This window comes from Mizuhopecten yessoensis, unplaced genomic scaffold (genome assembly GCF_002113885.1).
Source record: "Mizuhopecten yessoensis strain PY_sf001 unplaced genomic scaffold, ASM211388v2 scaffold1461, whole genome shotgun sequence".
NCBI lineage: Eukaryota > Metazoa > Mollusca > Bivalvia > Pectinida > Pectinidae > Mizuhopecten > Mizuhopecten yessoensis.
The window spans coordinates 799,764-871,852 of record NW_018404058.1 but is presented as its reverse complement, the minus strand read 5'-3'; the positions used below and the strand labels follow the sequence as shown (position 1 = coordinate 871,852).

Genomic DNA, 72,089 nt, shown 5'->3' with positions numbered 1-72,089 from the left:
CAAAATGTTGCTGTAGATTATTCTTAATGTTCATCCTGTCAGAAAACTCTCCCGTGACCTCCTCCGAGGCCTTAGCAGGTGTGCCGATCTCCTCATCGGCATCATCCCCCAAGAATATTCGCTCGTCAAAGTCTCCAACACTCAGAACATACTCTTCGTACCGATTGTTTATCGTTTTACTGAAATAATATTGAAGATATATCAATAAGGAAACCTGCTGTTGCAAGAAAATAAGAATACCGTTATCTCACACATCTTTACCATTTGCAACTTCCTCTTTTTAAAATCTCCAGTTTAGGGTACATTTTAATCAATACTATTAACAATGAATCAAGGAACCTAAATTTGGTTGATTTAATGACATTTTACAGTTACACTGCTAGTAACTTCAAAATTAAACAGCATGATGACACACTCCACAGAGTAAGATATGGTAGATAATTCTGGTTTATTTACTGGTTTCTGTTATGGCTGAAGAAAACAAGTGAAAAAAAGATTTGTTCTAATTTCTAGTTTCTGTTCTGACTCCATGGGCTGAATAAAATGACATGTTATACTGAATGTCATTAGTTAACTATTCTGTCATTTGTAGACAATTAGAAATAAGGCAGTTCTTGTAAGAATAATCCTGATGAGACAGGGAAAAGTCATGGGAAAAAACTATTTTTTTCAACAGCTTTCCTGGAGGAATTTGCAAATGAAAAGGAAATAGTAAGAATTCCGGTTTTGTAGTAATGTGCAAAAACTTGATCATAACAAACTTTTACCCAAAAACACTTTGCTTTTCCTTTTGATGAGAATGAAAATGTATCACAAAAATAAAAGAATTGCATGTGGTTTGAATGAAATTGAAATTTTACTGACACATTGTGCCCACATTGAAGGGACTGACTGACCAAATCTTCAGTTTCAGTTTTATTATATCTTCTAATGAAATAAGGAAGAAATAAGTTTCCAAGAGTTTTGGCACAAAACTACAGGAAAAATTTGATGCAGCTATATGTGAATATGATGATAGAACAAAGATGTAAGTGAAATCAGCTGGGTGACTGAAATATGAAAATCTGGTCATTATTTGAATATCAGCCTCCATCGGGCAGGGGAACTAATTACCTGCTATATCGTAAAGGAAACTCTTCATAACTTTGGTTGATAGCAATACTGAAAAGCAGTGGAGAAACTAAACATTAAACCACAACATCAAACAAATCAATCATCAAACATCATGCAAAAACATGGAAGTGTGAGCAACCGTCGAGTCAGTGGGGTGAAGGTTAGGTACATAACAAAACAGAGAAAAGACCTATAGGGCCTGTATAGCTATCCTAGGTACACTATGTATAGTGAGCAACCGTCGAGTCAGTGGGGTGAAGGTTAGGTACATAACAAAACAGAGAAAAGACCTATAGGGCCTGTACAGCTCACCTAGGTACACTATGTATAGTGAGCAACCGTCGAGTCAATGGGGTGAAGGTTAGGTACATAACAAAACAGAGAAAAGACCTATAGGGCCTGTATAGCTCACCTAGGTACACTATGTATAGTGAGCAACTGTCGAGTCAGTGGGGTGAAGGTTAGGTACAGAACAAAACAGAGAAAAGACCTATAGGGCCTGTATAGCTCACCTAGATGGGGCCTGTACAGCTACCTAGGTACACTATGTATAGTGTGTGTATGTATGGATGATGGTTCATGAATTTCAAAACTGTATGAATGCCTTAGGCCTGGAGGTCCTCAAAAAAGATGCATTTTTTTTTTTTTTACAGTTGATCTCGTACTAATAGCAGGGGTCAATGTCACTGTTTTTGACAAGCTTTTTTTGATACTCCTCTAAGACAAGCTACAAGACAATCTCATGATTAGAGAATTTCTTAACCATTTCATCCCAGCAAGCTACAGATTATATATTATTTAAATATTGTGATTATAAATCTCAAGGTTATTTAAAATTAAACAGACGTTCGCAAATTCATTGGCACTATGTGACCTATAAGCTAAAACAACATATGCAATGCCTTCTCTTCCTGGGCCAAGTTCACAACTTTATCTAGGATCCAGTACCCATCCCCAAACAATCAGTATAGCAAAATGTCAGGAAAAGTCTGAAAGATCATTATATTTAGGTACATTTGAGTTTAACTGCATTTGTGTAGATAACCAGCGGACCAACACCTAGCTCCAGTCAGTATCTGCTGAGACAACCAGCTGACCAACACCTAGCTCCAGTCAGTATCTACTGAGACAACCAGCTGACCAACCCCTAGCTCCAGTCAGTATCTGCTGAGACACCCAGCTGACCAACACCTAGCTCCAGTCAGTATCTACTGAGACAACCAGCGGACCAACACCAAGCTCCAGTCAGTATCTGCTGAGACAACCAGCTGACCAACACCTAGCTCCAGTCAGCATCTGCTGAGACAACCAGCTAACCAACACCTAGCTCCAGTCAGTATCTGCTAAGACAACCATCTGACCAACTCCTAGCTCCAGTCAGTATCTGCTGAGATAACCAGCTAACCAACCCCTAGCTCCAGTCAGTATCTGCTGAGATAACCAGCTGACCAGCACCTAGCTCCAGTCAGTATCTGCTGAGACAATCAGCTGACCAACACCTAGCTCCAGTCAGTATCTGCTAAGACAACCATCTGACCAACTCCTAGCTCCAGTCAGTATCTGCTGAGATAACCAGCTGACCAACACCTAGCTCCAGTCAGGATCTACTGAGACAACCAGCGGACCAACACCAAGCTCCAGTCAGTATCTGCTGAGACAACCAGCTAACCAACACCTAGCTCCAGTCAGTATCTGCTAAGACAACCATCTGACCAACACCTAGCTCCAGTCAGTATCTGCTGAGACAACCAGCTGACCAACACCTAGCTCCAGTCAGTATCTGCTGAGACAACCAGCTGACCCAACACCTAGCTCCAGTCAGTATTTGCTGAGACAACCAGCTGACCAACACCTAGCTCCAGTCAGTATCTGCTGAGACAACCAGCTGACCAACACCTAGCTCCAGTCAACATCCATAACTATGTTAATAATCGATGATAACGGTTTTGGCTTTGAAATATTGCAAATGATATCATAAATAAATTGTTACTTTATCACATGGTAGGTTGTGTAAAACAAAGTGTGAAGTGGGAGACAACGACGGGATCAGCTGTCAATCATCTGTTTACCACCACGAGATTGGTATGGTAATCAGTGGTCAAGTTGTTTGATTATGACTGGGAAAGTTCCTAAAGTCCAATAGTACGATAGTATGTATCAAATCACCAAATATTAAATAACTTTCAACCACTGAATACGATAATATAGACCACCAAATGAGAAATGATGTGTATGGTAGCAACGGACCTTGTAGGAATATAAAATTAATCCCCTTTAGACATTTATTGTGATACTGGCTATATCTGGAGAACAGTACCACAGCCCATCTCTATGTCCCAGGCTTTATAACAGCAGATAAAAGTTAAAGGAGAAGAAAACTTGGGTGAACTTTCCATGATATTTCAGAGCAATTTAAGGAAATAATGGGGTCTCGGAATGTTGCATTTCTGATCACTGTGATGTTAAAATTCTTTATCTTCTCACAAAGTTTGCTGTATTTTGAAATGAATTTAAAGAAACTGTTCAGCAGGGCTTCAAACAGACAGACTAAACTGGACAGAATTTGATGGGTAATGTAACCAACCTATCTTTTGGTGGGAAAAAAATAAGAAAATACTTTTTGAATATTAGCTTCAGTGGCATCCTCATATCAAACTGAAGCCAAAAAATGGCAGAAGATCACAAAACTTTCAGAAAGGCTTTTTATTACTATGTAACAATGCCTGCTCTTAGTAGCCCAAATCAAAAAGGCTATCTATCAGTAAGAGTGTTTCTTATATAAACAATTTGAAATTGTTGGAACAAATTGACAAGTGTTCTGTTTACTTTATTTCAACTTGCACATGACAAAATTTGATACAGGTTTTGTCCAAGACTCAGCCAGGGTTAAATGATTGGGTGTAACAGGATCAAAATGCACGGAGAAAATAGCCATTTGATAACATTAACCATACTAAAAATCATGGAAAGTATGTTATTTGTAACAGATGAAACAATAACCCAATGCTCCTGTCAGGAAAAGTGTCTGGTTCTGTTCCAATAACAAGAGCATTAGATTTGTGTTAGAGCTCTATAAAACAACTACTTACAACAACTAAGGAGCCTTCTTACACCCATAAAAGAAACGATTACACATGACATGAAACACACCACATTTACAATGACACACGATTCAGGCTAATGAATACAAAATAGACAAAAACATTAATCAAACGTATCACTCACAACTTAATTTACAAACTTATAGCACGCAACTTGATTTTCTTATTTGAACTTTGTCATGAACGTATTTGTTTTTTCACAATTGAACTTTTTGACTGATGGCATTAAGCTTATTTCAAGATATTTTATATGGATTTCAGCCAAAAGATTGAGACATTTATACATATATGTGGAAAAGAAATTTGATATTTGAGTATTTTTTAAGCTCCTACATCAACAGGTTCAGCATTACATTTCAGTTGATCTGGACATTGACTTCTGATGAACAGTTTCAGTATAAATTGTTATGACAAATAAATGGCTGCATTCAACACCATAAAACAATTATTAACGTCAAAATTACCTGTTTGCTTCAAAGTTTCCTATTTCCAATATTGCTGATAAAGTGTCTGGTTTTCCCTTCAGTACCTAAAATTGAAAGCAGAAAAAAAATCAGTTACTCTCTACTGTTTCATTTTTGACTCATCCTTTGAGTGTAACGTGAATCAAAGATATTATATAAGTTGGACTAAAGAATAACAAGTTTCTACAGTTTAGCATTCAATAGTACATTATCAATAACTACGACCTCCAAAGACTCCCTAGTGTAGGATCAAAGAAATGCAACTTGTGTTATAAAAATGGAAAATGTACCCTGATTTCATATTCGTCAAGAGGAAAAAAAGTCTGAATACTCAAAGTTAAAAGAAAAAAATCATAACAGAAAAGTGTTATGCCTTTCTCTATACAGTTTTAAATGTTATTCAACTGAAGCCTATTCTTAGTTGCTTCAGTGGTTTTTTTGTCTCTTTTGTGAAATTGTGAATTTCATGAACAAGTTACTGTATAAAGGATGAAATGTTTATTTCAATTTAAGGATCATTTAAAAAAATATGTGTGAAACTTACCTTCTTATCAAACAATTTACGAATGTGGGGTTTCCACCAGTGTTCCTTAATAACCTTGGCCTCCAGTTCCAGCCCCTCGTGTTTCTCACACAGCAGTTTGATTATACAGGGGGGTTCTGTCGGGGGTTTCCAGTCTTTGTTGTGGTAATTGTCTGGTAAACCTAGATAAAGACAGGTATTTGTTAATTTGTGCAGTCCAAACAATACCTGTGAAAAATTTGAGGCTTTTCACCTTTGGAACGAGTGCTGTGATATAGGTTTACAAAAACAGGGTTTGTTCTTCCAATCATTTGGTACCATCATTCTACAAGCTGGTTTTCTACTAAAGCAGTGTTCTCTCCAAGCTATTTTAGCAGCTATCAGGCTCCAAGATCTTACCAAGCTGCTATTCGTCTTTTTTTCTTTTTCTCCTTACTCCTTCAATTGATGTTGCATACAAAAATTGCTTCATTAGATAAGGCACAATGCTATGGTCCGAACAAATTTGTCAGTCATACAGCTGCAAAGATGTCTTGAGCAATATATAATGATTCAGGTAACAAACATTTTCAACAGTTATTAACAAGACAAAAAAAGTTTCATGTACCAATTATGTAACTTTTTCATGTAAGTTTAAAAAAATTACATAGTGTATTTTCTCAGATTTTGTTTTTCACTGCCACTACAAAAATCAAAGATACACACCAGCAAATTCTGTATTCAGTAAATCTTTCCTGCCTCCCAGAAGAGCATTGGCATAAAACCAGTCTACACAGGCCAGTAGTAGGTGATAAGAGTTGACCAGATCATCACTAATAGCTGGAAAATTTCCTGAAAATAGAATAAATAACAACTACTAAAACTCACTCCCATTCTTATGACATGACAGATACAGATGTCAGTTTTATATGGTCAACTGAAATCTGTATTTAAAATAGCAAGAATGAACTCCAAGGGGTTTTGATATGTTCACCTGATTAATGAGGCCATTTTTCATCAAACTTTATAGCATTCAATGTTAGCAAGCTACGAGCCAAATATCATTCAGTTCAGAAGTAAATAATTGGTTTAACAAATTTAACTGCTGTGACCTTAAATAAAGGTCAAAGTAATTTCTTTAGCAAAAGTTTGTACCATTCCAAATCAGAAAGCTGCTGGCCAAATGTGTCAATCGTGGCCTTTTTAATCTTCAAAAGAAGTCATTTTAATAATTGTTTTGACAAATATGACCAAGTGACCTGAGGTATAGGTCAAAGGTTATTTTTCTAGCGACGTTTGTAGAATGTTCCAACTTCTACACAGAGTTAATATCTACCAAAACATTTTGTCTACCTAATCTAACAGGTAGCCTGTACACCCTACACGTTTAGTCCGTGCATTTTGTCTGTTGTTTTTTTTTAAATTCATTGCAAGAAGCAGAGAAATATTCTGCATTGTTCTACAGTTATTCATCAAAATGGTAACAGTTTAAACAACAAGAAACCAAACATATTTTGCTTGTATATTGGCAGAAAACACAATATTTACCTTTGACTTGCACAAACATCGTCCAACAAAAGTTAAACACATCTGTTGAGGAACAAGGAAGCCGCCTGCATTAACAAAGAATGCAAAAAATGTCAAAAGATGAAACAAGTTTTGTTGTATCAGTAAGAAAGGCAAGTAAAAACACTGTAGTCAGCACTTTGTCAAAAGACCCACCACTAATACCCCCCTCCACCTGACCCTTATGTAATAACTTCATACCATATACAGCAATACCTGTTCAGTTTAATACAATAGTATCCATACGGTGGGATGACAAGTGTCCCAGTGTCTTGTTAGGAGGGCTATATGTATAACCAAGGGTGGTGAAACAATGAACGAGTGCCCGTTCAATATTACAACCTCATCTGTTTTGTGTGTGGAAGCTCTGGTGATCTTTTTTGAACTGATCAATGTTTCACTGTATTGTAAAACTTCCAAAATTTTGGAAACATATTCTATTAGGCTAATTCTTTCAACTTTATTGTAAAACTTCCAAAATTATGGAAACATTCTATTAGGCTAATTAATTCTATCAAACAAACCTCTGCTTCCTACTTCTGTTCTGCTTTGGTGGTTCATCCAAGGGACTTCTGAAGATATCCAGGAAGATAGGTTCAAACTTTTTGAAGATCACAGTAGACACTGCAAAATTTCTTTCCAGTCTGTTCACTTTATCTCTGAATTCCTGTGGAAGGTTGGCCATATCAGACCATTTCCTCATTTTGTTGAAAAACTGGATTAAACTGTTCAAAATATAAACAAAGACAATCAGAAAATCTTTGTAAAGAGTTTATCTGTGTACATGACCAACTTTTTGCCAGGAGACTATACATTTTCCAGATATTTAGAAATTATAAATTCAGTAGGCAGTAGTACAGTTAGAAGCACAAACAAGGCACAAGAGTCAGAAGTGGAATTCTCCAATACCAAACGGTGTCAGAGAATTCCATGCTTTCATATAGACAGTGCGGCATGGCCACACACCAGACATTAGTCCGAATTATTCTGATGTTTTATCGGTCTGTCGTCGATTAACGTCAGAACTCTGGCCCTCTATAATATGCGGGAAATAAGCGACCCGCGCCTGGGTCGCTCTTCAAATTGATATTTTAGAAACAAATCGTCACTTTCACACACATGTCGCACATGGATCGAAAGATCTATTCCTTATGCACAAGATGAACATAAATGACATGCCTCAAACAACCAATACAACCACTCCAAAAAAAATTTCAAACTTACTCTGTTTTACTTTATGTTTTTGATAGCCCCGCCTTCTAATGCCACGTGACTAAAATCTCAACGGACTACGGCATAACGTTGGGAAATACCTTCGGTAACGCGAGATCTCGTCAAGTCATGCGAAATTGCTCATGCCTTAATTTCCATTAAAAACATGGGTTGGTATAGAAAACGTTAGAAAATACTGTTCGCAATGATCTTTGAAACATGTTATTGATACCACCTAGTGCATAAAGAATAGATATTTCGATCCATGTGCGACATGTGTGTGAAAGTAAAAAATTTGTTTCTAAAATATCAGTTTGAAGAGCGACCCAGGCGCAGGTCGATTATTTCCCGCATATTATAGATGGCCGGAGTTCTGACATTAATCGACAACAGACCGATATAAAAAAAAGTCGATAAAACGTCAGAATAATTTGGACTAACCAGACATCTACCTGTCAAAATGCTTTGTAGAGCAAGTCTGTAAGTCTGAGCAAAGGATACATGGCTGTACACAGCATATGTTGTGTGCTTTGCCATTTGACATCCGTGTCTTTGGTAGACTTTTTAAGAGTTTTCCATACACCTTTGTTCACTTTGGGCACTTTTAACTTACAGTTACCCGGCCTCAAATGTTTTTTAAGGATTTCCTTTCGTTTTCCCTCGTCGACACGAGCTCCAACCGAATTGTTAACAATTCCTACAATCTTATTACCTAAGTCCGGGCCCGTTTGTTGATCGGACGCGAAAAACATCCCCATAGCTTCCAATCCATCCTCATTCTGAGAGTGTGCTTCCTCGGCATCACCGGCATCACTGATAAGGTTTTGAAAGTCGTCCATAAAAGTGGCGGCCGCGAGAGTGTCAACTCCCGTATCCTCACCCGACTCGATCTCCACATCCGAACAAGAACCCTCATCCTCGTTAGGAGTCGCAGTCTGTGACGTGTTTTGTATTTGTGAAATCATTTGTTTCATCGATCTCAATTCCGCTTGTTGCTGTTGAACAATTAATTGGTTTTGTACCAACATACTAGCAAAGTCTGGTTGTCCACGACCGGAAGTAAACACCCCCGGCAGATCTCGCGGAGTGTCGCGTGAAGCCTGCCCAGACAGTGCGCGATTTGCATAATTAATTCCGCTTGCTGAAGATGGAGCTCCGCCCACTTTCTCTTTGTTGACATTGTCATAACACGACATGTGTTCAATTGTCCCGATAACCACTTCCGTCATTGGCGGTTCGTAGACATTGTGTTTGAGAGGCAAAATGTTCCGGGGAATTGTACCTACCCCAATTGACTCCGTCGACATCACAGTCGATCGACATGGCGTGTTATCATGTTGTTCTGCCCCTTCTCTGGGTACAGACGCCATCTTGGGTTCGTGATCCAGTGACGCTACAGCGCCCTGATCAATGACCCGAAAATGTCACGAGTTCGTAGGTTAACTACGTGCGAGACCGCCTCTTTGACTACACCTGACAGGTAAACAACAGTCCTGTGCAAGTAAAGTCTCAACACTGTTGATAATTCACCGTGAAAACTCCAAATAAATCGTAAGAAACTAAGAACATCTTCTGAACCAAATTGTAACTTCTAGTACTGAACCTCTACGTCATCTCAAGGAAGCCCTAAGCATGTTGATTTGAGAAAACCAGACATCTACCTGTCAAAATGTCTAAGTCTGGGTCGGGCCAGCGGATTAACTCAAGACTATTCAGGTTCCAATCCCCAGAAGTGGAGGAAAATTATGTCCGATAAGGCTATTTCTTATCCATTTGATGGCATAGTGGCTTTCCCCTGTGGGCAGTCTTCCACCATGAAAACACATCGTTCCCTTTGGCTCTTTTAAGCACTCTTGTGCTTAAGTTTGTTGATCATGATATACACTAAGTTAAATTTGAGACAAATAATTTATTATTATATTGTGAAAAAATAACACATCATAACATACTGTGTCCAGCCCAGTTAGCATGATGCATCAGCTAGATACCGTTGATGTCATTTATTAAAATGTATTGGCAGTTTGATATGGACACTCACAGGGGAGTCGGACATTCAAAGCTGTTAATTTTTTTTCATAATCATTGAAAAATTCAACTTGTAAACAAACAGTAGATCACGACGTTACCTGAATCTTCCAGCCGAGCGAAGCAGCCTAGTTAGGGAGACACAGTTGCCCTCTATCGTCCCCTTCCCTACAGTCGGCACCACGCTGCGTCTGCAAGCCTCGTACAGCGCACATGCCAGCCAGTGTAGCTGATCTCCCTGTGTGTTTAATGAATGTGCCGGTAAGTTAGCGTAACAAAACATCGAAAAAGCAAATAGTTTAAACATTGCCATGAATACAATCGTTCCAGAAAGGTTTTTACATTGCAATAAATTCAGAAACTGTTAAATCTTACCCATGCGATCGACATATTACCGCTTATGCAGTCAGTAGGACCATACCAACACATCGCGGGGAAAACTTACTTCCAGTGTATAATTTTCACGAATCTTTCGATAGTTATTCCACGATTCTTCCCGTGGATGCTTATCCATGTTCAAATCCAGACATATTTCTTCAAATCGCCGCTCTACGGCATCTTCCCCGTCCTCCGACAAGCCCATCTTCACAACTTTTTACTACAGAATGACCCCTTCCGGTTCAGGGGAAGAATCAACAATGGCCGTCAATTTCTAAACACACCAGTGGCGGGAAATTTAGGACAAGTTAGGAAACGTAGAAAAATTATCGATGCGCGTAACAAAATAGTGCAAAATATAAGCTCTAAACAGCTGTCTTTAAGATGTACAAAATTCCAATTGTCACATGAAATTATTTATCACACATAATGTGATAAATTGATTTACAAGTATTCCAAACTAATGTTTTTTCATAGTAATTTACAAATATAGTAAAAATGTGGTTATTTTTAGATCGCAGCGCGTATTAATGTTTAGGCGACTTGCTCAAGTCCATAATGAGAGGAACTAAGAATTTTTTCTCTCAATATTTTTAATGATATTTTCAGATTCTATTATAATAATAATCGTTATTGTAATCATCCTAATTATGAAAAACAATGGTTCTTAACTACAACAGCTATGGTGGTCACTCTGATGTTAATATATTATTAAATATGCTAAACGGAGAGTGACACTGATGGTGCTTCACTATTTAAGTGATGATGCTTAGCGCTGTGACATTGATGGTGCTTTAATAAGTGACCAGTAAAATATTGATATGGTGTTTGTCTGTGATATTGATTGTGTTACACTGTGACACCAATAGTGCTATCATATTCTAAGCTGTGATATTGATAGTGCTTATCCAAGGCATTTCTAGCTGGTGCTTTGCTGTGACACTTATGGTGCTTAGCTGTGACACTGATGGTACTTAGCTGTGACACTGATGGTACTTAGCTGTGACACTGATGGTACTTAGCTGTGACACTGAATGTACTATTATAAGCTGTCATGTTCTTGGTGCTTAGCCAAGATATTTATGGTGCTTTGCTGTGATATTGATAGTGCTTAGCTTGGACTTAGTTGTTGCTTAGGTTTTATAGCTGTGACATTGATGGTGTTTACACTTGTTACTTCTTTGGTGTTTAGATGTGATGTTGATGGTGCTTAGCTTGGACTAAGTTGTTGATTGGGTTTTATAGCTGTGACATTGATGGTGTTTACACTTGTTACTTCTTTGGTGTTTAAATGTGATGTTGATGGTGCTTAGCTTGGACTAAGTTGTTGATTGGGTTTTATAGCTGTGACATTGATGGTGTTTACACTTGTTACTTCTTTGGTGTTTAGATGTGATGTTGATGGTGCTTAGCTTGGACTTAGTTGTTGATTAGGTTTTATAGCTGTGACATTGATGGTGTTTACACTTGTTACTTCTTTGGTGTTTAGATGTGATGTTGATGGTGCTTAGCTTGGACTTAGTTGTTGATTAGGTTTTATAGCTGTGACATTGATGGTGTTTACACTTGTTACTTCTTTGGTGTTTAGATGTGATGTTGATGGTGCTTAGCTTGGACTTAGTTGTTGATTAGGTTTTATAGCTGTGACATTGATGGTGTTTACACTTGTTACTTCTTTGGTGTTTAGATGTGATGTTGATGGTGCTTAGCTTGGACTTAGTTGTTGATTAGGTTTTATAGCTGTGACATTGATGGTGTTTACACTTGTTACTTCTTTGGTGTTTAGATGTGATGTTGATGGTGCTTAGCTTGGACTTAGTTGTTGATTAGGTTTTATAGCTGTGACATTGATGGTGTTTACACTTGTTACTTCTTTGGTGTTTAGATGTGATGTTGATGGTGCTTAGCTTGGACTTAGTTGTTGATTAGGTTTTATAGCTGTGACATTGATGGTGTTTACACTTGTTACTTCTTTGGTGTTTAGATGTGATGTTGATGGTGCTTAGCTTGGACTTAGTTGTTGATTAGGTTTTATAGCTGTGACATTGATGGTGTTTACACTTGTTACTTCTTTGGTGTTTAGATGTGATGTTGATGGTGCTTAGCTTGGACTTAGTTGTTGATTAGGTTTTATAGCTGTGACATTGATGGTGTTTACACTTGTTACTTCTTTGGTGTTTAGATGTGATGTTGATGGTGCTTAGCTTGGACTTAGTTGTTGATTAGGTTTTATAGCTGTGACATTGATGGTGTTTACACTTGTTACTTCTTTGGTGTTTAGATGTGATGTTGATGGTGCTTAGCTTGGACTTAGTTGTTGATTAGGTTTTATAGCTGTGACATTGATGGTGTTTACACTTGTTACTTCTTTGGTGTTTAGATGTGATGTTGATGGTGCTTAGCTTGGACTTAGTTGTTGATTAGGTTTTATAGCTGTGACATTGATGGTGTTTACACTTGTTACTTCTTTGGTGTTTAGATGTGATGTTGATGGTGCTTAGCTTGGACTTAGTTGTTGATTAGGTTTTATAGCTGTGACATTGATGGTGTTTACACTTGTTACTTCTTTGGTGTTAAGATGTGATGTTGATGGTGCGTACTTGTGACATTGATGGTGCTTAGCTTGGATTAAGTTGGGTGTTTAGCTTTTCATATAGCTGCGACATAGGTGGGGTTTAGATCAGACATTTTTTGGTGTTTAGCTGCGACATTGATATAATGCTTAGCAGTGCCATTGATGGTACTTACCTGTGACACTGATAATTAATGCTAACCTGCTATCAGTGTTACTGTGCTTAAATATTACACTAATAGTGCTTATAGCTGCACCATTGATATATAAGTTGGTGCTTTATAGCTCAAGTGACATGGATGGTGCATAGAAGTGACATTGACTGCTTAGCTAGTACATTGATTGTGCTCAGCTGCGATATTGATTGTGCTCAGCTGTGACGTCTGTAACATAGCTGTGGTATGAATGGTGCTTAGCTGCGACGTCTGTAACATAGCTGTGACTGACGTCTGTAACATAGCTGTGGTATGAATGGTGCTTAGCTGTGAATCATTGATATGGTACGTGCTTATAGCTGACTATTTGGTATTTAGCTGTGATGTTGTGCTTAACATCGAACAGGCACAGCCATGAATGATCACCGCTCTGTTGACATTGATGGTGCTTCGAGGGTGTTGATGGTGCTTCGAGGGTGTTGATGGTGCTTTAAGAAGCAAGCATCCTCAATATCTCGGGGTTACGCTCACTTTCACTCTCTGCACCCCTGGAATCCCTGGAATATGTCATAGCAAAATTGAAGGCACGAAGATAGCTGTTTGTTTGGTCTTGGGTAAAAAAAACTGACCAATCGCTAGGCCGATACTTGTCCTTTGAATATTACAAAGGAGAGACGCCCGACTTCAAAGCCTGTCAATTTTTACCGTTACATGAATGCAAGATTCTTTTTATGTACATCAAAGGAACGAACTAGTCTTCTAGTCTCATCAACAAGGTGGCGCACACCAAACCTTTAATTTTGCTATGACATATTCCAGGGGTGCAGAGCGAAAGTAAGCGTAACCCCTAGATATACGTGCTTATAGCTGACTTTTTGGTATTTAGCTGTGATGTTGTGCTTAACATCGAACAGGCACAGCCATGAATGATCACCGCTCTGTTGACATTGATGGTGCTTCGAGGGTGTAAATATTGTGCCACGATTGCTTAAATGAAGGTTGCGCACACCAAACCTTTAATTTTGCTGACATATTCCAGGGGTGCAGAGAGTGAAAGTAAGCGTAACCCCTAGATATCGAGGATGAGAAGCCAATGGATGGAGCTTAGTTGTGACAGCAACATGGTGCATGATTGTAGCTAGTGAGATGGTCCTTACCTGTGACAGTAGCTCTGCTTAGCAAGTCAAATATAGGTGGTTCTTCCTTTTGATTCCTACCTATTAGGAGCCTTAGTTATTAGTGATGGTGTAAGGAGTTTATAAGGCTATATATTCGCTTTAATTTAAACAACACAAGAAATGCGAACATTTCCACTTGTACAGTACAAAGATTTTTACTGCACATCACTCTTGTTAATTGTCACCATCTTAGCATACTTATATGAAATTACTGTTTGTAGGGTCCAATATGTCAAGGTCTAATGTTCTTGCAACAGCTAGTGAACAAGGTACTGTATAAGGTAGAAATTATGGATTAGATAAAGTCCATCTCTCAGTCATGGTTCTTGACGTAAGAGAAGGCAGTCTATCCCCAGGTAAGGAACTGGCTAGCAGAAGTGAATTAATGTGTGCTAGTTATTCGGCTAATCTACCAGAGTTATGTTTGTATGATGTAATTATTATGCAGGCCTTGCTTTACAGGTGTAGCTGAACTAGACTGGGTCAATTGTCGGCGACCAGGAACTGGTAGAGTGTTCAGAGGGTCCTGTGTTCGAACCCCGGTCTGGCAGTGCATTTTTCCATCACCTGTTGCAGTCTTTCCAGATTCAAGTGTTAGGTGTACACTTTGCAAGCGGATTCTCGAACCTGGGTTGTAAATATTTGTCTTTGGGGAGGGCAAAGACTTAGAAAAAGGAGGAAGGAATGTAGAAGTACAGGACTTGGTCATCGTCTTCGACCAGGTAGCTCAATTCTCCATTCCAATTAACAACAAAAATAAACTTTTTCCAAAATAAAGTGATTTATCGGCAAGTTGTGTGGCCTCGAGTTTTTTACAGAAAGCTTCAATGTTCCAACGTAATAATCATTTGGCCTTATCTTTGTACTGACATCATAGTCATCTGTGTCAGTATAGCAGACATCGAATAAAAAGTACTTCAATAAGTAAGGTTCTCAATGTTTGAAGTCGATCATACGATATCTGACCTCTGTTTCTACTTTTGGCAAAGAAATTGTCCTGGACATTGAAGAGTACCAGAATACTTCCTAGACGCACACCTAGTGATAGTACATTTGCATGAATGCTTATTGTTTCATTCAAACGTTTCACCAGTTAAAATTGTTCTCTAAGCAGAATCTAATTTAATTCTGACCTGGACTTGGATATTCGGAATATTTTAGAAATACTCGTAGCAATACTGGGCTAATGGAAACAATTAGTGGTTTGTGCTCTGCTGGTGGAGCTGACAACAATACAGTCCATCAACGTTACACACCTTTTAGCTTTGCATGTATTATATCTGAATCAGTTTACAGTCAGCGAGGAATGTCAAGGTTTTGGTCCTGAAGTAAGGGCGAGCTACCATTTGAATGTGCTATATTAAAGTGAATGTGTCATATGCGACGGCATATAATTTGATATAAATGCGTGTATCATCTGGTTGAATGTGACCAGTACCCGTCACCAATGACTGCTGTTAACTGATATTACAAAAGATACAAGAGAAAAGCAACACCAAATCCATGTTTTTAATAAAAAATAATGATGCATACAATCTTTTGTCATTTTCAATAAATACACCCATACAGTTCACACTGATAATACAGTAGGAAAAATCTCTCATGTAGCAGCAACCATGTGACTAACAGTGTCAATAATTTATCATGTTATTTTCAATAACTTACATCACCTATCTCATTGTACAATCAACATTTTGATTTAGGAGAACCAAAAAAAAAAGAAAGAAACATGTAACCATGGTATCTGGAAAATATTAAGTCATCAATATATATTCTTTCGATTGAATCTTGTGACCAAAGGTCAAAGTTCAAATTCATTGACTGTATTCATGTGTGAACATTTTGTGAAGGTGAAAAGTGATATTTACACTCAAAGATATGTATGCTGTACATATTAGACAAAACGCTGTACACTAGCACACACTGTACACTGGTACAAAAACAATGTACAGCAGTGAATAGCTAGGGCTACACAAGGGCAGGAAACAACCTAAATTAAGTAAACAATAATCAATATCAAAGGTGCTACTTAATGCACTTTGCACTTCATTCAATACCTTAACATACTAAAATCATAGCTACATGGTAATCACTGTCAACTTTCTAGCTACCTGTAGCTTCGACCACACATGGGACCTCAGTACACTACAATTAACTTAATACCCGACATGCAATTTTCATATTCCCATTATGGAATTGGTTACTTGTCTGAATCAGACTTTGTTTATAGAGAATCTAAAGGAATTGCACTGCATTTGGCATTTCGTATGACACGGTGATCACATCTCGACTAGTTTTACATAGACACCTGAGTGAGACTGAGCAATTCATGACTGAAAGCACAGGGGCTTGTAGGTTTATTAATATGGACATTAGGGCGATATACTTGTTCCTGCAGTACAGCATTTTACCCAAAAATAGACTCCATGCCACTAGGACAATTCACCAGCTTACATGGTACGGTAACCGGATTGGACTAAATGGTTGTAAGCCAGTTCCCAAAACATTCTATACTTCGTGCAGGAAATTGTATGTTAGCTTGAATGTCAGGAGGTGTGCCCGTTTATAAAGCACAGATTAACACACTATAAACTGTACCATGCAAACGGACGTATCCAGATAAGTCAATTAACCTACAAGTCCCTGTGACAAGAGTGCTGTACATTCCACACACTGACCAGCATCACCTTCAACATACAAAAGATTAACCCTTTCACCACTGTAGACCATAATGGACTCATCCAGGTAAATGCATGGTAGAGTTTACTAAGCTACATAGGGGTGAAAGGGTTAAACTTAAAATAAAAAAAGATGTGTTTTGTTTTCATTTGCCATAAGAAGAATATAATGCATTCAATGTTCTGGTAAAACCTTTAATACTTGGTTTGACATCAATTCTTTGATCTTCTTACATTGATAGTAATATTGAGAGTACATGTATACCGGTTTTACATTGAAGATGCCAGGTGAATGAATATTAAATCAAGTGCTTAGTTAGCACATCAGATGGTGGCCAGTGTATTGCATGTACAGTCTGAATGGTTTAAGTATATACGCACAGTAAAATGATGGTGGTCACTTAATGAATGGCTCAACACAGTGTAACGAAGCCTGTTTACCAGCATCACATACTTACAATTGTTATAACTGTATATACTAGGACCTACCAGCCCTGCAAAGCCTTATTGATGATATTTTGTAATGAGAGACTTGTATCACATTACATTGGAATCAACATTGAAACATTTTTGAGCCATATACAAAATCTCTTCTTTGAGGTATTCTTTTATCACTTTATCTCGGTATCTTTGTATCATTGTAAATGACTTGGAGAACAGGCTCCTCTACAGTGCTGGCCAGGATATGAATGATGATATCTAATGCTACACATACATGGGTCATCAATACAATATACCTATATTAGCAGCAACCTTATTTTATTTAGCACTTAACACAGGTCTGCGTCTTTACATTGTACACATGCATCCTTATGTCTCACTCCGATGCATAACCATTAAATTATCAGCTAATATCTTAACTTGCCAAAATAGGATCCTGCTAATATAAGTATGTTTACAATAAATTGCAGTGTTGACAGTTTAAACAAAAGTTCAATACTAAAGCTTATAGGGTAGCCCTGAAGTATGGTTTAGACGTGGTCCCCCAAGACAAGCGGTCAGATCAAGGGGGACACAGTCACATACCAATAACCCTTTTATAATAACATTAATATGCTGAGATCATACATATTGTGCTACCTATCTATCAACCAGATTCCTAGAACCAGTCATACACTAGAAACACACAAATCTTGTTCTGAAGCCAATACTGTTCCCTTCAAAATTCTTTTTGTTCATGATTATCATAATGGTATCTTTAATTCCATATTTCACAATACTATACTACTACCATCTAAATCAGAAACTGTGATTCATTCAGATGTGTGTTTCTCATGTAGTCGTTGGTTTTATTACAAAAAACAAGATTTCACATGCTGTTTCTGTTCGTTCCGATGTCTGAAGTAGACAATAACATAATGTTATCATTGTTAACGACCAGTCATCTGTATTTTCTCTTAAATTAGAACTAGGAAACATTTAAAATCAAAACAAAAATAAAGTATTAAGACAAAATAAGTTCTGATTTCATATTTACAAAACGCATCAAACGCATCAAACGCAAAATCAATCATCGGTGAGCAACAGGAATTTTACATGGGACAAATCAATCAGGCCTGAAATGATAGAGGAATAAGACCCACTGATGATGAGTTGAGTAATTGGAAGAGGTAACCCGCAGTATTGGACAGTATACCAGCAGCTGGTAGGATCCAGTGGGCACATAAAAAACACACCATATTTGTTTACTGATATGCACTTTTCACCAAAAACTCAAGTTGGAAAAAAAATATCCAGAAAAATGGCTGTGATCACACTTTACATGGGAATAATAATAGACACGGTGAGAAATGACTGTTTTTTCAAGTTTCACAACACATCTGATGCATAATCACAGTATATCACACTCGCCCGCAAACATCCTCTCTCATATACACACTCTCACACTAGTAAGGGAGCCTCTATTCTGTCGACCACATTGTACAACTACGTAACACTACCGATAACAACCTGTGGGGTACAGGAGAGGGAGGTTTGTATTGCACAACAATGACTGAATGAGACAACACTTCAGTTCCTCCACATCAGGAGTCGGCAACAACCTCCTCTTCCTCCTCCCCAACAGACTTCTCCGTGTGTTCAACGACACTCGCTGAATTCTCAGTCGTTTCCTTGTTTTCCGTTTCACTGGCTGCCATTTCCTCCCCATCCCCTTCTGGGCCTTCCTCCCCAAACCCAGCCTCCTCTGGCTCGGGCCCTTCTCCTTCTAAACCAGGCCCAGTCTCCTCTGGGTCTGGCCCCACCTCCTCTAACCCTTCATTTTCCACACTTGTGGTTAAACTGGCCTCCTCATCCTGTGTCACACTTGATTGGCTGGTCTCCTCATCTCCATCTGTCTTTGAATTAAGTTTACACAAAATACTGTCAAGTTTTGACTTTTTAGATTTTCCTTTATCTTCCATTTTTTTCACTTTGTCTTTTAACGAGTCCACAATTCTGCTCAGTTTAAACGAGCTTTGAATTTTAGTCTTTACCTTAGTGAAATCTTTGGTTTCTTTATGAGACAGTTCAAATGCTTGTTCCTTTTCCAGTTCTTTGTGATGCGATTCCTTGTGTGGATCTTTGTGATGCGATTCCTTGTGTGGATCTTTGTGGTGCGATTCCTTGTGTGGATCTTTGTGGTGGGAATCCTTGTGTGGATCTTTGTGATGCGATTCTCTATGTGGTTCTTTGTGGTGGGAATCCTTGTGGTGTTGTTCCCTGTGGTGGGAATCCTTGTGGTGCTCTCCTGGGTGTTCTCTGTGGTGAGACTTATGGTGTTCCTTTGATGGCTCCCTACCCAGCTGTTCTTTATGAGGTACTTTGTGGTGTTCCTTATGAGGTAATTTATTTGACTCTCTGTGCTGAACCCGGGACTGCTCTTTATGAGACGAATGTTCTTTGGGTTTGACTTTCATCGAGAGATCACATGGCTGTTCCTGTTCATCCCGCACCGTAGAATTTGAGGATCGTTCTCGGTCATCCCGCCTTCGTTTCGGAGTAGGCTTGGAGTTCTTTTTGACCGACAAATCCTGTGCCATATCCTGGTGCAGTTTTGTAGGGTAACGTTTAATCTCTCCTTCTTCCAGGTCTGAGTCGCCTCCCTGACCATTCATCATGGCCGACTGAGCAGCAAGTGAGGCGAAGGAGGTGGGTAAACTGGTGGGGAGGGAGAAGCCAAGGTGCTGTGCCTGGGCTGCCAGTAACGGATTAAACATGAGTGGATTGTACATGAGGTTTGGGAATGATGGGTGGGGTGTAGGGGTACTACTAGATGAAGATTTCAAGTCTGACTTGTCTTTTTTATTTGGAGAGTTATCTTTCTTAGAAGATTCAAACTCTTTGGTGAGTGATGAGGTAGGTAGTCCAGGCATAAAGCCAGCTAACCCAAGCATTGGATTGGCCATTCCGAGCGGAGGTAGAGATCCAAAGGGCATCCCTAGAGGTAGTTTGTGAAAGCCAGTCATCATGCCTGGAGAATTAATACCAGAAAATCCTGCCATGGATGTGAATGGATTTTCTCCAGCTAACACTGACTGTGAGAGAAGGTTTTCACGAGGCCTTCCACGCCCTCTCTTCTCTGAAGGTGTGATCACACGAGACAGTAAGGATTTGGGAAGCTTGCCCTGCAACAAAAAATGTCAGCTTTGTAAAACAGGTCAACAGTGTATCACTGAGGAGAGACAGCAAGGATTTAAAATTCATGGCAAAACAAAGTGAGCAGGGGCTCACATAGGTATGCTTCAAAAGAACTTGATGTTAACATACTCTCGTATAAATATAAAACTTATACTGTTCAGAATTTCATGAGAAATATTGTACTAAGTTTTGTACTAGACTGACAGACACACTAACTGGTAAGTGTCATACACGTCTGTACTTTGCATGCTGATCATTAACTTATAGTTTGTGTTACCTTAGCTTTGACTAGATCTGTCCACTTTGAGTCAACATCAAAGAAGGGATTTTGCTCCAACCATTCGGCTAGGTATTTCAAAGGAGGAGCTTTAGCACCAGTTATCTGTGTAAAAAGAATGAAGGGTGCATTTCATCAGATTACCGGGTAACTAACAAATATCTGAATGTTCATCACCTGATCAAATTTTACTCTTTGAATAATATCTTATGGTTGAATATCTGACAGAAGACTGGAAGCTATTAAATGCAACAGTAAAATTTCCTAAACAAGAAATTGTAAGCAATGATATCCCATCATCTGATTCCAGCAATGAACAATATTATGTGCAAGATTCATCGAGTCACTGCTATGTAAAACGATGTTCTTACCCAGACAGTTTCATTGACATTCTGCCAGCTTGGTCACTGGTGACGTTAGTGATGTGGGAATTACTTCCCCTTGTTCACCACCCTGTCGAAACTGGGTAAAAACATCATTCTTGCACATATACCTTAAAATTCTGCTGAATGAGCCTTTTCAGTGATAGTGAACAATATTATTGACAACTCATCACTAAATTTCTACATGGAATGATCTTATTGAGAATCAAACAATCAAATTCAAATGATAAATAACCTTACTGAAGACTCAACACTTTCTCTAATTAATAACCGTCTTTAAATGACAACCAACCTTTTTCCCTGTTAATCTATGAATAACAGACACATTTTCTTCTCCTGTTAGCTTATTATGGTCAAGCATCGCAGGGTCTACCCGGGGTCGTCGCCCTCTCCTCTTCTCCGGGGTTTCCTGTAACTAAAAACATAACTAGTGTCAACACCAGGTATCACATATGTTCCAACTACAAACCAAACATTGTATGGCAGGTAAACTCAGCAGAGAATCCATTTGGCAGGCCATTGCGTCTACTCTCTCCGACACAGAAAAGCATTTAAGAGTATCAAATGATATACTGTTGTCAGTTGTGAAGCAATGGTAAATTTGAAATCCAACAGGCACATTAGCAAAAACGGAATGGATATAGGTGTTTTTTAATGATGCCAGGTCACTAATTAGAAATCCTAACCACAGATCATATCAAATGGAATTAGACCTGAAAGTTTATCAGGTATTAGACCTTAAAGTTTACCATATTAAATACCAAATTAGGCTTACGACAATCATCAAGTTTTAAATATCAAGTAATGCCTTTCAGTTTTTAAAGCCAAATCTTACAACTGGCAAAGTTTCAGCTACACGGTATCACCTCCCAAGATGTAACTTTGTAACAACGGTTTTGTCAAAGAAGCCCTATATTACCCGCTGTAATGCTGCCATCTCTGAGAAGTCCTCGACCTCTTCCATTTCACCCGGCCTGTCCACCATGTACCCTGGATGATGGTCCAACCAGTTGTCCAAGTCCTTCTTCAATGGAGCCTCATCCCCAGACAGACGACTGCCATCCTCCAGGTTTATCACAGGGACCCGCGCTTCTGCACACAAAACATTGAATTCAGGATGTGAAAAATTGTCAAGAAAGTTGTATTCAACTCAACAGAACTTACTTTCTAACTTAATTTGAGCCCTTCATTCATAAGGATGTTGTTCAGTATGGAGACACATGGTAACATCACAATACAGCTCCTTAACAGACTTTTCCCCCCCAACAATGATTAAAACCTACCACAATCAAGAGTGACCAAGGCCCGCGCCTGACTTCTCCTCGCCAGGGCTTCAGCCATAGCAATTTCTGCCATTTTTTCAGCTTTCCTCTTTCGACCTCTTCGTCTTCTCTCAGGGAACATAAGTGCGTGTTCCATCTACAATGGAATAATTATGTTTTATCAGACTCTACCACACAAATATTGGACTATTTTCAGGAGGAACTTTGTTTCATGTGATATTATTATGCCAGACTGATATGCGAGACTCTCCAACAAACTTGTGACTATAATATCCCATTAATTAATGGACAAAGTTTGACATGACAAGAAACTAAATGGAATGAAATATTTACATAACTGTGTCATGGAATTCAAGGAAATCAGACAACTATACTTAACATAACACAACCACTTTCAGTTTACTATTAAATTACTTCCTCTCTAGTCAGACGTGTGTTTCTGTACATATTCTTGATGACTGATAGATACCAGTACATTCTCATCTCAAGCACGTTTTCAAAGACATTTCATGGTTTTTACTGTGATTAAATAACCCAAGTTTATGTCTACTTGTAGCTTACCAAGCTCCTTTTCAGAAGAACCGGGTCAAATTCTGGCCCTCCATTGGTCATCATCTCAGCTGGAGTCTGCGATAGTAAAAATGTACACGTTATCAAATGGTCACCAAAACAAAATTTGGTCAGTTTATTGCAGATTCAAGATTGAAAACACAGCTTTGCAAGGGATTATTAGATGGTTCCCAAATGTCAAAGAATAAGTGAATCGAGTTGATTTTATATTTAGACAATTTTAATAAAAAAAAAAAAAGGGAATTCTTTTAAATTTAATTAAAATGCATGTCATTTAATTTTTCTAATTTTTCTTACAACAATAAAGAAAATAGTATAAATGTCCTATTGACACAGAACATACTGAATCAAATCAATTAGTAATAATGATTGCCATGCAAAAACTACTCATTCACATTAATTATATTTACTTTGTTATGGATGTGATCAAAATGTGTACAGTAAAATAATCTGAACCAGTGTAACTGGTAAATGAAGCACTAACATCACTATCTCCACCACCAGGTGGAACGAAGCGCTATTGAAGGAAAAATTGCTTCCTCAAATATTTCCAGAGCATTTCTTATGGTTTCCATAAATGTTTCCAAATCAATTATTATTATATGGTAACCATAAACAACCTTTGTCTCAATGCTGTCTAAAACTGTATTTATGTTGCTGCATTATTCTTACTCTGGATATATTTGTGGAAACGAAGAAAAAGATTTAAATAAGAATGTATTGAGGTGATATAAAACAACATAGCAAGTGAAATTAGTAGGGAGTCGAATCATAGGAAGTGACATTAGTAGGGAGTCGGATCATAGGAAGTGAAATTAGTAGGGAGTCGGATCATAGGAAGTGACATAAGTAGGGAGTAGGATCATAGGAAGTGACATCAGTAGGGAGTCGGATCATAGGAAGTGACATTAGTAGGGAGTCGGATCATAGGAAGTGAAATTAGTAGGGAGTCGGATCATAGGAAGTGACATTAGTAGGGAGTAGGATCATAGGAAGTGACATCAGTAGGGAGTAGGATCATAGGAAGTGACATTAGTAGGGAGTCGGATCATAGGAAGTGACATTAGTAGGGAGTCAGATCATAGGAAGTGACATTAGTAGGGAGTTGGATCATAGGAAGTGACATTAGTAGGGAGCACAGTAAGTGACATTTGTGAGGGGCATAGGAAAAGAAATTAGTGGGAAGTATGCTTAATCAGATTACTGTGGGATCTAATGAAGTACGGTTATTAATATGGAGCCATTCCCACCACACAGAGTCTATCTGTTCTGTTTGGTGTGCCATCCAGGGTCATACATATACATAGCAGACACTAGCCTCCAAGTATATGTCAAAAATGGTCATACACACTAGTAAAGGTCATAAGACTCCTTAACACTGTAGCAGAGGTCACAAAGGTCATAATAATGGTAGTACAGGTTACAGAGGTCATACTCTTGGTAGTTCAGGTCATATTAGGGTCATCGTCATAATAGTACATGTCACATCAGACTCATACTCCAAGATCTATGTTATAGACTATAATACATCACAACAATTATAGCAGTGTTTTGTTATCAACTATGTATACATTATCTACTAACATGCAGTTCTCCAAGTAAAGCTGAATATGAAAGACAGGATGCACACAAACTTACAAATACAGTACAACAGAGGCTTACATACAGTACAACAGAGGCTTACATGCAGTACAATAGAGGCTTACAATGTCAAGATTCAAATGTCCGTTTTATTTAACACTGATCAAACCTACCAAGCTCTATGTTTAGAAAGAAATATTTGAAACAAGTGATATAACAGTGTCTTTAAACTTTTAACTACCTTTGTTTAAAATCTTTATAATGTATGTGTATATCCATTTCTTCCTTTTTCAGATTTTTTATATTGGATCTGTCAAGAAATTTCTTATTGATATATTTGCATGGTCTAATTGTTGACTATAGTATAGAGACTAGACGTGTATAACATTATGTGGCTTATTGACAACGATGGTATATAAAATAGACACAGACGATGTTCACAACAAATTAATGCTAAATCATTGACAATGGTTTATAAACTAGATAAGTATATATTTTAGCAAAAAAGTGACTGATCGCTGACAACAGCAAATAAATTAGATGGAGAAACATTAATCACAAAAGCCATTCGAATTGATATGTCTCGCCTGTGCCCCGCTTTGACCATCAACGCACATGTCAAGATTGGTTGGTGAAGCACTTAGTTTTAGAGGTAGGCTGCATTCAGCATTTGATGCATGGGTTGAGATGTACTACCTAAGATGCATCTATGGTCCAAGTTTGGTTGGTCTAGCAATTACACTTTCAGAGAAACTAACTTAGACGCAATAACTTCTGTCGCCGGAAAAGCAACTCCGTAGTCTCGCTTCCGCCACTTTGTATCGGCGAGACAAAAATAGGGCATGATTTTTTACTATGGTATATAAACTTGATGAAACACGACATTAAACTTGACGGAGATGCAATTTTTTATTACAGAAGAGTGACTTATAATTGACTACAATCTATTCTTAAACATGTTTATAACAGAATAGTAACATTGGTTGTCTTCTGTATGTAACTTGACGTAGACATTAACAGGGACTAATAAATAGTTGACTACGGTATATAAACTAGACAGAGACACAACATTTATAGCAGGATAGTGCCTGATCGCTGACTACAGTATAAACTAGCTAGCTACACACAGGCAGACATGACACATCAGCTTGTATGTGAACCCTGGATGGACACTTGACAAACCTGTGGATAGTAGTATTGATGAGGTGATTGGCGCGGTGAATGACCGAGTACCTGAGAACGAGGCGTCATGTCTGACTGGCTATCATCGCTTGAGGCTGTTGACTGCATATTTTGGTTGAGTATCTGTTGAACACGGCCCCCTGTCACACAAAAAAACACACAATATCTTATTAAAAATTGCACGTATTACATTTTCTGGTTTAAAAAAATGGATGTACTAAAAAATGTCATGTCATGTCACTTTTACATCTACCTGCCACAAGGCAAACCACAGCATAAGGACTAAAACTTTCCAAAGAGTTCACCTGTTCAAAATGAAACATTCATGTTACTTTCATGAGCAGTTATATATATGCCACAACTTCTGATAGTTCTGAAAGTAGGTTTGAACTTGAGTCAGTGAAATCTAATGTAATCACTGAAAATTTCTATGCTAGTTCCATCTCTGACATGATAAGTATCCACCTCCAGTAATCGTACAAGTCCCGACGATGATACATACCTACGTCCCGTTCCCGTTCACGCTCTAGTTCCATTTCATACTTCCTCTGTGCTGCAGCCCGTCTATGGAACGTCATCTTCAAACCATCTCCCTGTAACCAAGACAACCTGACATGAAGTGGACTCCTCATTTCTATCATTAATATTAACCTGTGTAACGTTATGACTTGGTATAATCCTTTGATAATTATCTTAGAAAGTGTTTTTCTGTAAACCAAACACTGATCTTTGATACGACTTTTTCAAAATCAAAACCTTATCGAGTTTTGTAAAAAAACAAAAAAAGGATACATACAAATGTTATTTTCATAATTATAAAGAGAATGAACAAAAAAAATAAGAATACTATAAAAGGAACATTTTATCTGATCAATATATATAGTCCAATAAGATAGTCAATTGGGCAAGCTAGATTTTCACTATTCCAAGACTCTTGCATGCTATAATTTCATCAGAACAGATCATACAAGTACTTAAATGAAGTACACAAAAGAAAAGGAAAGCAAAAGATAATGACAGGTAAGGAGTTAAATCAAAATATTGAATAATGCAACAAATAACACAGCAATCTTATTGCTATTGAACATTTTTTTAAATCCTCATCATTTTTAACTTTCCAACTAAAAGCAGCGGACAGTCATGATTTGATCTAGTAAAGTTTGTTTGAAAAAAAAATATTCTCAGTAATCAGCAGATTAGTCTCCCTTCTGTATACTTTACCATCCCATGTTGCTAGTTTAAATCAGGACATTTGTTTTCCAACTTGTTTTTCTTGTGATAAAATTTGATAAACTCTAACAATATGAGCTGCTCCACACAACAAGATTTATTTTCAAAATTAGGATATATTTTTGTCAGTCAAAATGTGTACTGGGAAATACAAGTTTGAGGTATTTTAGGAGGTGAAGAATATGCTTTCTAGAAGATGTTGGAAATACCTGAGTGACAGTTACAGTTTCCTGAAGATTTCCTGGTAGAGTGAACATTCTTAGTGTTAGGAAGTCTGATTATAACAAACCACAAACCCACAGGCAAATTTTTACGCAGCAAATGAGTCAGACACTATGCCATTCAAACACCAAATAAGAAGAGGAGATTGTGAAGCTGGCTTCCCATGACAAATCAAGCCACACCCACTTGACTTAAAAGTCCCTACCTCCGTCATCTGAACTTCAAAGTCCTTATCTAATCTATCTACGCCCACATTCATCACCTTCACTCCATCATACACGGAGTCGCCAGCATCGGAATGACTCAGGTCAGCATCTTCCTTTGGTGTCAGTGATCCAATAGGGGTGCCGCTGCGCGAGTCAGTCAGTGGGTTCATTCTCTTGGGGAAAGGCCATTCTGCATGTTCCACACAATAGCAGATGTGTTCTAACCGATGAAAAACCACACGATCCTACAAATATAAAACTTGCAGATAATTTTCTGTAAAGTCAATGAAAAAAGATATCTGTAACTCTATATTCTACAGGGTTCTTTGTGATCTAATAATCTACCACAATATTCTGAAAAATATATTCTGTAAGAATAATTCATTATTACTTTAGCTCGCTATTATAAATCCTTTCTCACTTGCTGTGGGACTGCAATGCTGGTTTACAATGAGGCTACAATGCTAATGATGAACAGATTATGATGTGTGCACAATGATTTTCACCAAATAATATTACAGTCACACAGATAAAAGGATTTATAAAAGGATGCTACAAAGACACTGAGCACCATTGGTGTTACATGCCACCATTACACTTTAATACATCAGAAAGAATATTAGGAGCATTCTGGTTTCAACAGTAGACATGAACAAGATGAGCTCCAGCATTGAACTATTACCTTTGGCCAGTTCAGGGAGACTCCAAGAGCATTGAATTCCCCTGGAGGCAGATCTGGATCAAAGTCGTCGGCAATCATAAATTTCTGCAGCTCCTAGAAATGACAATTAATTACATTAAAGTAAGAACTGTAGAAAGTTGATATATATCAGATTTTATACTTCTTAACCTGTTTGTATTCCTGCCACAAAATGGCCTAAATTACTCTTAGGTAGTCCCATTTGTATCAATTTCTCCCAACAAAACGTTTCAGATTTGTTGCTAATACTCTATATCTTACAAAACAGACATCCTTTATTTGTCTAGTGTACATTACAATTCTTTTTTTAATTGTTTTATTTTATTTTCCCCATCAGCAATGAAACTTCCAAAAAGCCTTACCACAGGCCTAATCTTTTATATAATGGCTGGAATTATCCAAATTGATTATACCAATCCTACCTCATCTTCCCTGGTGAACTTCCTGTCCAACAGCTGGTCCTCTCGTCGTTCCTTCACAGCCTCGATAACCTTACGCACCATCTCTGTATCACTCAGAACCTTTGGTTCCTCCCGCTCCTCAACCTTTACTCCTAGGTTTACAGGTTTTTCTTCCTCCTCCTCGTCCTCTAGGTGGCCATTTTCTATTGGTTTTTTCTGCTCTACCTCCATCTTAACCTCTTCATTTCCCTTGTCATCCTCCTTATCCATTTCCGGTTTCTCTTCAGCATCATCCTTCTCCTCATTTGTTGATGCAGTTTCCGTCTTAACTTCCATTTCCCCTTCGTCCTCCTGCTTGACTTCCTTGTTGTCCGTTTCTTCAACCTCCATGCTTTCCTTGTCCTTAGACATATCCTGTCCATTTTGTTCTTCCTTTTCCTCCTTTTCTTCTTTTACTTCTTCCTTTTCCTCTTTCACTTCATCTTTTATTTCAGTTTCTGATTCCTCCTCCTTTTTGACACCATTAGACACTTCCTTACTTTCTGTGGTTTCCATTTCGGCTTCTTCTTCGACTTTTTCAATTTTCAGCTTGTCATCCTTCAACTCTGCTCCTGAATCTTCTTTCTTTACTGTTGATTCACTTTCCACATCTTTTTCTGAAAGCAAATTCAGATTTAATGCTTCAATGCCCCAATGGATTTGTTTTTTACTTTTAACCTATGCCCCAATGGATTTGTTTTTTACTTTTAACCTAGTGACTTTAGGATTGGGGTTCCTCAAAACTTATCCGCCGTTATACTTTTGAATTGCAAAAACTTACAACCACCATATCCTATAAATATAGAAAATATAAAACTCAAAATTAACATAACTCCTTGATATAAACAAACAGAGCCATCCAGCATCGGATACAAAACCTTAAGAGATGTAATTTCAGCCATTACTGATTGGTGTAATGAGTGAAGAAGTAAGTTACAAACCCTTTGTTGACATGGCTGCCTGAGGACCAGGAGATTCAGTTGTAAACTGTAGAACTCCTTTCTTCACAATGTCTTTAAATGACAGGGTTGGATCATACAGTATGTTATAGTCGGTCCGCACAACCCCATGTCTGTAAAATAAGATGGGTATAAAAGTAGGCATTAGTGTAATTTCAAGGATTTCATGTAAAGTAAAAGTGAAATATGATTTCAATTTAAATGTGTCCATTGTGCCATCATAATCAGGAGACTTGATCTATATAATATAGATACTTTAAGCTTATACAGAAATCCCTTGGATTTAGAGGTCCAATAGACGTCAGATTGTTAGCCTACCTGGAAGCCCCAATGACAAGGTCACGGTCGTGTTTGCCTGGTATCCACCAGGAGGGTAGATCATAGGATGATTGACAAAGCTTCACCCTCTCCTCAAATTTTGGATGGGATAGCACATCTGCACGGATCCTGTTGAGCAGGTCTATCCTGGCAAGACATCGGCTGGCTCTCTCCTCGGTGATCGGCTCCACGTAGATGTTGTTTGGAGGCAGTGCTGTAACGTAAACGTTCAACTCTTACTGTAACAAATCTTGGTCATCATTCCACCATAAATCTTCCAAGTTGACGTAATTACAGTATAATTCACAGTTCATCATCCATCTTGTTTAGAGACAAGGCAACAGTAAATATCCACACAGAAATATTCCATACTCATTCCTTCTCTGAACACAACTAGTCAACACTCACTCAACCCTGTTTCACAGCAGTACCATTTGTCTTACGGTTTATGACCATGTTGTACATAGAACCCTGTTATCAAAAGTGCTGTTCCTCAGACTGATATGGAAAATGTCAACTCATAGTGGCCCAGTGTCACCAGCACATCCAGTGTCACAGCGGACTCTCTGTATTAGCATGGCGTGTCATCATTGGAACTTCAATGACATGTGTACCCTCTGAACAGTTTAGCCCAGTGTTTTGATGATGATAAATACACCATATGACCCAGAACATCCTAGCATCAATAAACAGTTACCATGTGCTGTGGAAAATATGCCTGTAACTAGTCTCATTGATAAAATTTGTCATGATTTCAATTTGCTCCATCAAAGACAGTTAATTCGGTATAATATTTAAAATTTTCTTACCATCGTCATCATTTTTGAATTTTTTGCAGACCCTCATACACATGTGGTAAAAGGCCTGGAAGTACTCGGTGAGTGTTTCGTCGTACTTCTTCTCCAGGCGGGCGAGAGCTCGGAACCTGTCCCACTTATATCTGCCTGTGATCAGGTTAACCTCCACACCATAGCTTGATATCACACGGTAAAAATCAGCCTCCTCCCGTCGAGACCAGCGACTACAATCAGAAACAGTTCAGCGTTTGAATCATAATTTTTTTCATGGAAGTAGCTTGTATAATATTCGTCTTTTTTTAACAGAATTTTGTCTGTTTGAAAAGTATTAAACCGCTATGCCATAGATTAAACTAAAGTATTCAACAGAACATTTGGGGCAAGTACGATCTACTGGACCTGAGATTCTTCTTACCCTGTAACTATTTTATTCATTTCAATGAAAAGACAATAACAAAACAATTTATGTTTGACTAGACTGATGGACGAGAAGATACTCATCTAAGAAACGATCACTGGTTGTGCATTGATATGGAAGGTTATCTGTCCCATTGTTTAACTGGTATATATTTCTGCTGGCTAAAACTGGTGTGTAATTATCTTAGTGTTGTGTTACTATGGTGATGTTACACTTACCACTGCTGAAACTGTCGACGCTGAGACTCCCTCTCCTTGATGGCCAGCTCCAGCCTATCCCGCTTCTGGAGTTGCTGTACATAAGGAGATGTAAGGTATTAATACTTGTATTAGAATCAGGAGTTGTTTACTTATAAATTACCTACAGGGTATAATCACTTAAAAGAAAATTGGTTATCAACCTTTTATTTATCATAATGAAAATAAATTTGAATGCTTGCCATCATTAAGTTCAAATGTCAATAGGTTACTTTTCTGTCATAATTTATCATGGAAAACTGTAATAGATCAATCAGTTAAAAGCCTCAATACCTTTTGTAAACATTATCTACAAATTTGAAATCAGGGTCTCTCACATCCAAAAGAGACACTCAACACCCACGGTGTCAACAGGGGAACCCAATGCCTTAATACCTTTTGTAAACATTATCTACAAATTTGAAATCAGGGTCTATCACATCCAAAAGAGACACTCATTCCAGCTAGAAAATTTAACACCAATATTCTAACCAAGTTTGATAATACATTTAAACCCACCTTGACTTTCTGAGCATTTTTCACCAGTTGGCGTTTGTGATTACGCTGAAAACCAGTGATCATCCGTCGCAGCCTCGTGTTGAGGTCAGAGGGCGTTGGCCAAGGAAGCTTGTCCCCTTCCGGTTCAGGTGCCTGTGCGGTTCCAACTGAACCAACAGCTGGTCCTTTTTTGCTGAGAGCATCCGACATGGAGCTAACTGACGCCTCGTCTGGCATATCTAGAACTTTGGATATACTGGTGTTTCCCTGAGTATCATCCATGTCATCACTGTAAAATATCAAGGAGGTACACATGGTTTATTGAGTTTGTATTACATTGAATAGATTCACTTTACAGTCTAAACAATTAACATGTGTGCAATTTCTAAGATCAGGTTATGTTCCTCAGACTGATATGGAAAATGTCAACTCATAGTGGCCCAGTGTCACCAGCACATCCAGTGTCACAGCGGACTCTCTGTATTAGCATGGCGTGTCATCATTGGAACGTGTAATCAGAACAACAAGAGGCCCAAGGGCCTTAGCGGTCACCTGAGTTATATCATTGGTACCAGTAGCTCAATTTCATTGTTGAGATGTACAAAATGTACCCCTAGGGGTCAGGGTAAGAATCCGAATTTTACAATTTGATACCATCTTCCTCCAATGATGATTCTCACCAAGTAAGGATAATTTCCTACTGAAAATGAACAAAATATACCCAGAAGTGTTATTTCCCAAAATAAACTGTAGTAAATTGTACCCCCTCCCCAAGGGAGTATGGATGGCCCGGGGGTACTGAAATTTCCAATTTAAATAAAACCCCTGATGATCTCTCCATCCATATAGAAAAATTGACTGTATATCCTTCCATCCATATAGAGAAATTGACTGTAGTACCTCTGAGTCTGGAGAAGAGGATTTTTGTTAATTTTCCCTTTGGAGCCACGCCCTGGCCCCTGGGGTTGGGGTAGGAATCCCAATTTTACAATTTTGTAGCCTCATCTACCAGGGATGATTCTGAATAAAGTTGAAAAAATTCCATCCACCGGTTCTTGATAAGTCGAAAATGTAATAAGTTTACGGACGACTGAACAAATATATTTCCAGTCATTCAGAAATAATGTCTGATAACAATTGGTGCAAATGGATAAAACTATGAAAATAGTAAGATTCTTCAATTGTAATTTCTTACTCGTCATCATTCTGTTCAGCAGCGAGGGCAGCCCCATCTGGTGGTCCACATCTGGTCAGGAAACATAGACAAGGGTCCGATCGTATGGCATTAAACTTTTCATATCCTGGGGACAAAATTTTCATAAATGAAATGTTTGTATCACTGGTCTCTCAGCATTAACAGTTCTAGTTACTGACACTATTTCAAACATCAGGGCAGTCAGAGATTGTAAAGTTATAGTAATTGTGATTAAACACCCCAATGAGGAGTGGGAGATTGTAACGTTATAGTAACTGTGATTAAACACCCCAATGAGGAGTCAGAGATTGTAAAGTTATAGTAACTGTGATTAAACACCCCAATGAGGAGTGGGAGATTGTAACGTTCTAGTAACTGTGATTAAACACCCCAATGAGGAGTAAGAGATTGTAAAGTTATAGTAACTGTGATTAAACACCCCAATGAGGAGTGGGAGATTGTAATGAACACTGCTGAAGATAAATAAAAGAAGAGCAGCAACTCTTGAATCATGGGCTCCGTTTAAGGATCAGTTTCAACCAGTTTCACAAAATGTCTGTTTTTAAATGTAGCATTTTCATGTATAAATCCTGGCAGACCTGCAAATGTTTATGCAGGCCTTGCAAGACTTTGTCAAGCCTCGCCTTTAAACTAGGTTCGACTTCTTTTCATAAATGAACAACTCTGGTCCAACCGGTTCAACCACATGGATCGCAACCAATGAATGTGGCCCAGGTTCCAATGACTGTATTAGGAGTTATTTGCGTTACATTTCGAGGACTTGTTTACACCACTAGGTATCCTCCTGAAACCTAGAAGGATGTAAACACTCAGCTACACCTCCTGGGACATTGGTTCTTCACAGCTAAACTCTGATGATAGTATAAGGTAAGCTGTGATTGAACAACTCAATGAGTAGTTGGACATTTTATTAAACACTACAGGGAGTGAGATAATTTGTTTACCATGCTTGAACACCCCAATAAGGAGACATTTGTCAGCCTCATCGTCCCACCAGGCAGTCGGAGGCTCCCCGTCAGCATTAGGCTGTGGTATGTCCATCTCACTGGAAATAGACACCAATCATTTTACCTAACTTTTTTTTAATGAAAATCAAAGGTAACTGATATAGTTGATAAAGAATATTCATATAACCATTCCGTGGAGACCCGACACATTTCTTTCATTTCAGCTTATTTAGGCTTCAATTCTTTCAAATAATCTCTACCTCTTACACGAAACAATTTCTAGGAACTAATGAATTTTAATTATTTCAATTTTCTGGGAACTGATAATTTTGTTTATTTCCCCTTACCTTGGACTTAATCCTTGGAACACCTTCTCTGCCTCCTCTCCGATGATTTCCTGTTTGATGTAGTACAACAGCCTTACTCGTAGTAACACCCTGCAAAACAAAAGCCATCCTTATTAAATCTGTAACCACTCTGGTGATAAACACGAGGCACTTGTGTCATCAACATTGTTGAAAATAAAGAAGCATTTTCTATGTAGCGTTATTCCTTAATTTCTTTTTTTTTGCAATTTCCATGAAATCTGAAACAATATTGACCACTGTTAATAACCATGTGTTACTTGTTTGCATGTCTGTGGAGGTGACGGCGGTAGCCAGCATCTCTTAATACGACCTCAGGGTCAATATCAATCTTGTTTTTGTCCACTGCGAAAGATTGGTCAATATTTTGTAGTGCCTCTTTCTTCTTGTTCTTTCCCTTGCGCCCTCTCGGAACAGGGGCAGACAATCCTGTACAACGCATGAATGAAAAGTTAAAAGGTAAACATAAATAAAGTGAAAAAAAAAATTATCAAGTCGGAGTTAAGTTTGACAAATTGGAATATTTTAATTTTTTAAACATTTAACTTATGAATCTTATAAAACAGATTTTATCCAGATATACAAATTTCATTGTATAACCTGTCTGACAGAACATCTAAATGTCATCTTTTTTAACTACCACATTTCTGTAATATTCACATCGATTCTAGATTCTTAATGATTGTTTAACCATGATTTTGCATGTAAACACTTGAACACAAATATTAACATTTTGTAAAACAAATCTTCAAAGCGGTAAAAAAGATTGGCAGGACGCCCACTGCTTTACCTGAGTGGTTTTTGAGTGAGCCGTCGTTAGATGGTGATACAAGATCCCAGATAAACTCCTTGATTTTATCATCGCCTTTGTAATGTTGCAATGAGTATACAAGCTGAAATGAGAGATCAAATAGAATTAACTACTAAGTACATAAAAAGTACCACTGGTTAATATACTACCAAGAACATCTGCAGAAATAAGCAACAATCGCAAAATGCAATCCAACAAAAAAGTTGATACAGATTTTTGTTTAGATTTAGCCATAAAAATTAAGAATCAGAAAAGGAAATATCTTGACACAGAATCAATACCTCTTCTAAACAGAGTTAGACTAAGGTCTTGTGATAAATCTTTATCAGCCATTGTTTTCTACCAGTACCTACCAGTGCTCGGGAGATGTTCTCTACATCCTTTTAAACAGTGTTAGACTTAAGTTGTATAAAAGGTAAAGTGTGTCTATCAGAATCTTTATCAGCCATTGTACCAGTACCTACCAGTGCCCAGGAGATGTTCTCTACATCCTTCTAAACAGTGTTAGACTTAAGTTGTATAAAAGGTAAAGTGTGTCTATCAGAATCTTTATCAGCCATTGTACCAGTACCTACCAGTGCCCAGGAGATGTTCTCTACATCCTTCTAAACAGTGTTAGACTTAAGTTGTATAAAAGGTAAAGTGTGTCTATCAGAATCTTTATCAGCCATTGTACCAGTACCTACCAGTGCCCAGGAGATGTTCTCTACATCCTTCTAAACAGTGTTAGACTTAAGTTGTATAAAAGGTAAAGTGTGTCTATCAGAATCTTTATCAGCCATTGTACCAGTACCTACCAGTGCCCAGGAGATGTTCTCTACATCCTTCTAAACAGTGTTAGACTTAAGTTGTATAAAAGGTAAAGTGTGTCTATCAGAATCTTTATCAGCCATTGTACCAGTACCTACCAGTGCCCAGGAGATGTTCTCTACATCCTTCTAAACAGTGTTAGACTTAAGTTGTATAAAAGGTAAAGTGTGTCTATCAGAATCTTTATCAGCCATTGTACCAGTACCTACCAGTGCCCAGGAGATGTTCTCTACATCCTTCTAAACAGTGTTAGACTTAGTTGTATAAAAGGTAAAGTGTGTCTATCAGAATCTTTATCAGCCATTGTTTTGTACCAGTACCTACCAGTGCTCGGGAGATGTTCTCTACATCCTTCTCCGTCAGTTTCCTCTTGAACTTGGCATGACCAATGATGTCTGTCCACCGTCCCCATCTGTAATGCATCATAACCCGACATTAAGATATGTATTTAAAACTGAACTTTCTATCAAAATCAGTAGAATGTGAATAACTTTCTTCTAAATTTACATCCTAATAAAGTTTTTCTGAAGTTTTCTTCTAAATTTACATACCAATGAACTTACAAATTACCAATAGAATCGACAGACTATTATCTTTCTACAGTCTCACTTTAAATTTGTGTATATATTTCACGGAAACAGAAACATTGATCAACAAGCAATTCCTCGTTTAATTCTGACCAGAAACGACTTAATGAAAGTCTTTCAAAGTTTACAAGGGGTCTTTTCACCAATCTGAAACCTCAGTAATGCAAGAAATGTTATGAGATTGCACATACCCATAAAACAGAAGATGCTTCTCCACTTTAAAGCATTCTGATCGGGAGTACCCTTCACCATTGTAGTCATCTACGTCAAAGTCATCGTCGTCTTTGTTCTTGTTTCGTCCACGACGTCTCTTGCGCCCTCCACGACCGCCCCGAGACAGACCTTTATCTTCACCATCATCTTCCTCATCTGTGTTGCTAGAGCTTGATTCCAGTTCTGACATGTCAAGAAGGGATTCATCATTACCGAAGCGGGCTGTCTTCTTCCTCTGACGGGGTTCTTGAATGATCAATTCATTCTGAAAAAGAAACACAAACTTTATCATTGCACTCTCATACTTACTGTTACCTCAAAATCTCACAATGAAACAAGTCAGTGTTATATTTACCCTTTGCAATTACATCTTCTTTCTTCAAACATTTCTTCAAACAATGTATTACCAAATACAAAGTGCTCATCTTTTGAAAAGACTTGACACAATTTACACTACTCTTAAAATAAAGAGAAATTGCAAGGTGCTTTTTTTTGCTATAAAATGGATAGATATTCAACAAAAAATAGCTGTACTTGCACTAAAATGTGAATGGAATCGTATTGAACCTCTTTAATCTACAGCAAAATACGGCGAATAAAACAAAATGATGTTAATCTAGGTAATAATTATTGTGTTATGGACCATTCATACCTTGTTTTTCAGTTCATCCGTGTCAATGTCAGCCTTTTTGGCCCATTTCTGCCAGAAGTTTGGATCATTGATGTCGATATCCTCTCTGTTACCCGTCATGGAGAAGCTAGCCTGTATATACCAAGGATAAAACAGTTATAACATAGAACTAACGAACAGGGGAAACTAGCCTATATTTACCAAGGATAAAACAATTATAACATAGAACTAACACACAGGGGAAACTAGCCTGTATATACCAAGGATAAAACAATTATAACATAGAACTAACACACAGGAGAAACTAGCCTGTATATACCAAGGATAAAACAACTATAGCATAGAACTAACACACAGGAGAAGCTAGCCTGTATATACCAAGGATAAAACAGTTATAACATAGAACTAACGAACAGGGGAAACTAGCCTATATTTACCAAGGATAAAACAATTATAACATAGAACTAACACACAGGGGAAACTAGCCTGTATATACCAAGGATAAAACAATTATAACATAGAACTAACACACAGGAGAAACTAGCCTGTATATACCAAGGATAAAACAACTATAGCATAGAACTAACACACAGGAGAAGCTAGCCTGTATATACCAAGGATAAAACAGTTATAACATAGAACTAACGAACAGGGGAAACTAGCCTATATTTACCAAGGATAAAACAATTATAACATAGAACTAACACACAGGGGAAACTAGCCTGTATATACCAAGGATAAAACAATTATAACATAGAACTAACACACAGGAGAAACTAGCCTGTATATACCAAGGATAAAACAACTATAGCATAGAACTAACACACTGGAGAAGCTAGCCTGTATATACCAAGGATAAAACAGTTATAACATAGAACTAACGAACAGGGGAAACTAGCCTATATTTACCAAGGATAAAACAATTATAACATAGAACTAACACACAGGGGAAACTAGCCTGTATATACCAAGGATAAAACAATTATAACATAGAACTAACACACAGGAGAAACTAGCCTGTATATACCAAGGATAAAACAACTATAGCATAGAACTAACACACTGGAGAAACTAGCCTGTTTTACCAAGGATAAAACAATTATAACATAGAACTAACGTCATGGAGAAACTAGCCTGTATTTACCAAGGATAAAACAATTATAACATAGAACTAACACACTGGAGAAACTAGCCTGTTTTACCAAGGATAAAACAATTATAACATAGAACTAACACACAGGAGAAACTAGCCTGTATTTACCAAGGATAAAACAATTATAACATAGAACTAACACACAGGAGAAACTAGCCTGTATATACCAAGGATAAAACAATTATAACATAGAACTAACACACAGGAGAAACTAGCCTGTATATACCAAGGATAAAACATAGAGAGCATTCAGTTTTATGTCAGTGTTATACAATTTAAATTGTAGCCACCGTGCAAAGTAGCTGCGGGATTGAAGGCATTGCACAGCTCAAAGTAGAGTGGATAACCCTGGGGACTACTTTGTCATACCACCTGTACACTACAACACATTTATTCTGTTCATAATTGATTCAATATAACTTTCATTTCAAATGCAAACAAATTGTTCATGCGAGAAAAAGCGAGAAATATCTATACTGAACGGTATTTATGTAATTTTGATGTCAGAATAAATATTACCATTGAGAAACAGACAGAAAGGATATATTAATATTGATTCTTGTGGTCATCTATAGGGAGATGTTAATCATTTTAATACCAATCACCTCTTTTCCTAAATATATATTTTGGAAGCAAAATGAAACCTTTCACCATATATGGATAACACATATTTTACCTTTGCATAAATTTTCTTCAAGTCTACAAGTCTTCCAAATGATAAATACTGTGTAGGTAGCCCTTGGTGAAATGGCTGATATTTCCCATCATGAGATGGGGAATAAAATAAAGTGAATTTGAGAGATACCTTTAGGCTCCTTAGGCAGTAGTTTCTGTAAAAATCCTAAGACAGATTTTTTTTTTATTGTTATAACATACCTTGGCAAATATGGATCCCTTGCCCTCGGACTCTATCTGTATGACCTGTGTGCGGCGCTGTAAGATCTGGTCGATGTCCTCCTCACAGAACTTATCACCATCAGTGTCATCCTCCATCAAAGCTCCGTAGGCACCTTTCTTGAGCAGCTCCTCTATCTCCTTCTTGGACATCTGGGCTTGCTGGAATTAAATAGCTCATAAAGTGTACATCTTCCTTTTGGCGAAACTTTTTCGAATCTTTTTTACTTTTCAAATTTACTCTTCCTTTTGATAAAGAGGTAACTCATAATAAAAGTTGTGGTTGTAATTCATTGGAGCAGTCAATAATAATATATTTTACAACTTTATATTTTTTGTCCTGAATTCAAATATCTGTGCACTTACTGGAGAGTTCTTTTCCCCGCCCATAGACTGAAGCACAGCTTTGTCCAGACCTAACTTCATGGAAGCCCGATCAAACATTTCACGTTCGTACGAGTTTCTTGTAATCAGTCGATACACCTTCACTGCTTTACTCTGTCCGATTCTGTGGCACCGTGCCTGGGCCTGACAGAAAAGAAACCATTAAATAGAAATTATACCTTTCCACAATGATACAATTTCCTTGGTTTTAGATATATTTCATTTTTTAATATGCAGCTATCTACCATTTAACTGAACTTGTCACATCATCTGTTAAAAAGTTATACAAAATTATTTTTTTCATGATCTGTTTAAAAGTTTTACACAATTAAAATTTCAATCATCTGTTAAAAGTTTTACACAATTGAATTTTTCAATTAAAAATCACTAGATCCAGTTAAGAATGTCTTCCTTCCATATGACCTTTGGTAGAAATCAAGAGAAGATAGGTAATCAACGCATTATATTTCTAATCTTACTTCAACAAACACAAATCTACTATCAGTGAATTAGAAAATTTCCTATCATCCTTACCTGGAGATCATTCTGAGGATTCCAGTCAGAATCATAGATGACTACAGTGTCGGCAGCTGTCAAGTTGATGCCCAGTCCACCTGCCCGGGTACACAGGAGGAAAACAAACCGGTCAGATTCAGGCTTGGAAAAGCGGTCAATAGCCTCCTGACGGATGTTTCCCCGAATCCTTCCATCAAGCCTTTCATACAGGTACCTAGAAATGAAAGGTGTTGTCAGGTTCAACCAATTCGAATATAACTATCAGGTTTTAACAGATTTGAATATAGCCATCAGTTTAAACAGGTAGCCAATCTGCAGCAGTTATTTACAGTAATGATCAACTAATAATGAGCTTGTGTATAATATCAACTGACTATCAAGGGTCTTGGACAATATGACAACTGTGTGGTGATAGTACTGACTATCAAGGGTATCAGACAATATAACAACTGTGTGGTGGTAGTACTGACTATCAAGGGTATCAGACAATATAACAACTGTGTGGTGGTAGTACTGACTATCAAGGGTATCGGACAATATAACAACTGTGTGGTGGTAGTACTGACTATCAAAGGTATCAGACAATATAACAGTGTGGTGGTAGTACTGACTATCAAGGGTCTCAGACAATATAACAGTGTGGTGGTAGTACTGACTATCAAGGGTATCAGACAATATAACAACTGTGTGGTGATAGTACTGACTATCAAGGGTATCAGACAATATGACAACTGTGTGGTGGTAGTACTGACTATCAAAGGTATCAGACAATATAACAACTGTGTGGTGGTAGTACTTACTGTCTATGAATGAGGTAGTCTTCCAAGATATCTAGCACTTTTATCATCTGAGAAAAGATGAGAACTTTGTGGCCGTTCTGCTTCAGTTTGGGCAGCAGTTTGTCCAACAAGACAAGTTTACCGGCCGAGTTGACCATGGAGAGGAATGCCGCCTCTTGTGTGGCACCATGTTTTTCCTTCATTTCATTCAATATCTTCTCCTCAGCACCTTTAATTCACCAAGCATTTAATTGCTATTATTTGTTAAAAATTTGAACGTATTACGTGTTACATTGTTAACATACATCATATTATCATACTTTTGTGTGAAGGATGGTTTGTGAAATGAAATTATATAAACTGTGATTATATGTACTGAAAATATGTGTCTCTCATAAAAAGGGATTGATGATTAGCCTGTAAGGATTTTACATCACACTCATTATTCCTGTTTGTATATCAGTCATTTATAGCAATATTCTGCTATTCAAATTTGCTATGCAAGAAATCACATCAAAGTTCAAATCACATTTAAATTACCAGAGTTTACACATTACAAAACTATAGGCGCTGTAAGATTTTGCATTGAAAACACACAAATCGTTACTGATAATCTATTCAACTCAGGATATCATTGTTTGTCTTTTTAACTTTCAATGAATCTTTATTTCCATTTCCAATTATTACCAAACAAAAGGATGTAACACAACTTATACAGATCTTGTTGAAATGACCAAAACAATTGCTGGTTTGGAAAAAAACGAAATGTATTTGTTTTTTTCGCTATTTCCCCCTAACAAATATGATTTATTTAAATTTATATAAAAATAACAGTATAATCACCTTTGATAAGAAAAGGATGGTTACAACATTTGCGGAGCTCCATCATGGTGTTGAGCAGGTTGGGTACATTTGTAGAGCTTCCGGTTCCTTTGGATAAGAAAGTGAAGTTCCGCTCCAGGATCGCTCTGTAGTACTTCTTCTGAATGTTGGTCAGTTCCACCTTTAAAATTCAAAATTTCAAAAAATGTCCAAATACTTCAAGACTACTATACATTACAACTGCTTCATTACCTTGTAATACTAATTAAATACATTAACATGTTTTTTCGATTAGTGTTAAAATGTTTTGATTTCTATAGACAATCCTACTAGGGAAGTGGGATGCAATTGTATTAATTTCATTTGGATGGAAGGATTAAATACAGATCTGCCTACCATTCCTTAAATCAAATTCAAATCTTTGATTATTTGATGTGCAGCTTCGACCTCTGCCTTACAGGTTTATTCAGAGGTGTTTCATCCTCATTTTAGATCCTCTCCGACTACTTATGGTGAACATTAAGCTGACACAATTTTACCATTTACAATAGTTTTGAAGAATGCCGATGACAACGTTACCTCCACAATAGTCTCCTCTTTAGATGCCAGGTTCTTTTCTACATCCTCTTTCAACCGACGCAGCATCATTGGCTTCAGCAGCTGGAAAAAAATACAAAGGAGGCTCTGAACACTGGAAGCCTATATACAGAGTACTTCTAAGACTAAAAGTTCTGATTCATCTTCTACTGGATTTTTTCAGAATTGAACTGGAATAAGACAAAAATGTCTCTACTTCGTTTGCAAATTTGTGTCAAACCTTGGTCTTCACCTTTGAACCCTAAATAAGGAAATGAATTGAAGAATTCTCTTATCTGACTTTGTATAAAAGTTTTGACAAAAATCTGTTATGGCATGAAGATGCTAGATCAATGAGATGATAAAGCAGGATGTGACAGACATGGGTGGCATTACAAACTCCGAAGGGTAACAACACTGTATCCCCCCACCCCTCCATACAAAGGCAGAGACATGACAGACATGGGTAGCATTACAACCACCCAAGGGTAACAACACTGTATCCCCGACCCCTCCATACAAAGGCAGAGACATGACAGACATGGGTAGTATTACAACCTCCCAAGGGTAACAACACTGTATCCCCCCACCCCTCCATACAAAGGCAGAGACATGACAATGTTAGACACTTAGGGAAGTGAATACCATTTCAGAAGGCAAAATATTTTGAAAGATGGATCCATGTATGAAGTTTAATGACTGTTGAGACTTCTAGTCTTAGCAAGATGCCACACACAGTTGATGGAAAAGACCACCACCATTCAATGTGTCCTTCACTATGCTTGGGGACATAAATTCACCTCATTTCTACGACAGCTATAATTAAGTGTATCCTTGTGATATCTTACCGCTTTCAGCTTGTCTACTTGTGAATCTGTCTTTAGATCACCAAAGTCTACCATAAAACTGTTGACGGAGCTAAACCGTTCTGGTTCTAAGAAGTTGAGGAGACTGAAGAGTTCCTCGACATTGTTCTGGAGAGGTGTTCCTGTCAGCAGTACTCGGTGGTCCTGTATAACATCAATTCTAAATGGTAAACATACCTAGCAATCATAACTTTCAAGGACAACATTTGAAAACAGTGTCAGTTGTAGAATTTCAATAATCCTCACCTCTGGTTTTGGATTAGAATTTGTATCAACAAGTAAATACTCTATGTACCTTCTAGAAAACATCATGTTCAATGCGTTCTTCGGACTGTATCAGTTACGAGTGTCATTAATAAGTTATTTCCAGTAAATGTTTCTTTCTAAAGGTTCTATAAATAGAGATAGTTGGCCTTACGCAGTCGATCATGCGGAGACCCTCCATGAGTCGACAATTCTTGTTCTTAAGCCGATGGGCCTCGTCTATGATGAGACAACGCCATTCAATGCTGCTCAGGACATCACAGTCAGAAATGATGCATTCGTACGTGGTGATGAGAGAATGGAACTTGTAGATACCAGGGATTTTTTTGCCATTTCCATCACGGTAGAACATTTCATACTGCTGCAGCATGCTCCTGCTCACGGTACTACAAAACACAACAAACAACTCCTTATCAATACACTATAACATCACTTAAAACACAACAAACTCCTTATCAATACACTATAACATCACTTAAAACACAACAAACTCCTTATCAATACACTATAACATCACTTAAAACACAACAAACTCCTTATCAATACACTATAACATCACTTAAAACACAACAAACTCCTTATCAATACACTATAACATCACTTAAAACACAACAAACTCCTTATCAATACACTATAACATCACTTAAAACACAACAAACAACTCCTTATCAATACACTATAACATCACTTAAAACACAAAGAAACTAGAATTATGTCAGTCTGACATTTAAGCCGCTCACCACTTTAAATTGAATTGCTTCAGTAAGACGTTGAGCATCAATATCTTCTATAATACCTCAGATATGTGTTCTGTATTCTGCTAATTGAAAATCAGGTCATGTGATGATGATGCCTTTGGGATTTCCAAAATCAATCACCTCTTAAATGATGCCTTAAAAACATTTCTCCCTCTCCTCTTTTTTCACCCTCTTTCAGTGTGACGCATTGTTGTAATTTTCATTAACTAGCATCCTCCAATGATGTGACATGAGCATTTATGTGCAGAATGCCAATCGGTGAATGGATAATAAAGAATAGGTGCATTTTGTGATTGTGAAATGAAGAATTAACAGAATGGGGGAAAAATACATGGAGAAAAGAGACATTGTACTCTTTTTATTTTTATTTATTATTCATTCATATGAATAATAATTATTAATATATGTAGTGACTTTATTTACTGTCATTGAATATACAAAATCTCAAAAATGTTCTTGGAATACATTTGAATTATATTTCTCAATGCGACTTTATATATTAATTACTAACGTAAGAGTTATTTCCCTTACACCGGATATGATAATATTTTGACACAGCGCGAATTCTTGTCAAACAGCAGCGGCAGTTGTGTCATGTTCTTAAATTGTTACACTTTCATAAATAAATACACCAGAAATAGCATGCTGTGTTACAGAAATGTTTGATAAGCATACACAGTTTACATATCGTCTCGTCTCAGAGCCATGAAGCATTACCGTTAACAACCTAAGCACTATATGTCATATTACGTTCCCGTTTGAAACATCATAATAGAGGTTATACTTCATCACTTATACGGTTTATAAATACATATATTTACTTCTTCCTTCTACAGACAGCGTCGATGCTTGACAGTCTTCACATGTGCTTTCTCGAATCATATGTGTTTCACAAACGCTAAAACGCTCAAACGTAGTGCACGAATTTCACCACCACAACACTCGTAGAATGCACCGGAGATAAACATTTTGTTTTCAGCAATTATTAAAAGTATAGATTATTACTTGGAGAAGAGTATCAGAAGACTTTATGTAACCCACAGGTGAGTGTCAGAGATTCTACTTTCTATTTACGATAACGAAACTATATAGCGGAAGCATGCAAGACTGAATTATGCGCATGCATCCGTAACGGAAGTGGGTCCGTCATTGCGTTCTCTGGACAGAATTAATAAGCCGCTCGGCTCTCGCCAAGAGCGGCTTAAAAACTACTCCTAATTACACTCAGACACCAATTTTTTTTCAATTAACATAATACATTTGGCATTTTAGCTGACAAATGGTCAATGCGACAGACATCTATAAACATTTACTGACCAATGATGTGTTCTATCAATTATCTCCTTTAGACTTCATACTAATTAATGTAGGCATTCGTTAAAGGGGCTGGTGGTGGACAAAATTACAAAATAAATGGGTCTAAATGCATTTTCTGGCCTTCCAAAAGTTATACCACGGCAATATGATGGTCGAGTTCTGCTTGCAATGTCTAGTTTTGACCACTGAAATCTCGGGGAAGCCCCGCGTAAATTTAGCGCAGATCTATTTATATATGTCACGTGGTTGTTTCAAAAGTCAAAAGATAACAACAATAGCACGCCGTCATGTGCCATGTCGGACTCAACTAGCGGACAAGACAGCAATACTATACGTAAATAATTGTTTTCAAAGGTCATGTATGATGCAAATGTAGTATTCCTACCTATATGTTGTTGTTATATTTAACGGTATTGATACCTCGTGCCTGTCATGACTTTTGCATGCATCTTTTTCTTTCGCCGCAATGTTTACATTTGGTCTTGTTGATGACGCGCGTGCGGTAAAATTACATCACTGATCTGGGTCAATTGAGAGTTTTAGACTGTCAGGTGACGATTTAGGATTTTTTTAATGTAATTATAATTTTTACTCTTAGGGAGTGAATTTCAGCAAAATTTGAATCGGTATATTTCAGAAGGTATTTTTAAAATGTATATGCCATTTTAGCAAATATGACATTTTCCCCCCGACCCACCCCTTTAAGGAACTTTCTTTTCTTGAATATAACAGTATGTTTGAGGACTTTTAACACTAAGGAATGAGGGTATTTTGGGGGGAAATCTATTTACTGAATATAACAGTATTTTCCAAGGAACTTAAACACTGGTAAACGAGAAATTTCCGGAACTTAACATCAGTTGTATTACCGTGTCTCGACAAATAACTTTAAACATTAGTAAAAAGCAGTAAAACCTACCTTCCGTGGTAAACTATTACATTCTGATCAGTCCATGTTTCAAACTCTCTCTGCCAGTTGCCAAGAGTGGATAACGGAACGACGACTAGGAAGGGGCCTTGAATGCCAGAGAGAAATATCTCGTGAAGGAAGGTTATACTCTGGATAGTCTTACCAAGACCCATCTCATCGGCCAGGATACAATTTTGTCTGAGGAGCGAAGATTATCACAAAATTACAACAGTAAACAGTTTGACAAGTTCTCAAAAATGTATCTCCATAATTATATCAATTATTGTATCTAATGCAGCTTAATCTTTACAGAACTCATCAATTTATATCTCAAACGTGTCGAGTCTTTGATAGTCAAAATAGTGGACTTTCCACAAAATTGTTAACAATTAAAATGAAATATTCTTTACTTTTTTAAGGATGTAATTCCTTACTATTTTTAGGATGAAATTAGTTTCCAAATATGTAAAGGTAACCTACTCATTGTGCCAGCCAAACGTAAGCCAGTTAACACCCTCCAACTGGTAATCCCGCACTGTATTACCTCCCTTGTAAACACGAGTCTTGTCTCTCTTCTTCCATTCATCGGCTTTCGGGCGCTCGACAGGCTAAAAACAAATTCATACTAGTTAAATACTTTCAAATAGCATATGGTAAATCATCAGAATAATATAATACTGTTTTTCTCCCAAAATATCCTCTTTAAATGCTTCACATACAAAAGGCCTTTATGTCAGACCTGTTTACACCAGTATTGAAATTGTATGAAATCTTAAATAATGCTGAATCAAGACAGCTGAACTTGCATGTAACTATGATCTTCTAGGTTGCGACTCTAAATCAACAATTTTTTTAACACTTAATGCCACTGGCACGTATTCCTTTAGACTGTTTTATTTATCTTTAGTTAAATCAACACCCACTTCTCTTTCGTCTTCATCTGGGGGTTCCTTGTACAGGTTGTAAAATTTCACTTTCTCCGGGTCAACATCTTGCTGCAGTTCCCAAGTGGCATCCTCGTATGCTAGTCCTCTCCATTTGACCAGGAAATGAGTTGTCTCTTCATCTGTGGCTGGGTCTGTCGTTATGGAGGTATCCAGTACCCTATCTACCTCCACATAGTCAGGATTGAAGAGTTCTTCATCGTCAATCTGAATGGGATAATAGCCAGGAGTTCATATAAATTTAGTAGAAATGTCATCTCAACACCAACAAGCACTCCCCCTGTGTTGAACTTGACCACCTTGTTTAAGGATCAAAATAACATGGGGGCTGAACATACAACAGTTGCCGTATATAGTTTTATCAACCTGTTGTACAAGTAAATGGTTGGCAATATTTACATCCCAAACCCACTATGTTTTTGCATTGCTTAACTTTGTCAGCACCTAATTATAAAGGTGATAAAAATATTGATCCAACAAAACAAAGATTTCCAGCATTTAAATGTCAATTGAAGCCGATCTTTTATTTGAAAGTCAAAATTTACATAAACATCAAAAGTACAGATCTCAAGCTACAAATATAGATGAAAATGAATAGCACTCTTTTAAATACTACCACATTTAATTGACAAACTGTCATTTCCTTATATAGGCAGTAATTTACCTCGGTGAAGTAGTTGTTGGACTGCAGTTTCTTCATCTTGTAGCGTTTAATCTTCTGATTGATCCTTTTATCTCTGTACATCTCCATTTCAGTCTTCCACTCACAATGCAGGTAAGAACTGAAACGATAAACCAGTAATCTCAGTATTTCCTCCAAACTTGCAAAATAGGTTAAGTTTTAATCCATGAACTGATATCCATTCACAGAATTCATGTCCTCACACTAATTAGTAACACAGTGGCTGTCCCTGAACAAGACATTTTACTCTGACAATCCAGTTCAACAAGTTAGGTATCTGCATATTAAATGTGAATGCCCTCATTATAAGTTAAGAAAACTAGCTTTTATAAACGGTGGTAAAATTAAGTTTATTAAGCTCAAACACAATGAGGCAGTAGTCTTGGTAACCATCTGCTTGGCTCACACTAATGGGTCAGTGAGTTGGTAAACCTACATTAAGCGAAGACTTATTATTGCTAACTGCACCATCAACTTACAAGTTCTTGTATTTGACATAAAACTCCTCGGCATCCTCCTCTGGGGGTTCATCTTCATTCTCCACGTCAACCTGTGTTATCATTGATAAAGGTTTTATGATGATAATGGCTTTTTTACGTTCAGCCACAGAATGTGGTAAAAACTGGTACATGTTAAGAACTTATAATCTATAAAACAACCGGAGCTAAAGAGAAATGAGTCAGTAACTCATTAATTATTCACATATAATACTCTTCTTTAATATTTGAATAGCTTTCCTACACTTATTGACCATTATAGGTACACATATTCATAGAACTGTTCAAACTAACTTCAGGAGCGATTGATGGACTCGCTGAATACACTATCACCTCTAACTGCCCACAGTCACTGTACAGGTCTGTATGACTGTCTTAGTTATATACCTTTTCCTGTTTACACATACATTGTAGCCCAGTCAGTCCAGTCACTAGTCCAGCTGTTCTGCTAATTCAGTTTTTAGAACAATTCTTGGTTTCTATACAAATTCAACCCTGTTATTCAGCTAGTTAACTATCCAGCCTCCTTACTTTAAAACGGAGAACGAAAGTGGTTTAGTCAACAATGTATAACAAATATGAGGAGTTTCAATTTCAAATTTATGATAATTATGAAACGTTTCTGAAAATATGTATTCAAGAAAACTATTGGGAGGCTGTTATGATGTTGGCGTCATATACCTAGCAAGAGAATGTGTGCAAGACATAACCAATAGCAAGTGACCTTGGCATTGACCTCTGGCCCCTGAAATTTACTTACTTGACCTTTGTAAAGAATGGTGAGGGGGGAGGGTGATAAAAGTTAGAGATACTACTTACATCTTTATCACTAATTCTCATCCTCATGCCCAGAATCTTTTCCACCACAATATTATTGTCTTCCTCAACAGCATTCTCCTGTTAACAAACCAAGTTTGTGAATTATATATTGATATTCTAAAGTTGAAATAATGGAATAAGGAATTTGATATGAAAAGGAAACAATTATTTTAATTTCTATGCAAGTATACAACATACTGTAAAGGAGAATTAAAAGCGTTTCAAAAATGTATGTAAAAATTTAAAAACTTCCTGAATTAATTGATTAATGATATTGCCAAGAGCTGATCACGACTTTCTCAGTTGTACAATAAATTAAAGTTTTCCTAAAATATTGAATTAGTGATATGGTTGAGAGTAGCTGACTTACCGAGTTGACTTCCAGAGCTTTCATTATGTCTGTCCCTTCTACATCAATATCTAAGTTATCATCCTCAGACAAGTTCAGATCAACATCATCCATGTACTTCTTCCTCTTGGTATTTCTGGCCGATCGACGTTTCTATAGAAACACAGGTATACATGTTCCAGGTTCGTTAAGTGTCATCGTTTTACTAACTTATCTTCAATAGTTAAATAGTAATCAAGTTGTCTATAATGTTGCCTTCAATTATTACCTTGACCTCGAGACCTAGACCCCACTTAAAACATTACCTTGACCTCAAGACCTAGACCCCACTTAAAACATCACCTTGACCTCGAGACCTAGATCCCACTTAAAACATTACATTGACCTCAAGACCTAGATCCCACTTAAACCATTACCTTGACCTCGAGACCTGGACCCTACTTAAAACATCACCTTGACCTCGAGACCTAGATCCCACTTAAAACATTACCTTGACCTCGAGAGCTGGACCCTACTTAAAACATCACCTTGACCTCGAGACCTAGATCCCACTTAAAACATCACCTTGACCTCGAGACCTAGATCCCACTTAAAACATCACCTTGACCTCGAGACCTAGACCCCTCTTAAAACATCACCTTGACCTTGAGACCTGGACCCCACTTAAAACATCACCTTGACCTCGAGACCTAGACCCCACTTAAAACATCACATTGACCTCGAGAGCTAGACCCTACTTAAAACATTACCTTGACCTCGAGACCTAGACCCCACTTAAAACATCACCTTGACCGCGAGACCTAGACCCCACTGGAAACATCACACTGACCTCGAGACCTAGACCCCACTTAAAACATCACACTGACCTCGAGAGCTAGACCCTACTTAAAACATAACCTTGACCTCGAGACCTAGATCCCACTTAAAACATTACCTTGACCTCGAGAGCTGGACCCCACTTAAAACATCACCTTGACCTCGACAGCTAGACCCCACTTAAAACATCTTAAAGTTGAGGAAAATCTCAAACAAAGCTAAATAAATGGAAAATCTCAAACCTAAGGAAACCTCTAGATGCTTGGTTAATGTCGGGTCGGATCTTCAAAAACTTAAAAGTTATATACAACACAAGATAAAAAAAATATCATGTTTCGCGGAAAGATTAAAACAAAAAATTGCAATCAATAAATTTATAGATTCTTTAAACAGAGAGAAAATGAAATGCCTCCCAGTAAAAAGAAACAGTCTTCTACCTGTAGTCCTTCTTCATCCCCTACGGGTGAAGGAGGTGGTGTTATCTTTATCTCCACATCAGAGCCATCAGATGATGCACCTCTTTTTCTTTTCTTCAGCTTCATAAAGGTTGCTGGTGGTCTGAAACGTGATGTGAAAATACATATACATTATAAAATACTAATTGTAATGTCAGAAATTAGTTACGGAAGTTGTGTTTACATGTGAATGTGTATCTGGTCCGTGTTACTTGAGACATCACAAAAGTGTATTTCTTCAGTTAGAAATAACATGTTAAATCATTATTAAGATGTATATGGTTGTGTAAGTATAATATGATGAGACTCGCAGATAATCATGGGAATGCATGTTGAAGTTAATGTGAATAGCAAAGATTTAAGGCGAGTTGTCTTCTGCATGGGGGCTGCTACTTTGTTTACATAAAGGGCGATTTTTGCGCTCGTTAATGCAAGTCGAGTGCTTGCAAGGTTCTGATTTATGCTGAATATTATCCGGAAATATTATCAAGTTTCCCTATCATCTTGAGATCTTCATAATCTATCAAGTGTTGTGTCTGTTTGAGATCCCTAAGAGGCTATTAGTATCAAGAACATTATGACAGGTTACATATATATATATCTGATCGGAATAGATATAGGATTAAGTCAAGGTTTTTGTAATGCTCACAAAAACCAAAAGAAATAAAGCAGCCATTTCAAAGGCTATAAAAAATGTCCATGACATCTAATATATAATGACATAAAATATTTATGCTTAAATCGACATAGTACCTGCTATTACCTGTCTTGAACTTTGACCTCTGTGCATGACCCTTTTTTATCGCTACAATGTCATGGTCCTCATTTCAACAAAATTTAAATCATAAACTTGAGCCCGACAAAATAAACGAAAGCTCTCACAACAATTGAACTTAGAAGAAAACTTCCTTAAAAGTTGAGATAATACCCCTTTTAGCCCTTTTCAGGGATCTTCATCAATCACATAGATTTGAGTTGTGTGCAATGTTCTATCAACATTAGGAAAACTGTACTGTCAGAAGCATATAAAGTTAAAAACAAACACATGGCGGACAATCATGAATGCTCAGATTTGAGCTAAAAATAGTTCCCTTTGAGGTTTTCTACGTTTCAAAATATTCATATATGCCTAAGTTTAGAACAGTTGATTGTGAAATTTATCTACTTCTGGCCTAGAGGTCCAAGTATATCCCATTAATGTCAGCGGTTTTATGCTCCAATGCCCCAAAGCCTGCCCAAGTGTGACAAGTCAGAGTAAACTTCCCTCAACTATAAATCACCTTACACATGTCAGCTTAAGCTTTCTGCTCATTAGCATAGCTAGCTACCTACAACGACCCAAAAACATCACACCATTATAATAGTAACTACATTAGGAAATCGATCGTGGCAAGAATTATAATATTTGCTATGAATGGTCTATTGGTATCATCTGTTGATGCATCAAATGAAAGCAAAGGAAATCATAGTTATATATAAAGACGGTTTCTACAGAGGAAAATATGTAAGGACGGTTTCTACAGAGGAATATATATAAGGACGGTTTCTACAGAAGAAATCATAGTTATATATAAGGACATTTTCTACAGAGGAAATCATAGGTAAATATAAGGACGGTTTCTACAGAAGAAATCATAGTTATATATAAGGACGGCTTCTACAGAAGAAATCATAGTTATATATAAAGGCGGTTTCTACAGAAGAAATCATAGTTATATATAAGGACGGTTTCTACAGAAGAAATCATAGGTATATATAAAGACGATTTCTACAGAGGAAATTATAGGTATATATAAAGACGATTTCTACAGAGGAAATCATAGGTATATATATGGACGGTTTCTACAGAGGAAATCATAGCTATATATAAGGACGGTTTCTACAGAGGAAATCATAGTTATATATAAAGACAATTTCTACCGAGGAAATCATAGGTATATATATGGACGGTTTCTACAGCGGAAATCATAGGTATATATAAGGACGGTTTCTACAGAGGAAATCATAGTTATATATAAAGACAATTTCTACAGAGGAAATCATAGGTATATATATGGACGGTTTCTACAGAGGAAATCATAGGTATATACCTGGACGGTTTCTACAGAAGAAATCATAGGTATATATAAGGACGGTTTCTACAGAGGAAATCATAGGTATATATATGGACGGTTTCTACAGAGGAAAGCATAGGTATATATAAGGACGGTTTCTACAGAAGAAATCATAGTTATATATAAGGACAGTTTGTACAGAGGAAATTATAGGTATATATAAGGACGGTTTCTACAGAAGAAATCATAGGAATATATAAGGACGGTTTCTACAGAAGAAATCATAGTTATCTATAAGGACAGTTTCTACAGAGGAAATTATAGGTATATATAAGGAAGGTTTCTACAGAGGAAATCATAGGTATATATAAGGTCGGTTTCTACAGAGGAAATCATAGGTATATACCTGGACGGTTTCTACATAAGAAATCATAGGTATATATAAGGACGGTTTCTACAGAAGAAATCATAGTTATATATAAGGACAGTTTCTACAGAGGAAATTATAGGTATATATAAGGACGGTTTCTACAGAGGAAATCATAGGTATATATAAGGACAGTTTCTACAGAGGAAATCATAGGTATATATATGGACGGTTTCTACAGAGGAAATCATAGGTATATATACATGGACAGTTTCTACAGAAGAAATCATAGGTATATATAAGGACGGTTTCTACAGAGGAAATCATAGGTATATATAAGGACGGTTTCTATGGAAGAAATCATAGGTATATATAAGGACGGTTTCTTCTGATATTTGACAACATTGATGGATAAATAATGTTTCTGATTGAAAGTTTTTCAGTGAAAATAATGAGAAAAAATGACAAATTGAGCCCAAGGAAACGCTTATATTGTTTTTACATATTTCATTGTCTATGCAGTCAATTTGATTAACTAAACTGAAAGTATTAATTGCCATTTCTACTTATTTCATTAGGCTGTTTTTATAATTTACATGATAATAATGCTTTTAAACAATAAACTTCACTTTTATTCTAAATATTATTAACTTGAACTATTTGTTTGAATCATATTATTTTCCGGTTCACTAACATGTCATCCTGAACAAAATCTATACTCGGTCATTGTTGTACTTACATCTTTTTCTTTTTCACAGATGACTTTGGTTTGGACTCTGACTTGGGTTTTTTAACTGCTTTCTTCTTTTCCGGGGTTACTGGCGTAGTGTCCTCAATGTCCACAATAAGATCCCCACTTGTGTCCGTATTCTCGTTGTCTACCTTTTCAGAAGGATCCCCTGCTGCTGCAGCAGCTGGAGGAGTTTTAGATTTCTTCGCTTTAGGTGTCTTTGGAGTCTTAGGTTCAGATGGTTTCTTCTTTCGCTTTGTTTTCTTCTTTTTCTTGCCTCCCTCTTCATCATAATCCTCGTCCCTGATTTCCGGTGTTGTCACATCCCCCACAGTGGAGGGAATGGCTGTGTTCTGGGTTAACAGGGGAGGTAATCCAGTATTCCCAGCAGCCTGAGCCCGGGCTACAGCCTCTGCCACGATCCTGTTGGCCTTTTCCTGTTGTTGCTTAGCTTTCTTAGACTTCTTGCTTCCAGTCGTACCTGGTGTGACTGAACCAAGCAACTGACTGGTGTCCATATGCTCCGATTGGTCCATCGGTTGGAAGGCCACCAGGGGTACTTGAGAGTTGGCCTGTGGCTGAGACTGACCAAGCTGTTGTATCTGTAGCACTGGCATATTGGAAGGCATATTTTGGGCTGGCACCTGCTGGACCGAGGTGGCCACGGCCTGACGCATTAGAGGACCCGACATAGCAGCAATGTTGGCCTGCGAGGGCTGTTGAGGTATGTTAGACGATGAAGTAGGCACTTGAGGGGGACTCATCATAACTGGGCCTTGCTGTTGTAATACTGACTGCTGCTGGGGCTGGAAGACAAAATGCAATCATTAATGCTGCTGTAATAGACTGTTGCTGTATGTTACACGTTATCACTGCTGTAATAACACAAGACTACTGCTGTAATATATAACACAATCATTACAGTTACAGGCTGCTGACAGCCAAGGCTTTAAGGTTCAAACAAAGAAAAAGTAAGTAAGGTTCACAATAACCCCAGCTCCCCTGTTTTACCCATGGACAAACCATTTTCAACTAAATTATACTTTAGTAATAATGACATTGACTTTGAACAGAATGTAGTAATATTTGTTTAAAATGCCTACTTGTGACATTCTATTTTTAGTAACACTGATTTAACCCGATGATGACTAATAATCAAACTTGTCAATGGCATGTCGTAGGCAACCATGTCTATTGCGGTTAATGAAAATCTGTCAAGAAATAATGATCACAAACCATTTTCTTTAAAAAAACAAAAAAAAATGTAATGGTGACCTTGATCAATGATGGCCATAATAAAACTTGTCAAAAGTACATCCAAGACAAACATGCATGTCAGTGAAGTTTTTAGTTTTAAGAAAATCTATAAAAAAAAAACAATATGAGGGCCACAGATCTGGCAGCCATGTTTTATTGAAGTCCTAATTCTTAGTACAGTGACCTTGACCTGTGACTGATAATAATAAAACCTAAATTGTTTAAGTTATGTCCAAGTCAAAATTCTGTAATAAGACAAACATAGTAGTTACAGGATACAATTAGATTCCACATTGTCATAAGCAAAATGTACAGCACTGCTGTCCCATGTTACAAGATAAAACTAGAACTGTAAGCCAATGGCTAACTAAATCCCCCCTCCTATATAAACCAGAACTGTAAGCTAAAGGCTTACTAAGGCAAAGCATTGCAAAGCAATATAGTCTCCCACCAGTAATGGTGTCTTTATTGACTGAGCTGTACACTTATTTAAGTATACAGGTCACTGACATACTTCCTATACTCCCTCTCAATGCCAAAACATACTTGCAAACGAAATGTTGTTAGCACAGATGGACAATTTTAAAATCGTCCTGGTAGTAAAGGAAGAGTGGTCAGCATAAAGATTTTAAACAAAGGGACCTAACTCCTTAAAAAGGGTTGAAATGAAAAGATACTGCTTGGATGCACAACGTCAAGGGGCAGTTGCCATATCTGTAAACTTTCATTGAAATTGGCCCAGTAGATAAGGAGAGAAGTTGTCAGGACAAGGATTTTTCAACAAAGGGCCATAACTCCATAAAAAGGGTTGGAAAAAAATACCTGGATGCACAACTTTAGGTGGTAGCTATCATATCTGATATATTCTGTTGAAATTGGGACCATAGTGTCGGAGGAGATGTATGGAGAAGTATTTTTCAACATAGGGACATAACTCAATAAAAAAAAGGGTCAGATTGAAAAAAATAATACCTGGATGCACAACATCAGGTGGTAATTATCATATCTGAAAACTTTCAGGGATATTGGTTCAGTAGTTTTGGAGAAGTTCTGTGGGAAAGTCTTTTACAACAAAGGGCAATGACTGGGTAAAAAGGGTCAGAACGAAAAGAATAATACTTGGATGCACAACTTCAGGTAGTAATTATCATATCTGGAAAGTTTTGTTGAAATCAATCCATAACTTTTAGAAGGAGTTGTCCTGACAAAAAGTTTCAGGATTTTTTAAAGAAGGGCCATAACTTCGTTAAAAAGGGTCAGAATGAAAAGATAATACCTGGATGCACAACTTCAGGTGGTAGTTATCATATGTGGAAAGTTTCGTTGAAATTGGTCCATCACTTTAGAACCAAACCAGCCAAGATTTAATGTGGAGTCGAGCATTAAACATTGATGGGTACATTATATCGCATTTTAGGTGGATGAACTCCCTTACCTATATAATCTTCCACAGACTGCTGGTATAAATCATTAAATGGATTTGAATAATGGAGTCAGTTCAATAGTAAATTCTCTGTATTTAAATTTGCATTAATTATTGATCTAAGTTTAAAACTTGAACACCTGACAGTATTATTACGCATATCTGCTGAGAACAATACTGAAAGTACAAAGTGTTACTGCTGTGGGCTGGGCTGGGCTGGGGGTGGGGGTGGGGGGCCAAAAATATGTCTAGTTGGTTCTCCCATGCAAATAAGTGTAATTTTTTGGGAAATTCTTTATGAATAGTAATGGTGACCTTGACCTTTTCTTCCAGAAATATGAAGGTGTTTTTGTTTTAAGTCTGATCAAATTTAACACTGTGTTGGTTTACAATTTCTAAAAACAGTATAAGTGCCCTTGGTTTTGAAATTGGAACTCTTAAACTCAAATCAAGGCATTCTTGTGTTTATCATAAAGTGATCAATATGTGTTAATCCATTTCCTAAACCATTATACCACTATAGCTAAACCATAAAAACTGCAAGTCTGCAAACCTGTTGGGCAAGTTTCAAAGTAAACCTTTTAAGGCTTCTAATACAATGTTTTAAAATACTCCTTAGAAAAGACATACTAAACTATATGCCACAGTTTACACAGTATAATGGTCTGCAATAAGCAGGCATTACCTGCATTCTGACTGGTGATGACCCTCATTTCATAGTTTGTTACTCTGTGATTATATAATTATGCACATACCACACAAAACTACGACTAGATGTAAATACTTGTACACCTTTGTAGTAAGAGAAAACGATATTATACCTCTATACCCAGTGGTGTTTTTCAACCAAACCATTTTGGTCTTCATATCAACTAAACAGTATTCACTGAAAGTCACATGACTGAATTGATCATGTGACAACAACAGTTGGTCATACAAAGAATATTTACCTTTCAGTGAATACTACTTGGGTATATAGTGTGTTTATTAAGTTGTGTAACAGGTATATAATCATATTTTTGCTAGAAAGAGAACTAATTTTACTACTAGTATAAAAGCTATAAAAGCAAGGCTCCATTTAAAGTTGCTATCATTTTAGTAGCATACATATATACCCTATAATACTAAGCAAAAATAAATAGGAGTTTTTTGTGTGAAAATAAGTATACTTTTTTACAACTGTATTGAAATTGGATTATTTTGTATAAACGTTTGATTGACCCATCAAATTAAAGATGACAGGAACAAAATGTAAAAAATATATCTTATGCATTCAACAGCATAAAATGCTGAAAAAGTCAACAGGAAAGAATGACATCTGATCACGACATGTATGTGCTGTATGTCAGAGTGGTGACTCATTGAGTTGTATGATACAGATTCAACTATACAGGTTTCTTCCTAACTCAATCTAAAGGGCACTGGATCAGTAATCTATTTTCCTAGATTTTTGACTCCTTGAGGAAAAACCTCGAAAATATGACCTCGGAAATATACATTGATACTTAAGGACGATGGCACTGTATACGATAACCTGAACCACACTGCAACATGCAGAGATATACTCCAAGAGACTCAAGAATGTCTTTTCATGGAGGGAGAGTATGTTACAGGGCTGAACCATGTAGCTGATTGTTACTGACTCTACCTCAGTGAATTTCCTCTTAGCTCCACCAGTAGAGAACTGGCCCAGTAATCTGAAGTTCTAGGTTAGATTCCTAACAGAAGTTCTTAGAAAAAGTGACCTTAGTAACAAGAATGGCCTTGAAACAATTTTACATCATTTGCAAGTCTATGTTTCTTGACAGACATCTCAATGAACAATCATGTGACAGACATTGCGGTATGAACCTTTTAGATTGAAGGATAGAAGAGGATGATAGCGAAACCAATTTTCTCTGTCACAAATTAAACTGGCCCTTGTCAGGCCTTACCCTCACCAGATAGGACTCAATAAGCTGGATCAGTGACAATGAAGTTATTTTTTTTCGCTAGACAGTGGTGAATGGTGAGAGATTATTTCAGGTCAGCGGTCCGTGTATGTTGGTGTAGGTAGATTATTGGTCAGTTTAATCAATATTCTACCAGCACAGATCTACCAATACAAGTGTGTCCTCTCACTCCCGTGTAACTCAGCTGGCAGCTGTACTGTGGCCTTTCTCTCCACTACAGTGTCAAGCTCAATACAGCTCTCCGACAATCAACCTGTTTACACATTTTTAACGATTGATCTGTCGCTTCCATACGTCTTAGTCCCATCTTTATAGACGGATACGTGCAAGACCAGGGATTCAACATCTATAACCTTGCAAAGACTTGTCATATAGGGGGATATGTTCAGAACCAGGAACTCAAAGACATCTGTCTCTTACCATCTATAGTCTATACACCTAACACTATAGTCCAATAGGGGGATATGGTCCGAGGCCAGGAACTCAAAGACATCTATCTCGCTGTATCTTTACACCTAACACTGTAGTCCAATAGGGGGATATGGTCAGAGGCCAGAAACTTTAAGACATCTATCTCGCTGTATCTTTACACCTAACACTGTAGTCCAATAGGGGGATATGGTCTAAGACCAGGAACTCAAGGGGGATATGTTCCGAGGCCAGGAACTTTAAGACATCTATCTTGCTGAATCTTTACACCTAACACTGTAGTCCAATAGGGTGATATGGTTCAAGGCCAGGAACATAAGACATCTATCTTGCTGTATCTTTACACCTACCACTGTAGTCCCATAGGGGGGATATAGTCCGAGGCCTAACACTGTAGTCCCATAGAGGGGATATGTTCCGAGGCCAGGAACTTAAAGACATCTACCTCGCTGTATCTTTACACCTAACACTGTAGTCCAATAGGGGGATATGGTCTAAGAACAGGAACTCAAGGGGGATATGTTCCGAGGCCAGGAACATTAAGACATCTATCTCGCTGAATCTTTACACCTAACACTGTAGTCCCATAGGGGGGGATATGTTCCGAGGCCTAACACTGTAGTCCCATATGGGGAATATGGTCCGAGGCCTAACACTGTAGTCCCATAGGGGGGATATGGTCAGAGGCCTAACACTGTAGTCCCATAGGGGGGATATGGTCCGAAGCCAGGAACTTTGACATCTATCTTGCTGTATCTTTACACCTAACACTGTATGTAGTCCAATAGGGGGATATGTTCCGAGGCTTAACACTGTAGTCCCATAGGGGGGATATGTTCTGTGCTGAACTTATCAGCAGAGCTAACAATGCAGTTTCAGAGTTTTGTGAAAAATAAATAAGGTATCAAGAATATAATACCATTTTACATGTAAACTAAATTTTATAACATTTCCTGAAATATACATGTGAATCAACCTTTTTTTGCAGAAATAATGCAAACTAGCAATAGTCAGCATTTTAGATTTTGTCAGGCATGTCCAGACTCGATTTGCACATGCCAAATATTCCAGGGGCCAGTCTCAGTTTAAATCTGAGCCTGTTATTTTCTTTTCAGGTTCAGCTGGTTGAAACGGTTGAACCAGATACACGAAAAGGACTTCGGAAAGAAAAATGACAAAGTTTGGAAAGAATCTTCCCCTACCATAAAGTTATGATAGAGAAACCCAACCGTAGGGGTGATATTCCTGATTATCTAACACAAGGCTTGCTTTAAGCCAAGGTTTAAAACATTCAAGAATCTCATCCTGCAGGTTGACATTTCTCTGGCATACCCTAAAATATATATAACTATCTGTAGCAATTCTTCTCTCCCATACTTTCAAGAGTATGTTTGAAAACAATGGTTTTCAGTTTTTGTTTCTACCTTTCTATCATTAATTACACATGACCTATCCATTCAAAAGGTGATTATAACGTCATGTTTTAGACCATGGAAACCAAAAAGCATGGTATTTCATTTGTATAGGATGTATGGAGAACTAGCTAAGATTATGGAATCAAGGATTTATAATTCCACTAGCCACACATCCTGATCTATTTCCAGTAGATTTTATGACAGGGCTAGTCAAAACTTTCATTTAAATAATGCTTTAAAAACATAGTTTGCACTGGTAGAATTTTGGAAAATCTGCCTGTGTACACGGAGTGCAACGGACAGGAGGAGACAAATGGGATAAAAAAGGGTACCCTAGCTTCCCTTAGAATAAACGGTATTACCAAATGTATGCAATATACCGTTTATGGTACATTAACTAAAAATCTCTGAAAGCAAAGTTTTTAAAGTACAATTTTCACAACACAATATAAACTCTATATTTCTAGTTATTTCAAATACACCACTGGAATTTTTTAAAACAAGATGGACCGGAATGAAATTTCGAATTTTAAATACATCAAATTAAAAAAAAAATGGGCATTTTTACAGTATCATAAAAAACTGAGTAATTTAGTATATGGTTCATGCATTCTGAAATTGAAATAAGGGGAACTATGGCCCCCATTGCTCTTAAAAGAAACAAACAAATCTACAATTTATATCAAATGAATTTTAGGAGCTTAATGCGAAATGTCAGCAAACTTTAACACCCAATATGGCTGAAGTCAGTTTTTAGATGGGAACAGATCTATGGAAAATCTGATCTGGTGGCAAACATTTCTATGTTAAAATGACCTATTCCAAGGGTCAGTAGTACCCAGTTTTACACACTTGAAAAAGTACTCGGTCTGTGCTAGTCTTAAGCTCAAACAGATTTTTTTTTAAATAGCACTAGGGGATTTAGATTGGGGAAGATTGCATGCTGTGCATTTAAATTAGCATTTTTGAAAAAATATTTCTGTATAAATAGCATTTCAAAGACTATTATCCTTTGCTTACCAAAACTTATTTACATAAACTTACGTGTTTTACACATCATAAAAAGTAAATTAATATTTTTTTATAATTTCAAATTTGAGCTCTTGAACTAAATCTTGAAAAAAACCACTATGGAATGGGGCCAAATTTTTGGCCACCTTTGACAAGAAAGAAGAACTGAGCACTCGTAAACAACAAACAAGATATAGACTCACCTGTATGACCACCTGTAGATTCTGCTGTGCTGGTTGGGACATCACCTGGTTGAACTGACCCTGTGACGGGTCCATCTGCCCGGCCTGCTGGCCTTGTGGCTGGGTTATGTGAGGGCGTTGTTGGAGCATACTCATGGTGCTCCCTGGCTGAGAACTCACGATTACAATCTTCTGTTGTTGATTCTGAGGTTGGTTGGGCATGTTTGGTCGTTGGATTTGAATGAATGATTGTCTTGCCCCCGTACCGGCACTTCCACCCACAGTTGACTGAAGATGGATCACTTTCTGCTGATTGTCCTGTTGTTGCTGCTGCTGTTGCAGATTGGGAATTTGAAACACAAGCTGTTGTTGATTATGCTGTTGCTGAATTGGCTGTTGCTGTGAAACCATATTTGAATTTGGAATATGTTGCTGCATCTGCTGCATTTGCTTCTGTCTTTGGTGTGTTAATTCTTGTTTAGCACGCAGCGTTCTAATTCGTTCCTGTAAATCCAGCATACCTTGTTGGGTTTGATTGGTCTGTGGCATGCTATGCAGTTGCTGAATCTGCTTCTGAAGATTTTGAATTTCCATATTCATGCTATTTTGTCCATTCATATTCACAGTTTGTTGACCACTCATATTCATATTAGTTACAGCAGATGGCCCGCCTACCTCAACAGCAGGCTGACCACCCAAGTTCACAGTTGGCGGGACCATACCCTGACCGAGAGCCTTCATGTTTGGACTCGCTGGGGCCACACCTAGAGTTCTATTTGGGACATTGGTGTTAACACTCATCCTCATGCTTACAGAGGGCTGACTGTTCCCCCCTGGAGCATATGTATTAGACTTGATAGGTGTTTGGTTCATTGAGGAGTTACTACCATCACTGCTGTGGTAAGGACTGGCAGTAGGCGTGGTCTGACCTCCAGAGGGAGGGGACATTAGATCCATCTGAGATTGATGTAACTGTCTTGCATTTCCCTGAGAAGTAGGGGAGGTATGTGTGATATCTGGGGTATGGGATGGTGGAGGCGTTGGTCGGGGAGGTGGGGTTGGTCTGGGGGATGGGGTGGTCACACGTTGTGAGTTCACACTGGTAGGAAAACCAGGCATAAGTGTGGAAGTCTGATTAGGGCTGGTGTTCTGGAAATGGCTAAGACGACTAGACGTGTCTCCAATCCCTTGTGACATAGCATTCTGTGTCGGTTGGAATGGAAAATTTTGATAGTTCGACGTTGGAACAACAGGGTTTACTTGAGGTCGCTGGTGCAAGTAATTTCCTTGGAACGGTTGCTGTTGCGGCATATTCTGCATCGGTGTACTAGCAGTGTAGGCAAGCCGCACATTGTTGGCTGAACTGATGCCGGGTTGCTGGAATGATGGCTGTACCTGTGGGATAGGATGCTGCTGTTGCTGCATTGGAGTCATAGCATTCAAAGCACTGCTGGCAGACAATGGCACATTAGACATAACATTATGATTACCAGGCGGCGAGGCTAACCTTTGCATATTGTACACACCCGCTTGGTTTGCACTAGTGTTCTGATATTGACTAACATTTACTTGGGGAACAATATTTGAAGTGGATTTAGGTAAGGCATAGTCATGGTGAGTGAGGTAAGTTGTCATTTGGGTTCCGTCACCAAGTTGTGACGGTGCCATTTGCGGTTGCTGAGGTTGAGGGGTCTGCTGAAGCTGAGACTGCATTGGTCTCTGTTGATGGAAAAAGGTATTGGCTTGACTAGGACTAGTCTGACTACTGTTCCACATGTTATTGGTCTGTTGTGATATGTTCTGAGTGATCCCAATCTGCCGCTGGTGGGGATTAGGAAGACGAGGCCCCGTCATCGGTGCACTGCTCATTCGATAGGATTGATACCCACCTGGAGCTGGTTGTTGCTGTTGTTGTTGCATCAATCCTCTACCAGCTGACGAACTTCCAAATGGAGGTTGAGTTGTTATCTGCTGGTTCGGCATCATCATTCTTGGTTGTCTTTGTCCACCATTCATACCCGGTATAGCCACATTGGCCATCTGATTGATTCCTTGCTGTTCATTATATTGGGGAGCAGCAAAATTCTCCGAAGAAAACTGTTGTTGTGGTGCACTGGAACTTTGGTAGGACATGCCAGAAAATTGGTTCCCTGAGAGGTTAGGCATTTGAGAATGAGATGCACCATAGCCAGTGTTGAGCAGTGGATCAGGTTGAATGCTCCCCATACCTGTACTAGGGCCAAGTATGGAAGAGTCCATCCCATTTCCAGGACCCCCGATCCCAGTGTCTCCTCCCGTCAACTCATCCAAAAATCCGCCGTCCGCATCAAACAAACTCAGCATGGATTCGTCGGTCATTGTGAGGCGAACACCAGCCACATGCGTGTCTGGTCGACCCTAATCAACGTATTGTACAATCCTACTTCTCTATAAAGTCCATTGTAGTGTCATCGACAGGACCAGCACTTGACTAGCACCTGAAAAGCAATTAAGAGAATTTTAGCACACATTTACATTTATTTAACAAAATTATTCCATTTCTCATGAAAACATTACAAGACTGCCTAACACTGTACCACAAATCATTAAACATTGACCAGTCAAACACTATCACAGAAAAAAAGGGGACAAAAGGGGAAAAATAAGGTAACAGAATAATGTTGACAAAACATAAAATAAGGTAACAGAATGATGTAAAATATAATATATAATATATGTCACAGAATAAAGATAACTATAAAATGAAACACAAATACCACAGAATATCAATGATGCGCTAACATTTCACTGCAAAATTATATAGAAGCTAACAAGCTTGACAAACCCTGCACCACAGAAGGAAGTTGAGAATGGACAAACGCTATGCCACAGAATAAGCTCATATGCCTTCTCAGGCCAGGTGAGCTAAAAATCAATAAAATGCACAATTTCAATTGCTTAAAGTTGAGCCTTCTCCAGTCCAAGTCAGAGTATGAAGCTGGTGTTTTTTTCTCTCTGTAAATATGTTATGGATAATTAATGTCGGCAACTTTAGATACTAGAGGCACTATAGTTTATTGTGAAACCTGCTGAGACCTGATTTTATACACATATCACCCCAGTCTCTGATGTGTTTGGTCTCACACTAATGTTTTCAGTTGGAAACCAGGTTATTTTAAAATCACCTCTACAACATTACTTTGCTGTCTGATTTTCACTTTGCTTAATTCTCTAGGACCCTTAAAAAACAATGCTTTCAAGATTGTCCATCAATGACAACGCAAAAAGGCAATATTTGATCAAGTTAACCGATGCCTTCAATTTTATTTTGTTATTATTACCAATTTTGAGTAAGGCTCAAATAATTCAAAATAAAAAATAAATAAATCATGTTTTCCTCAAAAATAGTGTGAGGTTGGTTTTCCTGCTTGTCACTTGTATCAGCTTATGGTAGGGGAGGCTGCTACTGAATGTAACCGACTTCAAATGGAAATATACTGCCTGTTTGTCGGCATGGGAGGGTTGATGCACTTCTTATATATAAAAAAAAGCTTGACACACTTGATAGTAATATGTTTGTTTTTGTGAATTAGACAACTTCTGTCATGATATGGTACTGTACACTAGTGTACTGAAAGAAAGCTGTGAAGAAACATTTTACTGCGGACACAGATAACAATTCAAACTTTTGAATGATACCATAATTTATTGATGCAGAAATAAATAGGGGAGTGGGATAACGCGTACTAGTACTTCATGTCTTTAATACAGCAGTGAGAAAACAGTCGAAATATGCTGTTTGGGGGGAAATGGTGTGTAAAAGTGCCCCACTCATCATTTAACCATGCAGTGCATCCCCATTATATTAGATATGGTATCAGTAAGTTATATTCCTATTCCTGCTGACTTAAGGAATGATATACAGTAAATCAGGATATCTGAAAACGATGTAATAAATTACATGTTTGTTCTTGTAAACAAACATGATATGTGACTACATAACATGCTGGGTAAGACATTATTGTTTCCCTGACAATCAATATGACTATCTGAATATATTATTTGCTAGTCCTTCTTTGGGAACAGCAGACTTTGAAAATATTTCTTCCTTGGCAACCTTTTGATTTTTTTATAGCAGACATTCTGCTGCTCAAATTAATAAACATAAATAAAATGTCTATATAAAATAAAAATAACACTGTATAATAGCATCTTTTGAGTTTTTCTTTCAGGTGAAATCATAAGACCATAGTATATCGGAATAGTCTGACAAGTTCACTGGCTGAAATACCAGTTTAAGGTCCAAATTCAAGAGTCTCCCCCCGAAGTAGGGAGAGTTGGGAAGTATGATATTCCCATTTATGATCAATCAGTCTACAAGCAATAACCATAACCGTTTGACAACCAGGAAAATGTTAAGTAAAATGTTCTGTAACATTAGTGAACTGAATAAGGAAACTAGATTATTTTTAATCATAACAGTATTATTTGGTATAAAATGGGAAAGTGTTGACATATCAATTTTGCTTATAAATTGGCCCATTTATATTCAAATCTAACAAAATATATTGAACACAACTTACCTTGCTGATCTTACGTAACTACAGCAAGGTTTGGTTCATCCCATATGCACAAAGGTAAAAATAAAGGTGGATCTTCCCAAATAACTGGGGTTTTCCCCAACCTCAAATATTATAAGGGGATTTCCTTTACATATTTCAAAATTGAAATATATCTGAATACAGAAAAAGGTAAAACACAGTAAAAGCTACACGAAATATGTGATATTACTTAAACATAGTCCTATTTCAAATATAACTGCTATATAACAGAGTTCATTTATAAAGACAGTCTTATAGAGGATTAAGTATCCCGTCGTGGGCCTCAATTGAGGTCGAGATGAACCACGAAACGAAACTCTCTCGCTTGTACTTAGGGGTTCAGAATAAGAACCCGACACAAATTCAGACATAAAAATTACCAAAAAAACATAGAATATATACAAATAACGAGCCAACGACTTGGCGAAGACAAAGAGGTCGGCCATTAGTGTACCGCGTGTGTGTACTAAGATAATGATTTTTCTGTTTGGGCCCCATCCACGGGACAACCCGTATTGTGTATTTACCGACGCACGTGCAACGCTTTCCGAGTGACAACAACTGCTTATTATTCCCCTATTAACTCATATTCCATAAACTAAGACAAAAACTACAACCAAAATGTACATTTACCTATCTCTGTCACCACACAACAATGGAAAGTTTCCTTTGAACGCCATTTCGGTGTGTAGTTTTTGGAGAATTTTATCCAACAGAAGCCAGGGACAAATAGGGACCACCGTAAGGGGCATGTTGTCAATTCAACGTAAATGACACAGAGGATGATATAATTAACAAATAAATACACAAATCAAACGACATATAAACATCCTACCTGTCCTTTGTCAAGAAAAATAGACAATTTTCAACCGGATGATTTTGTTGAGTTTAGACCGCTTATAACCTCAACATCATGCATCGTGTGAATAGCGAGTGCCCTTCCATAAGAAGAGTTTTGATTGGCCAGTGGATGAAGTTTGGAACTAGCAAAGAATCAATGTTAATATATGTTGCAAAAAATAAATAATATGAAACATCAACATAGTAGATGGAATCTTAACAATAGAAGCTTTTACTGTTTTTCTTAAATGATTTTCATCATTTTTTACATAATCTATATATTTTTTTATCCTTGAACGCTTCGCCGTATCAACCAATCAGATTGACGGTTACAAACGCGTTTAATGCAATGGGCATATCTTCGCTGTCCGAAGATAAACCAATCACAATGGACTCTTTCAAAAGATCCCCGGATGCAATTACTAAATTTGTTTTTCGATGGCCAGGCGCAAATCAATCCTGCTAACAATAGCTTGTGTCTTTAATTTTAACTGGTGTCCCCACTTTAAATCTTTAGGACTGATCCTTCCACGTCGTTTTTGTTAGTCAAGGGATATTGTATGGTAACGTTAGATATGTACAGGGGAGTCATAACAAGAGCGTGTGCTCTACGATCGCCGATGGTCAACGTGCCCTTTCTATACTCAGGCGTTTGTTTTTGTCAATAAAAAAATAGTCTTGACAAAAACAAGTATTTTTTATGAGTAGGGTGAATTTTTGTTGTCATGACTATTTTTATTGACAGAAACAAATGCCTGTGATAGTTAGGCCTCTCAATATACACGGTATTCGACAAGATCATTAATAAGGCCTATATTAGATATATATGTCTCTGCATCACACTATATTGCTTTGTCAGTTGACTAAATAAACCTACTATCTAAATGTGCATCTGTTTGTTCAAGTATAATATTGTATATAAAACACTTCTATTGACTATATACCTTTGTTGATATATTTTATAATACTGGTCAGTGTAGTGAGTGTAGGGAAGGAGTTGGTCTGTGCAGGTGCTAGAATAATTTAGGCTCTCACCCGTCCTCTCAAAAGTAGCTATCGGATACGAGGACATCGTACTATTTTGACTAGATCATGTAGTACTGCTCATGTTTAAACTAATCATCGGTGGCTGTCAGGGTCTGTTGATATATATTACTACAACAAGAAAATCAGCCTTTCTCCCCTCGACAATAAACATAGTATGACCCCACTTGTATAATCAATTACTAGTTATTATATTATTGATTTTTTAAAAGAGAAAAACCTAGACCTCTAGACATTTAGAAATTCATTTAAATATATATAAAAAGGTCAAACACAACGCTTCTAATTCATTCTGTATCTCTATACAACTAGATACATAATGTGATGAACAATACAATTGTATTTATTTGTTTTAAAAAGAAGAAGAAAAAATCGCCACGCTTCGCTCGGCATTGCTTTTTTATCATACTGGAAGTTTGTAAGATTTAATTTAACTGTTTCGATTTAGAAAGAATATCAAAATAACAAGTCATCAAGTTAAAATACACGTTTTAGATGCCTAAGTTTGCCGCTGACCGGAGTGCATGTAATTTCTTTTATATTTTACTGCATCACCTCTTAAGCGCAAACAGTATACTAAAGTACACAGACCTAAAACTACTACAAAAAAAATCTCCGCACAACTCCTTTCTCTACCTTTCAAAATTCCCGCATCTGCCCTGAAACCCATCTCTTTAAGTAAGTGCCAGTATCCGATATAAGTGTTTAGTCGATGGCGACACAAACATTATTTGACAGACCATCTTGGTAACACAGCTTCATAACGAAAATTAATTACGATAACTATTTACACAGAATTTGAAGTTTTTAAGTTTAAACATATATTATTGACAACATATTGACAAAGGGATTTGTCGGTAAGTTTTTCCAACTTATCAATTGACTTCTCCCGTAATAAAGACAAATATAATAATACACAATTGTCACATGATGGTAAGAAAATAACTATGTTATTAATTAATTGTATNGGGGGGGGGGGGGGGGGGGGGGGGGTAAGAGAAGAACCAGGAGACAGGACTGGGGTCGGAGGTTGGATAGAGAGGGGTGGGGCGGGTAGTTAGTCAAATGTACCCGATCTTCCCAGGAAATGCTGTGCAGCCTTGGCTAGTTTCATATTATCATCTGGTGAGATGTTGGGGTCACCTTTACAAAGAATATCTACGTTTATGTCGCCTTCGTACCTCGTAAATTAGAATACAGAGGACAAATAAGGAAAAAATGATAACAATCTTCACAGGGATGCCCACACCCGCAATCAGCTGAACCTATAAGATTTGCTCTGAAAAGATCATAATTTAATGAGCTAGCTCGATTTCTAAGACGACAAAGGAGTATATTTAATTTTCTCGGTCCATAGTTTATGAAATGCTTGCTAAACAAAGTATTTACTATCATAGACTTTTTTACATTAGACTTGAAAGAATTTAGTGAGGGTGAGTGTTTTACAGTGTTGTTCCAGAATTTTAATGTGGAAGGAAAGAAAGAAATTTTTGATTGTTGTAAACGGAAGTGATGTTCCCGCAGTAAATGTGCATTTCGCAAATTATACGGAGCTATATTTCCAATATACATTGGTAATAGGTCAGTAAGAAATTTAGATGCCATGTTATTTACTATAGAATACAACAAGGAAAGTTTCCGAGCATCTCTTCTTTTCGAAAGGGGTAACCATCCGATTTCTTGATATAAGAAATCTTTTTTAGTGACTATTCTTGCAGCTTCTAGATGGATTTTTTTTTCTGGTAACAGCTAGGGCATTTGTTTCACCGCAGTTGTCCCATACTTCACATGCATATTCCAGTAGTGGTCGAACATAAGTAAGATATAGTTTTTCTAATGTATTTCTTTTTAAAATAAGTTTTAGTTTACGAAGGGTTGCTATATATTTGGTTACTTTACTGACAATATATTCAACATGAACATTCCATTAACAGTCGTTAGTAAGAATAACACCTAAGTGCGTATATGTTGGTTAGTAATTTGAATGGGGTGTTATTAAATGTGAATGCAGGGATGGATGGAAGTTGCCGATTTGAGATGACTAGGGCCTCAGTTTTTGTAGGGTTAAAAGACACCAGCCATTCTTTGGACCAAACTTCAAGTTTTCTCAGATAAGATTNAGAAGAACCAGGAGACAGGACTGGGGTCGGAGGTTGGATAGAGAGGGGTGGGGCGGGTAGTTAGTCAAATGTACCCGATCTTCCCAGGAAATGCTGTGCAGCCTTGGCTAGTTTCATATTATCATCTGGTGAGATGTTGGGGTCACCTTTACAAAGAATATCTACGTTTATGTCGCCTTCGTACCTCGTAAATTAGAATACAGAGGACAAATAAGGAAAAAATGATAACAATCTTCACAGGGATGCCCACACCCGCAATCAGCTGAACCTATAAGATTTGCTCTGAAAAGATCATAATTTAATGAGCTAGCTCGATTTCTAAGACGACAAAGGAGTATATTTAATTTTCTCGGTCCATAGTTTATGAAATGCTTGCTAAACAAAGTATTTACTATCATAGACTTTTTTACATTAGACTTGAAAGAATTTAGTGAGGGTGAGTGTTTTACAGTGTTGTTCCAGAATTTTAATGTGGAAGGAAAGAAAGAAATTTTTGATTGTTGTAAACGGAAGTGATGTTCCCGCAGTAAATGTGCATTTCGCAAATTATACGGAGCTATATTTCCAATATACATTGGTAATAGGTCAGTAAGAAATTTAGATGCCATGTTATTTACTATAGAATACAACAAGGAAAGTTTCCGAGCATCTCTTCTTTTCGAAAGGGGTAACCATCCGATTTCTTGATATAAGAAATCTTTTTTAGTGACTATTCTTGCAGCTTCTAGATGGATTTTTTTTTCTGGTAACAGCTAGGGCATTTGTTTCACCGCAGTTGTCCCATACTTCACATGCATATTCCAGTAGTGGTCGAACATAAGTAAGATATAGTTTTTCTAATGTATTTCTTTTTAAAATAAGTTTTAGTTTACGAAGGGTTGCTATATATTTGGTTACTTTACTGACAATATATTCAACATGAACATTCCATTAACAGTCGTTAGTAAGAATAACACCTAAGTGCGTATATGTTGGTTAGTAATTTGAATGGGGTGTTATTAAATGTGAATGCAGGGATGGATGGAAGTTGCCGATTTGAGATGACTAGGGCCTCAGTTTTTGTAGGGTTAAAAGACACCAGCCATTCTTTGGACCAAACTTCAAGTTTTCTCAGATAAGATTTTGCATTGGATGAAATTGTGTTTAAGTCTTGGGACGAATAAGAAAGAGAGGTATCATGGACATTCGGGCACAGTCTACACGGACACTAGGGCACAGTCTACACGGACACTAGCGTAATTGATTTTAATGAAAGCAAAAGTGTCTTTTCAAAGATAACACGCAGATGGAGTCTCGGCAGCGAAGCACTCCCTGAATCTATTCATTGTAAACATGTCGGTATCTTTTTGAATAAGTTCAAACCAGGCTGTCCAGATGTCAATGAGATTGTTCACAAGCTACGTGGTCAATGTTTTGCTTTGCTTAACTGCAACTTATTTGGT

The 72,089-nt window shown here is 37.5% G+C and overlaps 2 protein-coding genes across 6 annotated transcripts in view; both read right to left on the bottom strand.

Moving 5' to 3' along the window:
* Positions 1 to 10,640, bottom strand: part of LOC110462692 (retinoblastoma-like protein 1) — a 36,556-nt gene extending 25,916 nt beyond the window's left edge. Inside the window, exons 1-9 of one of the 2 annotated variants that reach the window (XM_021516793.1) lie at positions 10,429 to 10,640; positions 10,085 to 10,221; positions 7,271 to 7,471; positions 6,729 to 6,793; positions 5,907 to 6,032; positions 5,223 to 5,383; positions 4,679 to 4,743; positions 1,114 to 1,161; positions 1 to 179 (exon numbers count right to left, since the gene is read on the bottom strand). The exon at positions 1 to 179 is cut by the window's left edge and continues 5 nt beyond it. In XM_021516793.1, coding sequence (XP_021372468.1) covers positions 1 to 179; positions 1,114 to 1,161; positions 4,679 to 4,743; positions 5,223 to 5,383; positions 5,907 to 6,032; positions 6,729 to 6,793; positions 7,271 to 7,471; positions 10,085 to 10,221; positions 10,429 to 10,566 — 1,120 coding nt within the window. In that variant the 5' untranslated portion in view covers positions 10,567 to 10,640. The remainder of the gene's footprint in view (positions 180 to 1,113; positions 1,162 to 4,678; positions 4,744 to 5,222; positions 5,384 to 5,906; positions 6,033 to 6,728; positions 6,794 to 7,270; positions 7,472 to 10,084; positions 10,222 to 10,428) is intronic. The other variant, XM_021516801.1, reaches the window with a different exon arrangement.
* A 5,120-nt stretch (positions 10,641 to 15,760) lies between these two features.
* LOC110462670 (chromodomain-helicase-DNA-binding protein 8-like) lies at positions 15,761 to 67,569 on the bottom strand. Of its 4 annotated transcripts, none has more exons than XM_021516754.1 (43): positions 67,479 to 67,569; positions 62,085 to 64,540; positions 54,404 to 55,200; positions 51,226 to 51,346; positions 49,994 to 50,125; positions 49,624 to 49,701; positions 48,787 to 48,857; positions 48,290 to 48,407; positions 47,605 to 47,832; positions 47,162 to 47,289; positions 46,691 to 46,879; positions 43,851 to 44,082; positions 43,415 to 43,576; positions 42,570 to 42,650; positions 42,012 to 42,171; positions 41,190 to 41,397; positions 40,408 to 40,603; positions 39,856 to 40,017; positions 39,472 to 39,651; positions 37,464 to 37,574; positions 36,790 to 37,076; positions 36,336 to 36,423; positions 35,181 to 35,283; positions 34,651 to 34,819; positions 34,373 to 34,462; positions 34,023 to 34,123; positions 33,058 to 33,163; positions 31,884 to 32,151; positions 31,347 to 31,420; positions 30,723 to 30,934; positions 29,914 to 30,127; positions 29,578 to 29,708; positions 28,619 to 29,253; positions 28,179 to 28,271; positions 27,496 to 27,741; positions 26,341 to 26,431; positions 25,839 to 25,978; positions 23,067 to 23,132; positions 22,506 to 22,641; positions 22,142 to 22,314; positions 21,515 to 21,637; positions 20,840 to 20,944; positions 15,761 to 20,549 (listed from the first exon to the last, which is right to left on the bottom strand). In XM_021516754.1, the coding sequence occupies exons 2-43, from the start codon at positions 64,419 to 64,421 to the stop codon at positions 18,969 to 18,971; spliced, it is 10,923 nt and encodes a 3,640-aa protein (XP_021372429.1). In that variant the 5' UTR covers positions 64,422 to 64,540; positions 67,479 to 67,569; the 3' UTR covers positions 15,761 to 18,968. The 4 variants fall into 4 exon arrangements, with proteins under 4 accessions (XP_021372429.1, XP_021372446.1, XP_021372455.1 ...); XM_021516771.1 differs by having other exon boundaries at positions 25,890 to 25,978; XM_021516780.1 differs by having other exon boundaries at positions 27,553 to 27,741.
* Between the last annotated feature and the right edge of the window lie 4,520 nt (positions 67,570 to 72,089).

What these genes read in the sequence shown, in the direction of transcription:
- LOC110462670 (XM_021516754.1), bottom strand. Translation starts at nt 64,421, where the DNA reads ATGACCGACGAATCCATGCTGAGTTTGTTTGATGCGGACGGCGGATTT. An exon ending in AAAATGCTCAGAAAGTCAAG is followed by an intron (nt 31,421 to 31,883) that starts GTGGGTTTAAAT and finishes CCTTATGTACAG; the next exon opens with CAACTCCAGAAGCGGGATAG. An exon ending in TTGAAGTTCAGATGACGGAG is followed by an intron (nt 26,432 to 27,495) that starts GTAGGGACTTTT and finishes TCTTGGTTACAG; the next exon opens with GGAGATGGTTTGAAGATGAC.